This window comes from Medicago sativa, chromosome 6, assembly GCF_051527215.1.
Source record: "Medicago sativa cultivar Bolivia chromosome 6, Bolivia_mono, whole genome shotgun sequence".
Lineage (NCBI taxonomy): Eukaryota > Viridiplantae > Streptophyta > Magnoliopsida > Fabales > Fabaceae > Medicago > Medicago sativa.
In genome coordinates, this window is record NC_140754.1 from 81,655,607 (window position 1) to 81,716,554 (window position 60,948).

General features: G+C 35.4%; 5 protein-coding genes, 1 long non-coding RNA gene and 2 pseudogenes across 11 annotated transcripts; all 8 read left to right on the forward strand.

The window, feature by feature from the left end:
• The first annotated feature begins 19,588 nt into the window (after window positions 1–19,588).
• On the forward strand, window positions 19,589–21,858 carry LOC146917340 (uncharacterized). The gene is made up of 2 exons (XR_015015562.1): window positions 19,589–19,838; window positions 21,639–21,858. It is a non-coding gene; the product is annotated as an uncharacterized LOC146917340 (long non-coding RNA).
• Window positions 21,859–22,644: 786 nt separating this feature from the next.
• LOC146917341 (uncharacterized) lies at window positions 22,645–29,529 on the forward strand (annotated as a pseudogene). The gene is made up of 5 exons (XR_015015561.1): window positions 22,645–22,696; window positions 22,788–23,226; window positions 23,309–24,237; window positions 25,146–26,363; window positions 27,800–29,529. The product of XR_015015561.1 is annotated as an uncharacterized LOC146917341 (transcript).
• A 1,009-nt stretch (window positions 29,530–30,538) lies between these two features.
• LOC146917342 (TMV resistance protein N-like) lies at window positions 30,539–36,477 on the forward strand. The gene is made up of 6 exons (XM_085719155.1): window positions 30,539–31,093; window positions 31,874–33,149; window positions 33,322–33,537; window positions 33,642–34,205; window positions 34,342–34,938; window positions 35,803–36,477. The coding sequence occupies exons 1-5, from the start codon at window positions 30,594–30,596 to the stop codon at window positions 34,852–34,854; spliced, it is 3,069 nt and encodes a 1,022-aa protein (XP_085575281.1). The 5' UTR covers window positions 30,539–30,593; the 3' UTR covers window positions 34,855–34,938; window positions 35,803–36,477.
• A 4,923-nt stretch (window positions 36,478–41,400) lies between these two features.
• LOC146917343 (disease resistance protein Roq1-like) lies at window positions 41,401–47,040 on the forward strand. 5 transcript variants are annotated; one of them, XR_015015563.1, is made up of 7 exons: window positions 41,401–41,964; window positions 42,188–43,301; window positions 43,477–43,695; window positions 43,798–44,520; window positions 44,611–44,809; window positions 44,916–45,348; window positions 46,630–47,040. XR_015015563.1 is itself a non-coding variant. In XM_085719156.1 (6 exons), the coding sequence occupies exons 1-5, from the start codon at window positions 41,471–41,473 to the stop codon at window positions 45,346–45,348; spliced, it is 3,288 nt and encodes a 1,095-aa protein (XP_085575282.1). In that variant the 5' UTR covers window positions 41,401–41,470; the 3' UTR covers window positions 46,630–47,040. The 5 variants fall into 5 exon arrangements, 4 of the variants coding, with proteins under 4 accessions (XP_085575282.1, XP_085575284.1, XP_085575283.1 ...); XM_085719156.1 differs by having other exon boundaries at window positions 44,611–45,348; XM_085719158.1 differs by lacking the exon at window positions 46,630–47,040 and having other exon boundaries at window positions 44,916–45,601.
• Window positions 47,041–47,120: 80 nt separating this feature from the next.
• LOC146917344 (TMV resistance protein N pseudogene) lies at window positions 47,121–50,746 on the forward strand (annotated as a pseudogene).
• Window positions 48,865–54,171, forward strand: LOC146917345 (uncharacterized). Its single transcript, XM_085719161.1, has 13 exons — window positions 48,865–49,370; window positions 49,591–50,710; window positions 51,331–51,490; window positions 51,582–51,849; window positions 51,934–52,021; window positions 52,134–52,267; window positions 52,353–52,443; window positions 52,533–52,674; window positions 52,758–52,915; window positions 53,042–53,162; window positions 53,256–53,426; window positions 53,508–53,627; window positions 53,719–54,171. Exons 3-13 carry the CDS (start codon window positions 51,332–51,334, stop codon window positions 53,902–53,904), a joined length of 1,638 nt encoding a protein of 545 aa, XP_085575287.1. The 5' UTR covers window positions 48,865–49,370; window positions 49,591–50,710; window position 51,331; the 3' UTR covers window positions 53,905–54,171.
• A 1,074-nt stretch (window positions 54,172–55,245) lies between these two features.
• Window positions 55,246–56,463, forward strand: LOC146917346 (uncharacterized). Its single transcript, XM_085721872.1, has one exon. It carries the CDS (start codon window positions 55,246–55,248, stop codon window positions 56,461–56,463), a length of 1,218 nt encoding a protein of 405 aa, XP_085577998.1.
• Window positions 56,464–56,726: 263 nt separating this feature from the next.
• Window positions 56,727–60,192, forward strand: LOC146917347 (uncharacterized). The gene is made up of 12 exons (XM_085719160.1): window positions 56,727–56,981; window positions 57,442–57,591; window positions 57,668–57,935; window positions 58,030–58,117; window positions 58,207–58,334; window positions 58,435–58,598; window positions 58,686–58,843; window positions 58,943–59,063; window positions 59,168–59,341; window positions 59,417–59,476; window positions 59,559–59,645; window positions 59,872–60,192. The coding sequence occupies exons 1-12, from the start codon at window positions 56,844–56,846 to the stop codon at window positions 60,013–60,015; spliced, it is 1,680 nt and encodes a 559-aa protein (XP_085575286.1). The 5' UTR covers window positions 56,727–56,843; the 3' UTR covers window positions 60,016–60,192.
• The last annotated feature ends 756 nt before the right edge of the window (window positions 60,193–60,948 follow it).

The window sequence follows — 60,948 nt, forward strand, 5'->3', positions numbered from 1 at the left end:
AGAATGAAAATGAAAGTGAAAAAATGAAAAATGAAAATGAAAAGCTCGCTAAGTTGAAAACCCGAATGGGCGGCTTAGGCAAGAATGAGCACCCCGCTGATTGACAACCTATGAAGGCAATTCAGGCAAAAATGGGGCAGTGAAAAGAATATTATTCCCCGGTGAATCGAAAACCCGAAAGGGCGGTTCAGGCAAAAATGGGGTTTGAAAATGAAAGAATGAAAGAATGAAAATGATATGAAAAGCATTGACCACAGATGTGAACATCCAATATTTACCCAGCACTGACACGCCTAGCAACGGCGACACGTATCCAAGGACTTTCCAAGGGTCCCTCCTTTACAAGTTTTATTGCCCTCAGCCATGGTTTCGGTACATCTTTCAACGACGGTCTCTCCAAAGAGGTTTTCCCCTGTGAATATGTTGCAGCACGAGCCACTACGTGCCCAAACTTCCAATGTTTTATCTGCCTTTGTGAAACTTTCTCTGTCAAATTACAAGCCAATCATGCATTTCAAGCATTCATACATGCATAATCATGCATTTTTTGTGCTCATACATCCAATAATCTTGCTATGCCATGCATACATGTTGCATATCCAACTGGCAACTGTCAAATTCAATGCCAATTTCAGTTTCAATTCCAACTGTCAAACTCAATTTCAACTTCAATTCCAATTGTCAATTTCAATTTCAATACCAGCTGCCAAATCCAATCATGTCAACTGTCAAATTCGAAGCAATCTCAATTCCAATTCCAATTCAATGTCAATTCGAAGCAATTTCCACTCTCCAATTTCAATTCCAATCATGTCAACTGTCAAATTCGAAGCAATTTCCAATCTCCAATGTCAATTCCAATCTCAATTTCAATGTCAAACTGTCAAATTCAACTCAATTCCAATTGTCAAATTCGAAGCAATCTCAACTTCAATAACACTTCCAATGATTGACATCCAATGACAATGTCAATGTCAATCTCCAATTCCAATGTTGACATCCAATGACAACGTCAATGTCAACTCCAATTCCAATTCCAATGTCAATCTCCAATTCCAATGTTGACATCCAATGACAACGTCAATGTCAACTTCAATGCCAATTCCAATGTCAAATTCCAATTTCAATTCCAATTCCAATGTCAATCTCAATTTCCAATCCAATGTCAAATGTCAATATCCAATGTCAATGTCAAATGCAAATGTCAAATGTCAAATGTCAAATATCCAATGTCAAATGTCAATGTCAAATATCCAATGTCAAATGTCAAATGTCAATGTCAATGTCAATGTCAAATGTCAATTATCCAATGCCAATGTCAATGTCAATGTCAATGTCAATTTCAATTGCCAAGCCAATGTCAATGTCAATGTCAATGTCAATGTCGATGTCAATTCTCAAATTCAAATCAATGTCAATTTACTCTTGGGCCAACAAAAATGGTCATGTCTATTTCCAAATCAAGTCAATAACAATTTACCCTCAATTGGTATCTTGTTAAGCCAGACTTTCAATTGGTATCTTGTTACTGGTCAAGTGCCAGGTTCGATCCAAAAAAGAACCACTTGTACCTGCTTATATACCTATGCTTCCGGACAAACGGCAAGTTCGATAGAACAGTTTGTACCCAGCTTATGTTCTATTATCGGTCAAACGGCAAGTTCGGTAGAACAGTTTGTACCCAGCTTATGCTTTGTTATCAGTCAGACGGCAAGTTCAATCTGAAGAACAGTTTGTACCCAGCTTATGCTTTGTTATCGGTCAAACGACAAGTTCGATCTAAGAGAACAGTCTGCACTCTCCCACATGATGTGGTGATAATCCAACAAGCAAGTTCGATCCAAAGAAACAGCTTGTATCAACCCTTTTGTCTATGTCTCCAGCCAAACAGCCAGTTCAATCCAAAAGAACAGTTTGTGTCTGCCTATCTGTTTGTATCTTCAACCAAGTGTCAAGTTCGATCCAAAGAACCGCTTGTATCTGCCTATATGTCTAAGTTTCCGGTCAAGTGCCAAGTTCAATTCCAAGAACAGCTTGCACCTATCTCTTGTTTTGTATTTCTTGGTCAAGTGACTAGTTCGACCCAAAGAACAGCTTGTACCTTATTTTCTATCCCTGGTTTGTCTACCCTGTCAATGTCCACCTGAATCCCCAGTGACATGACAGGTTCCATAGACTCCAGTCGTTCGTCTTGCATTCATAATCAAATATTGCATAGCATTCATAACTTTGAAAAATCTGAAAACGTATTTTTATGTCCAAAAGCAGTGCAAATGTTAATATTTAAGTATCTTCGTCCCGTCAACTCTAAGACTTCGTCTCTTGACTCTCCGGACAAAGAAACTTAAATAGGGGCAGCTGTTATACCCTAATTTTGGACCTAAAAATACTTGTTCAATTCTCCTTTTCTTGCATTTTAAGTCATTTGAACTGTCTCTGATCAATTACATCTTTCTCTGCATTTTATTTCAATATTATTTGCAAAATTCACATGTAAGGGCATCTTAGTCATTTCCTATGTCAAGTGTCTCTCAGTCTTTCAAAATTTTGTTTGAAGTCCTTTCAAGTAGTGTGAATAAGTCTCTGTATCATTCTATATCAAAATCCATTTTTAAAGTTGCATTTGAAGTCATTTTGAGTCAGTTTTGCCCCAGGGGCATTTTGGTCATTTCAAGCGTCAAGTCACTGTTTAAATCCTAAAAATTGTCTCTGAGTCTTTTAATTTTGCTTGTCTGAGTCTTTGATTCAATTCCTTGTTAAAAATCCATTTTAAAATTCGTATCTAAGTCATTTACAGTCGTCTTAGCCCCAGGGGCATTTTGGTCATTTCACACGAAATTTCGGCAGAGAGGTACTTTAAAGTACCTCATTTAGGCCATTTGTTCGTTTTAGTCCGTTTTGTCAATTTTAGTCGTTTCACTTTACGTTATTTTCCAATTACCAATTTTAAATTCTTTTTTATTTTTTTTAAGTCCTAAGTTTCTAAATTTGCATTTTTAGTCCATTTTTTGTCCAAATCATTAGTTCAGTGCCATGTGTCAATTTTTCATTGGTCCAGTTAATCACAAGTTCAGTCCACGTGTCAATTCTGCATGGGTCCAGTCAGTTACAGTCAATGTCCACATGGCAGCGCCCAATTGGTCCAGGCAGTTACACAGTCAGCTATAAAAGCCAACTCACTGGTCAAAGGTCAAGGGGACCATTCATTTTCTGCCAACTCAACAAACTCATTTCACTTTCTCTCTCCCAAGAATTTTCGATCAAAACCCCAAGAAACTCAGAAAATCACATGAACACCATGAACATTCATCCACCTCCAAACCCTAACCGAATTGCTTGAATCCAGAATCAACATCAACCCTTCAAATTCATGGCAGTTTCATCATAATTCGATCAAATCCAGCAACAAATTCACAAAAAACTAATTCGAATTCCAGAGATTCTCAGATTCCATAAGGAATCTTCATCATCGAATCCCCCTCCTTCCTGCAATTCAAACCAGAAAGCGATCACAAGAAAGAGTTTGAGAGAAGAGAAGAAAACGGATCGAATTCGAAATCGAATTAGAGGAGAAGAAGATCGAAGAAATCTGGGCAAGAATCGCAGCAAAACTTGAAACCCTAGGGTTTCAAATCAAAATCGAAGTATCAACGAAGCAGATCAAGAATCAGACAAGTTCACAGAAGTCAAAAGAAGAAGAACATTCGAAGAAATTCATCATCTCTTCCGTCCAGGTACGTTCTTCATTTTTCCTCTGCAAATCATGTTAGATTACTTCATGTCTATGCCGTTTTTTCAACAAATCAACGTAGATAGAGGATCTTTCTCCAAAACGCCGTTTAAAAGAATTTGAAAACAAGAACGTGGCGTTAAGTTTCTTTCTCCGATCTACGTTGATTCGTAGGTCCTTTGCCAAAACGAGCATTAGAATCAGAAAGAGGAGGTCAAGAACGTCAAGAAAGCATGATTAGGTTTCCGTTTAGGGTTCCGACGCGGCGGCGCCACCGCCGGCCACCGCGTCGGAGAAGTGAGGAAGATGACCGGTGTTTGGTCGGAGAAGAGAGAGTTTGCAGACTCTCTCTCTCTAAGTCTTTTGTAGAGAGAGAAAGAAGTGTGGTTATGAGCTGTTTTCCTTTGAGTTTTGCTTATATACTCCTTATCCAATCACACGCGCGCGCGTGTTGTGTTCGTCCTGTGTTCCCTCACATTTAGACCGTTAGATCTGTCCTGTTATGAGCTGTATGGTCCTGATGCGTGCTAGATTTGCTTCACTATGTCTTGTGCGTTTTCAGCCTTTGGATCTTGGTCAAAATTGGACCTGGATCAATCCAATGGCTGTATAGCTGATGGATGATCCAGATCCATGCATGACCTTGGGCCTGGGCCTTTTGTTGCTGTTGATTTCGTATTCTTGCATTTTTCTTGCTATTTTTACACTGTGTTCTGATTTTTACACCACTGCCTTGCCTAAAATTCTTTAAAAAATTCCTAAATCATTTTCTATGTGTTCTTGATATTTTCTTTAACATTTTTGTGGTTTTTTTTCGTGCTAAAGCCTGTGAAAAATATTTGAAGCATTTTTTCCTTGTTTTTGGTAGAATTAATAATTTTCTTACCTTTTTTTAGTCCAAAAAACCCTTTAAAAAATTCCTAAAAAATTCATGTGGATTTCTTGATATTTTTGCAGTATTTTGTGATAATTTTCACATGTTAAAATTGGTTAAAAAATGGAGTATTAATTTTCTTGCTATTCTTGTCATATTTTAGGCTAAAAATAAGTGAAACTTTGCTCGATTTCAATCCAAATTGCTTGTTGAATTTTAGTGACCTATGCCACTTGATTTCATAAGGTTTTAGCTACTGTTTGTGTTTAATTTTGCTGCATAATTGTGAATTTTGGTAGGTTACTTAGCTTACAAGTCATTAGGTAGTTAAATAATGTAAATATGCTTCAAACTTGTTTTAAAATGTCAAGTAAACTAGGTAGCCTTAATTCCCATTCCAACACTTGTTTCTAAACCTTTAAAATGTAATTGGAATGTGAGAATTATAGGTCACTTGGTTCTTGCATTTTATGAACAAATTTTAGCCTTGTTTGCACTTATTTCCTATCTTTTATATTCTAGCATTTCTCCTACTTCATTTCCTTTAATATTGTCATGTGCTACTAACCATTTGTTCATTGTTTCATATTCATCATAAGCATCTTCATTGCATCCCATTTTCATCTCTATTTTCTTTTCTTGCAACTTAATTTGTACCAAAGGTTAGAATGTAAACACTTAGGAAATTTTGTAATATTCTTTCATGCTTTTAATTTCTTGGCAAAGAGGCCATAGAATGTATCTAGGATATGGTGTAAAGGACAATGGACTCTAATGATGTACACCGACACAAGCACCGACACACGCACACACACCACTAAGTAGCTAGAATATGCATGTTTAGATGTATGTTTAGGATTGTATGTTTAGATGTATGCCTAGGTCTTATACTTAGAAAAAAACCAATTTTCCAAACAAATGTGAACAACTTCACTCAAACCTTTTCCAAATAAACCTTGGGATCCAATATCCCATTGTATTTTTCTTTTCCATTTTCTTAATCAAATTTCAATGAAAATAATCAAATTTTGACTTCTTTTGCAAATGACTAATTCAACCTCACAATTTTCCAATCTCATGCCCTTGAGGCCTCTTTCTATTCTTCAAAATCCCATTTTCAAACTTAAAATCAACCAACAAAAACAAAAACATTTTTGAGAGAGAACTACGGTGGATTTGATCCCTTAATCGGGTACGTAGGCAAGGAACAAAATTCCTTCAATTCAACTAAAATAAAAATCCAAAAAACATTCTTCTCCCTCCAATTCTTCATTTAGAAAACCTTTAGGTGTAAATATCATTTCAAAATAGCATTTAAAAATAAAGCGCGCGCGTAGAAATTAAAGACGGTTCCTATAGGTTACTATAGTCGTTATTGAAGGTGAGAAAAACACAAGAAGGGGGGGTTGAATTGTGTTTTGAAAAATTCTTCGTTTCTCTAAATAACTGAATACACTGATCAGAAGCTAAGTGAGACAGCTTCTGAAGTGATGATCAGAATCTAAATGCAGCGGAATAAAACAGAGAGAGAGAAGAAGAACGACACAAAGCAATTATACTGGTTCCTTCCACAATCCGGAAGTAGTCCAGTCCCCCTTGCACTTCCAAGGAGATTTCACTATGAGTAATATCTGATTACAAATGCTCAAGCACACAAGCAAGAGACTTCCAATGCTCAAGCACACAAGCAAGAGACTTCCTTTGCTCAAGAACACAATCAAGAGACTTCCTGCTCAAGCACAACTGCAAGAGACTTCCTAACTAAACAAAATTACACAGAAAATTGTTTAAGGTTGAACACTTGATATACAATCAGAGGTGCTCACAATACAAATCAGATACAGACTCAATGGACTTAAGAATTTCTAAGATATGACTTCGAGACACAGAAATTCTAAGTGAATGCAGAACAATTTCAGCAGAGGTTTGGTACTTGTGAAAATCTTGTGAGTCTTTCGTTTAGCGTTCTTGCATTACCAATTCTCTAGGTCTTCACTCCTTTATATAGAGGTGTGAAAGAGACGTTGTGAAATTGCCAGCACACCAAAGAGTCGTTGTTGAAGCTTGATCTTTCACCAATGATCCTTTGCCTGATTTGGTTGTTGTCCTATGAAGAACAAATTTGAAATCCATTCCTTATCCAAAGGAACATCTATGCAGGCGAGACCGTATTCTGGAGCTGTTTTCTTGTCTTGAAGTGCAGACACAAAACAGAGTAGTGGAGAACGTGGTTGTACAATTCGTACAAAGTACAATGTCAACGCTTTCGTCCAAATTGCAAACACACACCTTCAAACACCTTTGGAATGACCGTTGCAAGCTCCACTAATCCTTTGTTTGTGTTTTCGAATCCAATAGACAGCTTTTGCATTGATGATTCTTCAATTCTTGATTCTTTGCAAATCCAGTTGATATTCAGCTTCTGGTGAAATGGCTTCTGATGAGGCAGCTTCTGATGATGCAGCTTCTGATGATGTAGCTTCTGATGAGATGACTTCTGCAGCTTCTGATGATGTGACTTCTGGACCTCTTGTCTTCAGGAGCACTATTCTTCAGGAGCAGCTTACTTCAGGAGCGCTATTTCTTCAGGAGCAAGTTGCCTTCAGGAGCGTCCAAGCTTCAAATTTTTGTTGTTTCCATAGCTCTTTATTTGCTCATTCAGAACCAATGATGATGTAACTTTATAATTATGGTCCTGTACACTTGAACAAATATTAGCTAATCCAATTTACAATTTTTAATACCTTGTTATCATCAAAACTCTTTAAGGTTTATTGTTAAACACATTTTGTTCCAACAATCTCCCCCTTTTTGATGATGACAAACAACAGTATTTAAAATTGATCAATTGTTGTTAATCTAATTAACAAGTTGACTTTGGGGTTCTGAGGTTTGTAAGCTCAGAATCTGAGGTTTGTAAGCTCAAACTCCCCCTGAGTCTGATAGTCTTTAAGGTGAGGTTTGTAAGCTCCCCCTAAGTTCTATCCAGGTTAATTAAATTCATTTTGCGCAATAATTATTATCAGAGCTTAAAAGCAAAATTGAATCATTGAAAGATTTTACTTATAGATAAGAAGAATGGTTCAATTAACTTTACTTGAATTTTGATACTCCTTCGTTCATTCATAGCTTATACCAATAAGGTAAAAAGATAGAAGTTTTTCAAAAATTTCAAATGCCATTAATGGGGCTCAGAGCCTTTAAATACTTGTCACATATACTCCCCCTTTTGTCATTATCAAAAAAAATTAAAATAAATCTAAGCACAAAAGACAAAAAGATATGAGAAAAACTCAAACGTGAGAGAGTATACTAAGCAATGAACTAAATAAATCAGAGCAAAAATCATGTATATTCAATTGTCAGAAGCAGCTAAACAGTCAGAATCAGTAAGCATTCAGAGGCAAAGAGAATTAAAACAGAATGGTTTCAGAAGCAAGGACTAGGAATTCAAAACAAACAACAAACAAAAAGAAAAACACAAGGGTGTGCAACTAAGTGTTGGTTTGATGTTGTTTCTTCATCTCCTCCATTTCTTCAATCTTCTTCTGCAACAGTTCTTCAAGCTGTTGTTGCCTCTGGAGAAGAGCCTGTTCCCTTTCCTTAGCTTCTTGCTGCTGCTGTGCCATCTGTTTCTTCAGAAGCTTACACAACCTTGCTTCTCTGGTCAAGTAATCCGTTTCTAAGAAGAAAGGCTGGTTTGCCAGGAGCAGTGTAGAACTTCTTACTCTGAGACTCTGATTCAGATGCTCCATTAACTTCCTGACAGAAGCTTCCTTGCTTCTGATGCACTTAGCCCTTAAGCTTTCAATTAGCTCAGTTGCCCGGTTCTGAAGTGATGCCCAGGAGTCTTCATATGCACTTGTGAGATCAATTGTCCTTCGTTGATCCACAAGATTAAGCAATTGACTAAGGATTGTCAGAAGCTCAGAATTGATATATCCAGATTCCAGGATGTTTGTGGGTGGATGTTCAGGGATTTCAAGATCAGAATCACTGATTTCTAAGTCTTGAATAGGGTTAGGAACTGGAATGGTAAGGTGTGTTTGTGTGTTAGAAGATGAGGGCTGGTCAGAATCAATGTGTGTGGTGGAGGTTGAGGCTTGAACATTGACTAGAGAGATGTCAACATCCATGGGAGTTGGTTCAGGAGAGTGTTCAGGTAAAGGTTGAAATTCAGTTTCAGATGGTGGTTGTTGTGGTGAAGTTGATGTTTGAGTGTTGAGTTGGGGGTCAGTGATGGCTATTGGTGATTGTGGGGGTGTTGTGGGTTTTTGTGGTTCAGGTGTTTGTTGATGAGGGTTTTCTGAAACAACATTTTCAGAAGCAGCTGCTTCTGGAGTTGTTTCAGAGGCTTTTTCTGAGGCTTTATCTATGGGTAACTCACCTGAGTAGTGGAGAGCAAGATTGTCTAAGACAGAAGTGTCTTCTATTGGTTCAGGTGCTAATGGTGAAGAGGGTGAAGTGGGGATGGAGGTGACTGGAATCTGGATTACCTGATCTGCAGGGCCAGCTTCAGAAGTGATAGTACTAGGTGCTTTCAGAACCGCTTCTGAAGCTTTAACAGCCACTTCCTTGACTTCTTCAGACTTTTTCTTGAAAAATTCATCACAATTCTCCAGACCTGAAGCCTTGAGCCTTTGATCCCTCTCCAAATTGTATTGAGCTTCTTTCCTTTTTAATTCAGCTAGCATCTGAACAGCTTGCCCATCAGCTTCTTTCTCCATATCAGAAGTTACTTCAACCATTGGAGTGAAGGTTAGTTCAGATGCCTTCTTCTTGTGCTCATTTGCCTTTATCCCATCAAGAGCTTTATTCAGATGCTCTTCTGTGATGACTGACTCTGATCTGTCCTTGCTTCTTTTTATGGGAATAGAAGCAGCCCTAATTCTCTTCTTCTCCTGTAACTCTGATAACTTAAAAGCAGCAAATTCCTTAGCCATTCTGGCCTTGGCAGGAGTCAGCTCAACCATAGAGCTTTTTATATCAACAGGTGCCTTTTTCTTCTTCAGCTTGGGCTCAACTTCCTCCTTTTCTATTTCATCCAAAGCTTCATCCAGTTTTTCCTTGTGATAAACTGTTTCAGCTTTCCCCCTCTTTCTTTTGACATCCTTCTTTTGCTTGCCCTTATCAGTAATTGCTTCTGATGCAGTGGCACTCTTTACCTTCTTTACTTTAGCAGGAACAGCTTCCTCCTGAGTGCTTGCATCTTCTTCCAGGACATACTCAGCTACTGATTGAACTAGGAAATCAGAGTCACTTTCCTTAACGATGGGAGGAAAGTCCCTGATTATCTCAGTTTCAGCAGTTGTCATCTCTAACCACTTTTCATCTTTAGGGGCTTCTTTGATGAACTTCATAGAGCATAAGCTCCTGCTACTGATTGTCCTTTCAGCAGTAGAGACTTCGAAACATCTATCAGAAGCACTCCTTGTCCTTTTTAAGAACTCCAGCACCCTTCCTTGATAAAAGATTTCAGACAGCAATCTTCCATAGGGTACTTGTTTTCTTCCTCTGATAGTGCTTTCATTTATGGCCCAGCAGAGATGATCCATTACATATCTTGGGAAGTTTATCTTTTCCAAAATAGCCATGAAGTAAATTGCTAGCTTCTGTTGATTGTTGGGTTGGTCAGATCCTCCTGCTCTTTGAAAGAAGCAATCATTACTGAATTTCACCAACATCCTGTTGTGAATCTCCATTTCAGAAGGCTTTGCATCCTTCTTCCCACCCAAAAGAGTGTTGTAGTAACCTTGTAGCAGGACATCTTCCTTCCTGACTATTTCTTGGAATCTTCCCTCTGCATGCCTTCTACAAGCTTTAGCTATAACTTCCTCAGTGATGGTTATAGGAATGCCCATCACTTCAGACCTTATTTCTAAGCTGTCAAATGATGTAGGATTCATATCCATGACCATTTTCCCTTTCTTTGACCCAGCTTGTTTGCTTACAACTTTTGCAGGCTTTTCATTGTACACTTCAGCTTTTAACCAAAAGTCCTTGACCAAATTCACATATGTTGGCCCATTTAGCATTCTGAAATACTCAGACAGCTCCTGTGTTTCTATTAAGCCTTCCATGTTTACTTCGTACTTCTTGAGTGAAGTAAAATCCACTGGTGACTCTATTTGGACTATCAAGGATTCCCATGGAATATCCATAGTCTTTTCTTTGTAGATGGACCCAGATTCTGATACGCTTTGCTTGTTTGAAGTAGATTCTGAAACTTTTGAGCTTGATGATGCCATTTGATGATTGACGAAGATTTGAAGAAGATGAAGATTTTAGGGTTCTAAGGTTGAGAGAATGCGCTTACTTCGCAAACGGTTTGAGAGCAAATGTGTTTGTTGTGAGTGAGTAGTGTGTGAATTGACAAAGTGTTAAAAGTAAAACGATTGCAATTCAAAAGAGACAAACAAACATAACATTAATGACAAAATTGGGGGCGCGTGAAAAGTACTTTCAAAGCTTTTAAATCATCATTGCCCTTTTTAGTTATACACCAACACATACAGGCCACGTAAGAAGTTCACAGAGTAACTACCAGGTTAGTGGGCCAGAAGTTACTTTAAAAAGTAACTCCCAACGTTTCCACTTATTCAACTATTCAGAAGCAACAAATCCAGCTTCTGGACTTCAGATGCTGATGTCATCATCAGAAGCGAGTTTTCCTCAGAACCTCAATAAAGAGCTTCTGATGGACTACTGCTTCTGAACTAACTTCAGAACCTAAAATCCTATTCAGGAGCAAGCAAACATTTAATCAGACACGAAGTGCATGTTCAAATTTTTCTTTATAAAATCAAATCTTTCAACAGTTAAAGGCTTAGTAAATATATCAGCCCATTGATTTTCAGTATCAATGAATTGTATATCTAAAATTCCTTTTTGAACATAATCTCTGATAAAGTGGTGTTTGATTTCAATGTGCTTAGCTCTTGAATGCAAAATTGGATTTTTAGACAAACAAATAGCAGCAGTATTATCACAATAAATGGGAATACTGTTAGCAGTTATCTGATAATCTTCCAACTGATGTTTCATCCAAAGTAGTTGTGTACAACAACTTGCAGCTGAAATGTATTCTGCTTCTGCTGTAGACATAGCAATAGTTGTTTGTCTTTTGCTAGCCCAGGATATAAGATTATCACCCAGAAATTGACAATTGCCACTGGTTGATTTTCTTTCAATCCTATCACCAGCATAATCAGCATCACAGAATCCAATTAGCTTATAATCTAAGGATTTCCTATAAAGGAGTCCAAGATTAGTTGTTCCCTTCAAATACCTGAAGATTCTCTTGACAGCAGTCATATGAGATTCTCTAGGATCTGATTGGAATCTTGCACACAAGCATACACTGAATAAAATATCTGGCCTAGATGCAGTGAGATATAACAAAGAACCAATCATACCTCTATACAGCTTCTGATCTACTTTAGCTCCTTCATCTTCTTTGCTCAGGTTGCACGTAGGATGCATTGGAGTGTTCATCACTTTACAATCTTCAAGTTTGAACTTCTTCAGAAGCTCCTTTGTGTACTTTGATTGATGAACATAGACTCCATCTTTGCATTGATTGATTTGAATGCCAAGGAAGAACTTCAGCTCTCCCATCATGCTCATTTCAAATTCATCCTGCATTAACTCAGAAAATTCCTTGCAAAGAGATGCATTAGTAGAACCAAATATTATATCATCAACATATATTTGCACAACAAGAATATCTTTCCCAAGGGTCCTTCTGAAGAGTGTAGTGTCAACCTGTCCTCTCTTAAAATCATTTTTGATTAAGAAATTACTTAGTCTATCATACCAAGCTCTGGGAGCTTGTTTCAAGCCATATAGTGATTTCTTCAATTTAAAAACATGGTCAGGATATTTAATATCCTCAAATCCAGGAGGTTGCTTAACATACACTTCTTCTTCTATGACACCATTGAGAAATGCACTCTTGACATCCATCTGATATAATATTATGCCATGATTAACTGCATAGGAAAGAAGTAACCTGATTGCTTCCAATCTTGCAACTGGAGCAAACGTTTCAGTGTAATCAATGCCTTCTTGTTGACTATACCCTTGTGCAACAAGTCTGGCTTTGTTTCTTGTTACTTCACCTTGCTCATTCAGCTTGTTTCTGAATACCCATTTTGTTCCAATAATGTTCTTGTGCTGAGGTTTGGGTACCAGATCCCACACATCATTTCTTTGAAATTGATTCAACTCTTCTTGCATAGCTAGGATCCATCCATCATCTGAAAGTGCTTCATCAACTGTTGTAGGTTCAATCATTGAGATTAGTCCAATCATTGACTCTTCTTGTCTGAAATGTGATCTTGTTCTTCTTGGACTATCTTTGTTTCCAATGATTAGCTCCTCAGGATGTGAAGACCTGTGTTTGAATGTGTTTCTGGGAGGATCTTCTTGATGTGAGCCATCTTGTGCTTCATCAGAAGCAGTTTCATCTTGCGCTTCTGATGTGGGTTCAGCTTCTGGACTATCTTCAGACTCAGCTATCTGATCAGGTTCTGGAGTAGCTTCAGGAACCTGTATCTCTGCAAAACTTTCATCCTGCTTTGAAGTTTTATCTTCAAGCTCCTTGTCATCAAATTTAACGTGCATAGATTCTTCAACACAGAGTGTTTCTGAATTATACACTCTGTATGCCTTTGACCTTTCAGAGTAACCTAAAAAGATTCCTCTTTGGGCCTTGGCATCAAATTTCTTTAGGTAGAGCTTGTTGTTCAGAATGTAACAAGTACATCCAAATTGATGAAAGTAAGAGATACTGGGTTTTCTTCCTTTAAAGAGTTCATATGCTGTTTTCTCCAAAATAGGTCTAATATAGATCCTGTTTTGAACATAGCATGCTGTATTCACTGCTTCTGCCCAAAAATGTTTTGGTAAATTGTTTTCATGAATCATGGTTCTGGCCATTTCTTGTAAAGTTCTATTCTTTCTCTCTACAACTCCATTTTGTTGTGGTGTTCTAGGAGAAGAGAATTCATGGAAAATTCCATGTTTTTCACAAAAAGCTTCAAATGGCTCATTTTCAAATTCTCCACCATGATCACTTCTGACTTTCAAAATTTTTGATTCTTTTTCAGATTGAATTTGAGTGCAGAAGCTACTGAATACATCACACGCAACATCTTTACTCTTTATGAATTTCACCCAAGTCCATCTGCTGTAATCATCAACAATGACTAATCCATATCTACTTCCATATAAGGATGCAGTACTCACTGGTCCAAATAAATCAATATGGAGTAATTCTAAAGGTCTTGAGGTTGAGACAATGTCTTTGGTTTTAAAAGATGATTTCACAATTTTCCCTCTCTGACATGCACCACAAAGTGCATCTAAATGATAGTCAATGTCTGGCAGCCCTTTCACAAGTTGTAACTTACTAAGCTTAGAGATTAACCTCCAGTTAGCATGTCCCAACCTTCTGTGCCACATCCATTTCTTATCATTCACTGATAGTAGGCAGATCACCTTCTGATCAGCCAGTTCAGAAAAATTGATTTTATAGACATTGTCAACTCTCTTTCCCTTGAACACAATGGATTTGTCTTTCTTGTTGATTACTGTACAGTTGGGTTTTTCAAAAAGCACATCATAACCATTATCACAAAATTGACTTATGCTCAAAAGGTTATGTTCAAGACCATCTACCAACCATACATTATTAATTGAGGTAGAGGAATTACCAATAGTTCCTGTACCTATGATCCTGCCTGACTGGTTGCCTCCAAATTTCACATTTCCTCCCTCTTTCATTGTTAGGCTGAGGAACATGGACTTGTCTCCTGTCATGTGTCTTGAGCAACCGCTGTCTAGGTACCATGATCTTTGCTTTGGCACTGCTCTTAGACATACCTGCATTATTGACATTTTTAGATTTAGGTACCCATTGTTCTATGGGTCCTGGAAGGTTAGTACTTAAGGCTTTACTCTTCACTTCTTGTACCTTGTGCTGTGAGTTGGGTTGCTTCTGATTAGCCATCACCTTAGGTTTTGGTACTTCAGAAGCAGTAACTGTCTTCTTCTGAAACTTAGACTTCAGAACCCCAGATTTTGGTTTCACCAGACTCTGAGGAATAGGTTCTGATCTTTTCAGGATCCTAACCTTTGAAGTTTTGGAATCAGATTTGATCATAGCCTTTGACTTAGAGTTCTTTGGCTTTGAAGTAATCTTAGCCTTAGAACTAGAAGCTTCAGGTTCTGATTGAACAACAGTTTCCAACTCAGCCCCTTCTGGTACAAAGAATGTTTTCAGACCTTCCTTGATGCATTCACAACAAGACTTTAGATTGGTTTTCTCCAGTTTCACTTCTGGAAAGCCAATTCCTCTGCCATTGTTCTTGTAAATGCTATAAATCATAGAAGCCACTCTGCTTCTGTCAATGCCAGATATAATGAAGTCTTCAAGAGCAATTTCATGATTACTTAAAGGTTTTTCATTACACTTTTCTTGTAGCTTCTGACATAAGAACTTGAGCTGATCTTCATATGTTTTACACATGAAGTCAAAGCCCCTAAGTCCTTGTTCAGAAGCTTTCAGATCCAATAAAGTTGATTTTTGCTGTTGTACCAAATCAGCATATTTTTCTTTTAAATCCTTCAACTCATTGGTTCTTACTTCAAAATGTGTAAGAAGTTCTTTAAGTGACTCAACAAGTTCATCTCTGGGAATTTTGGAATATACCTCATTTTCATCTTCTGAGTCTGAATCTGATCCAGCTTCTGAAGTTGCTGTTGCTACCAACCCAACAGCTACCTTTGCATCTTCATCAGCTTCCTCTTTATCAGATCCAGATTCACTACCCAAATCATCCCAGGTTGCCATTAAACTCTGCTTAATCTGCTTCTTGAATTTGCTTGGTTTGAATGTAGACCTTTTTGACTTGTCCTTTGACTTTTCTCTTTGAAGATCAGGGCATTCAGCAATGAAGTGACCTGGCTTCTTACAGTTGAAGCATCCCTTCTGATCTTCTTTCCTTGAGCTTCTGGAGTTACCCCTTCTGAAGAGAAACTTTCTGTTCTTCTTGGCCAGATATTGAAGTCTGTTTGAGAGCATGGCCATTTCAGCAGCATCTGGTTCAGAGTCTGAACTTGACTGTTCTTCCTCTTCAGATTCAACCACTTTGAGAGCTTTTGATGACTTGCCTTTGGATGGAAGAGCTATTGATTTACTCTTCTTAGTAGACTCATGTTCATTAAGACTTAACTCATGAACTTTGAGAGAACTAACAAGATCTTCGACACTTAAAGTGTTTAAATCTTTAGCTTCCTCAATGGCAGTCACTTTTGGTCTCCATCTGGCAGGTAAGCTTCTGAGTATCTTGCTTACATGATCAGAAGCAACATAGCTCTTCTTTAGAATCTGTAGACCAGAAACTAAGGTTTGAAACCTTGAGTACATCTCCTCAATAGTTTCATCATCCTTCATTTTGAATAACTCATACTGATGTACAAGCAGGAGAGCCTTTGCTTCTTTGACCTTCTTGCTCCCTTCATAATTTGAACAGAGAGAAGCAAACATAGCTTTAGCAGTGGATTTGTCACTCATCTTCATGTATTCTGCTTTGGGTATGGCAGTGACAAGAGCTCCTCTGATAATATGATGCTTCTTGTAAAGTTTCCTCAGTTCTGGAGTATGTTTCTTTCTATCCACAGCAGCTCCTTCTTCATCAAGGACTAAACCACCAACGCCGTCTTCCAGAATATCCCACAATTCTTCATCTAGGCTCATGATGTAACTGTAAAAATTGGTCTTCCACCAAGAGAACTCTTCAGCATCTCCATTGAACTTTGGAACTTTTCCAACACTGGTTTTCTTACTATCACTATAATCATGTGAGACATTTTTATAGCTAGTATCACCATCAGGAGGAGGAGTAGTCATGTTTTTCTCAGATCTTTGACTGTTGCACGGTTAAGTGATACACAACAGACCAAGGCTCTAGATACCAATTGAAGGTGAGAAAAACACAAGAAGGGGGGGTTGAATTGTGTTTTGAAAAATTCTTCGTTTCTCTAAATAACTGAATACACTGATCAGAAGCTAAGTGAGACAGCTTCTGAAGTGATGATCAGAATCTAAATGCAGCGGAATAAAACAGAGAGAGAGAAGAAGAACGACACAAAGCAATTATACTGGTTCCTTCCACAATCCGGAAGTAGTCCAGTCCCCCTTGCACTTCCAAGGAGATTTCACTATGAGTAATATCTGATTACAAATGCTCAAGCACACAAGCAAGAGACTTCCAATGCTCAAGCACACAAGCAAGAGACTTCCTTTGCTCAAGAACACAATCAAGAGACTTCCTGCTCAAGCACAACTGCAAGAGACTTCCTAACTAAACAAAATTACACAGAAAATTGTTTAAGGTTGAACACTTGATATACAATCAGAGGTGCTCACAATACAAATCAGATACAGACTCAATGGACTTAAGAATTTCTAAGATATGACTTCGAGACACAGAAATTCTAAGTGAATGCAGAACAATTTCAGCAGAGGTTTGGTACTTGTGAAAATCTTGTGAGTCTTTCGTTTAGCGTTCTTGCATTACCAATTCTCTAGGTCTTCACTCCTTTATATAGAGGTGTGAAAGAGACGTTGTGAAATTGCCAGCACACCAAAGAGTCGTTGTTGAAGCTTGATCTTTCACCAATGATCCTTTGCCTGATTTGGTTGTTGTCCTATGAAGAACAAATTTGAAATCCATTCCTTATCCAAAGGAACATCTATGCAGGCGAGACCGTATTCTGGAGCTGTTTTCTTGTCTTGAAGTGCAGACACAAAACAGAGTAGTGGAGAACGTGGTTGTACAATTCGTACAAAGTACAATGTCAACGCTTTCGTCCAAATTGCAAACACACACCTTCAAACACCTTTGGAATGACCGTTGCAAGCTCCACTAATCCTTTGTTTGTGTTTTCGAATCCAATAGACAGCTTTTGCATTGATGATTCTTCAATTCTTGATTCTTTGCAAATCCAGTTGATATTCAGCTTCTGGTGAAATGGCTTCTGATGAGGCAGCTTCTGATGATGCAGCTTCTGATGATGTAGCTTCTGATGAGATGACTTCTGCAGCTTCTGATGATGTGACTTCTGGACCTCTTGTCTTCAGGAGCACTATTCTTCAGGAGCAGCTTACTTCAGGAGCGCTATTTCTTCAGGAGCAAGTTGCCTTCAGGAGCGTCCAAGCTTCAAATTTTTGTTGTTTCCATAGCTCTTTATTTGCTCATTCAGAACCAATGATGATGTAACTTTATAATTATGGTCCTGTACACTTGAACAAATATTAGCTAATCCAATTTACAATTTTTAATACCTTGTTATCATCAAAACTCTTTAAGGTTTATTGTTAAACACATTTTGTTCCAACAGTTATGGGTGCCTAACACCTTCCCGTAGCGAAAACAACTCCCGGACCTCGATTCTCAAGGGTTTTGCTTACTTTTTCCCTTCCCAAGAAAAAATAAGATATCACCGGTTTAAAAGGTTCAAACGTAATCAATGTTTGACACCCGAAAACCAAGATAAAACAATACCCTCTTATACCATGCTTGTTAAATGATAACGATACCTTCTAGAATGGTGTCAAGCCATGATTTTATAACTTTTAAGGATAAGATTGGTATTGAGGAACTTGGGAACGATGTTTATTTTAAAAACATGAAATTTCACATTGTTAAAACTGATGAGATACGTCGTAAGCGGGTAAGCTCACTTAAGACGTACAGACTTCAGAACCAGCTTGTTAGAGACAAGTGTGAAGGAGAGTCATAAAACCTTTTTCAGATATAGGGACTCGTCCTGTGGTTCTGCAGTACTAGTATAGACTCAGTTTTAAAATGATATTTTCTAGTCATGCATCTATTCGTTCCAAGAACCTATGTACCAGAGTTTAGAAATTTTAGAAACAAAAGCTAGAATGAGTATCGTTATTAACTAACAAGCAATGGCGCTAAAAAGTATGCCAATACTAGAAGATAAAGTTTTATGAATGAATGACAATACCCATGTGATACTCAAGTCATACGGGATGCACGAATTTGTGCTTTGAGTGTCCAATGCAAGTGCAAATGGACTTAGTAGAAAGTTTCAAGAGCATGTGAACCGCCAGACAGGTTAATAGATCGTTAGATGAATCAGTGTAGTTGAGTTCACTTCCTCATGCCAAGTTAAACGAGCTACCCATGAATTACAGTTCAGGGAGACTATGAAGATTATGTATGCGTGATAAGATGTATGCATGAAAAGATGTGTTAGATACAAGTAAGCACTGCAGAGCAAACCTGGATATCAGTAGAACTCCAGTTTAAAGGCAAATCCTGAGTGATTCAGATAGAGAAAAGTTACTTAGATGCAGAGTTCATGCTAAGCAGAGAAGGAATATATCCGAGACAAGCAATCCTCATATAACAAAAGTTAGTTTTAATCACTATGTTCTTAGATAGTTCTGTGGTTGAGGAAGACGTTAAGATAGAAAAGATCATGTTCGTTTATGCGGACTGAGAAGAGGCAGAGTTACGTGTTGATAAGGAAAGTATATTTCAAACTCCTTAAAGTGATTTTAATCAGATGTAATATAGCAGGAACCAAAGGAGACAGATTTTAGTTGCAATGATTGTAGATGATTTCTAAATTTCGAGGACGAAATTTTTTTTTAAGGGGGGTAGAGTGTAACATCCCGCTCGTCAGCTAATCAAAAGTTCGTCTGATGAATGTGTTAGAGGACAAATGATCATGGAAATGTCTATTAATGGCATAAGTCTGGTATGAGTTAGATATCAGAGATTAAGTGTTACAGAACGTCAAGTGCGACGAAAGATATTAATGAGTAATATTAGTCAAGAGTGGACTAAAGCATCAGTGTCGGATTTAACACGCTTGAGGCAAGGGTATAATGGTATTTGCACACGGGAGAGATATTTATATGTTGTTGGCCCAAAAAATATCTCATTTTTCCAACTTCCTTCTCTCTCTAGGTTTTTGGGTGAAGAATTCTCTCTTCCTTCTCTCTAGAGGCCGCCCCCTTTCCTCCTCTCTAGCCCCTCAAACTCTTCCAAGATCATCAAGGGATAGGCAAGCATGAATCAAAGAAGCTTGTGGGCAAGAAACAACAAAGGGAATGAGTAGAAGCTTGGATTCAAGTTAGGATTTGAACTTTGAGAAGCTTGAAGCTTGAGGCAAACACAAGAAACAACCTAGGTGAGTTCCATAGATAGAATACCCACCCTTGGGTTTGTGTGATCTTGTAGAAAATCATGTTTTATGCTAGTTTTGCTTTTATGAAATTTAAGTAACCCCAAAGTAATTCTTGTTGTTTACATGCTAAAAATTGCCATGAGATATGTTTAAATGAAGCTATATATGTTGTTGGATGTATTGGTGCATTACAGGGTCCAATTGGTCGAGTTTTGGGTCGAAAATGGCGAAAACCCGTAGCCGAAAGCACCGAAAACGCAAAAATTCGCAGCGCTGCGCCTGTACAAGGGCGCTAGGCGCCCACAAGTCAGGGAGCCAGCGCTAGGCGCCCCAACCCTGGCGCCAGGCGCTCCAGACAGGGCAACCTCCGCATTGTTCTGTGTTCGGGTGCTTGGGGGCAGTCGCGTGGGGGTCCGTAGCGATCGTTTCGGTGTATTCTTGTACTGTTTTTACTTATCTTTCTACTGGAACAAGCTTGGCTTTATCAAATCATGAAATTTATAAACGGCTCGTAACTTGGGTTTATGGCATTTTCGGTCTTTAGAAAGTATTGAAAATTTGCACACATCGTCAATTGATCCTTGCATCATTAATCGTGACAATCTTAGCATGTATTACAAGGATGGCTCAAGAAAGTTTTAGCCGAATTATTCGGGTAACAAAGAACTAGGCATGGGATGAAAGTAGAGCCTTGACATAGCTTGTCAAGAACTAGAATAGTTAGTAGAGAATAGAATGTTAGGCATGAGTAGTATGCTTGACTAGTTGCGAAGTGGCATAGAGTAATCTCTTCGAATAGAAACTAGAGTGCCATACGAGTATGGCAAGACGTGAATTGATTAGATATCTCTTCACGTAGTAAGTCAAGCAAGCTTATAGTCTACCTCTAGTTGGATCGTATAGGAATCCATGGTAAATGAGATAGTATGTATAGATTTAATACTCATGCATTTATAGACCAAGACTTTATTAAAGTTGTGAAGCGATTAGATATCTATTCACAAAGAAAGCTTTAACAAGATGTAGTGGTCGTGTCTCTTGTGTCCAAACTAGGTTGGCTCAAGGGGTTTCCACTAGGTGAAACGGGGTTAGCCGTAAGGAACCCGCACGTCATTACAGGAGTGCCGTGGTTATACCTTAGATAGGTTTCCATCGGTTAGATAGGGATTGCGCTCGGGGTTACTCCACTCGGGGCTTTCCGTAAAATGAACTCAGATAATGCTTGTTTGATAAACGCTAACTTATGAATGAACCTGACTATGCATATTTATTAGACATATTTATGTTATATCATAGAGCCTTGACATAGATCGTCAAGAACTAGTAGAACCTTGACGTAGATCGTCAAGAATAGTAAAGCATAGACGTAGTGCGTCAAAACTAGCATGATAGCAAGATATGATACGTTGATAGAAACATCGTATTATGCATTAGAGCAAATAGAGAAAGATATGCCGATGACGGTCTTAGGTCTCCCCTAACCGTCCGGTTTAGAATGGTGTCATGATTATAGTATGTTTAGGCCTTGATACGTAGAGCGTATTCTTGGCATTGCGGTTTTAGATTCCCCTCGACCGCCATGACACGTATAGGAAGTGAAGCCTATAACAGTGTGATAAGACTATGACGGCCCTAGTATGCACAACCGTCTAAGTATGTAAGTCCCCACACACGTATAATCAACCGTCAGGTTGTATTTTAGACACGTGGTGACCGTAGGTTTCCCCTGAGGTTGCCTATAGCCTAGGATTTAGGGGAACTCACTGAGACATTATGTCTCATGCCAATCCTTATTTGTTTCAGATAAACAGGTTGGATTAGCAAGCTAGTAGCCGAATGGATGTTGCGACAAGTGTTCGTTCGTACCGCTGCAGGACAATGTGGATATTCAAGGATGCATCTGTTATACTTTAGAAAAGTTGAGTTGTATTATTATGTACGAACGCATTTGGTTGTATATATATATTCATTCGTAGTTGTATTGTTGTAAAATTTTAATGTATCCAATACTAAACTTAACGCACGTGCTAGACATTCTAGATACGTCTAGTATGGGTGTTACATTATATATAAGGGATCTATTGACTCCAAGAGTAACTCTTTTGAATTACTCCAAATCTCAACCCTTAATCTTAATAGTAATTAATGGTTGTGATTAAATTACAACTAATTCCTATGGTAAGATTTTTCTACACCTTCTCTCTAAACTACCCATTAGAATGCACGGGTGAGAAACACTATATGCAGATTGTATTATTTCAATTTAAAAGAATCATAGATCATGTTCAATTTCAAAGAATCATAGATCATGTTCAATTTGACTGCTGGCATTATAAATTTTAATTGACGTATATATTACCTAGAGCTAATTTTATTTTATTTTACTAGGAACATCTAAGAAGAATTTTTTTCAAGGGGAAACTTCTGGCACAGCTAATACATGCAGTACAGGTAATATACAAGACACACATGGTTATGGTTATATTGTTGCAATTACGAATTGCTAACATGGACAATTTTTTCGATCAAAAGTATTTCTTATTATTTTTTATTAAATATTTATGTAGGCCGTTACATGAACCGAGGTGCTGGTCCCGACATGGGTGATAGTTTAAACAATGCTTACCGGTTTGAGTATGATGATGACTTTGCGGTCGAAACAGATCCTACTGGATGCCCTCTTCCAGGTAATATGAATATAGGTGCCAAACAGCGATATGAAATTGAGAGCGTTATTTAAGAAAAGGTTCGATTGAAATTTTTGTTATGTAGTTACCATAACTAACATTTATAACTGACTCAGGGCGAGGAATTTAGTTCAATGCATCACTCTGCTATACACGAGAAGGCCGAATGCGAATGTAATCCTGAACATATTTTTTTGTCTTCAACATTTTAAGAGATACGTCTTTGCTGCTTTCAAATTTTTATGACGTATGATTTTCTTTGCAGTGTCTCTAGATGTCGGTGATCCAGTGATGATATGCATGGATTGTAAGTCACGTGTTTGGTTTGAAGAACGCGCGGAACTGGGTATGACGGCTAATAATGCAAAATTCTCTTTGTGCTGCATGAAGGGCAAGGTCCTTTTGCCGATACTTGAAAAACCACCTGAATTGCTGTACAATTTAATGAATGGGAACCATGCAAAAAGTAAAAATTATCTTCAAAATATTAGATCTTACAACAGCATGTTTTCTTTTACTTCTCTTGGTGGAAAGATAGAGCGTGACAGAAACGACGGAGGTGGTCCACTGCAGTTCATACTGCGTGGCCAAAATTATCATCGGATGGGCGGTTTGTTGCCTGATCAGGGTTCAACTCCTAAGTTTGCCCAACTGTATATATATGATACAAGTAACGAGACTGCCAACAGAGTCAAACATTTCAGGTATATTTTTACTCTCCTTAATTTTTTACCAGTAACTATCTATAATAGACTAATAAAATTAACTTATACTTAATTGTTGCAGTTCTGGTGATTCTGTTAATAAAATCAACACAGGTTTGGTGGAGGAACTTAAGGAAATGGTTGACGCGTTTAATAAATATGCAAATAAATTTCGTCAGGTGCGGGATCATGTGGAACATGGCGGAACACCAAACTTTTTGGTTAGATTGCTTGGAAAACGTACACGAGACGCGAGGATGCACAATCTACCGACATGCGACGAAGTTGCTGCTCTAATTATTGGTGATTCAAATGATATGGAGAATGGCAGAGATATTGTTGCTAGAAATGTGGCTGGGGAGTATAAGAGGTTGTACGAAACCGAGCCTTATTTTATACCTTTACAGTATCCTCTGTTGTTTCCTCGCGGGGAGGATGGTTTTAGCACAAATATTCCAATTAGATCCGTTGATCATGGAAATCAGAAGCGGACACAGATAACAGTTACCATGCGCGAATGGATTGCATATAGGATGCAAAACAGGGTCGTTGAGTATGGCAACGTTGTTAACTCGAGGAGATTGCTGCAACAATTTTCTGTTGATTGCCATACTATGATTGAATCGCAACGGTTGAGGTACATTAAAAAAAATCAAAAGACCATAAGGTGCGGCATTCTGAATGGTTTGCACGAGGCAATGGATAGGGGTGAAACTGATGCATCTAACGTTGGAAGAAAGACAGTGTTACCGCCGTCCTTTACGGGTGGCAGGCGTTACATGTTTAATAATTGCCAGGATGCAATGGCAATTTGTAAGAAATATGGATATCCCGATCTGTTCGTAACAATCACGTGCAATTCAAACTTGCGAGAAATTCAAGATTTTCTTAAAGAACGAAACTTAAAGGCATCTGATAGACCTGATATTGTTTGTCGAATGTTCAAAATGAAGTTGGATAAATTGATGGACGATTTTAAGAAGGAAGAATTGTTTGGCAAAGTTGACGCAGGTATACACTGTAATATTAGTAGTATTTTCTTTAAGCATTTTATTTATCCTTCAGGTAGTATTTCATTTCATTTTCAAGCACTGAAAATATGAGCAATGAAATATCAATAATTGCCATAAGCTTTATTAAAGAAAATAAGACCATGTTTTTTTTAGCTTTTTAAAAAAAAGACCATGTTATCCTTAAAAAAAAACAAATACCGTGTTTTTTAAGGTCCACTTTTTTCTGTGTTATTTTCTGAAGCATTCTGTTATATTCTATCTTTCTCGAGGCACTTCTTTAATGGCACTTTTTATCCTTGACATATTTATGACTATTTCACAAGTCAAGAAGTTCACATTAGGCATTGTGTCTATAAATTCAACAAAGACTGGTTACCATTTTGAATGCACATAGGCAGACCAGAAAATAGGAGATCAGAGTTAATCATAACGAACCTTATCAATAGATGGCAACGAATAATCCATTGGATACATAGGGTGCTGGAGAGTTACTTGGACTAGCCTATGTGATGCCAAAAGTTACGGTTAGAAAAACATAGTAGGATATCATCAATAAAAGCAGAATATTAATTAGATTTTTTAGCTAATTGACTTTGAAAATCATGTAAATCCCATCATCAGTCACAACCACATAGTAGGAAGCTTAAAAAATAATATGCAGCAGAAAGTAATATTAGAAGATGGCTTTGCTAAATCTAACAGATTATGCATCAGACAATTGAGGAAGGTATACATTGTTGATGGTTATTTATTTATTAAATAAATTATTACACCATTTTCGTCTTGAAATAAATTATGACATTATTTTTGTCTTCGTAATAAACATGTCATAGTCGTGTTATTTTCGAGTGCGACCTATTGTGTTGTTATTGCCAACTGTACTAACGGTTATTCTTTTGTTGGCAGGCATGTACACAGTCGAGTTTCAAAAAAGAGGTCTTCCGCATGCTCATATCTTGGTGTGGTTGAGTTCAGAGAACAAACTGAAGACAGGTACTGACATTGATAAGATCATATCAGCCGAGCTGCTTGACAGCACACTTTATCCAAGACTTTATGATGTTGTTTCTTCTTATATGATGCACGGCCCATGTGGTGGTGCACGTCCCTTCTCGCCTAGCATGGACAGGGGTAGATGTACGAAGTATTATCCGAAGGATTTTAAAGGAACTACGACGATAGACGACGAGGGTTATCCGAGGTACAAACGTCGCGACTTTGGGATACATGTTGACAAGCAGGGGGTCCAACTGGATAATCGCTATGTCGTCTCGTACAGTCCACATCTTCTCATCAGATACGGGGGTCATGTAAATGTGGAATATTGCAACAAATCCAACTCCATCAAGTAACTTTTCAAATACGTGAACAAAGGCCCTGATGAGGCATTGATGCAGTTGTCTATTGACGGTGATAATCGTGACAAGTCCAAGCCGGTTGATGAAATAAAGGAGTATTACGATTGTCGTTATGTTTCACCTTGCGAGGCTGTTTGGAGGATATTTGCTTTTGATATACACCATAAATGGCCTCCTGTTCTCAAACTAACGTTTCATTTGCATAATGAACAATCGGTACTATATGATGATGATCATGACATTGAGGACGTGGTGATGTATAACGAGGAAGCGTCAACCATGTTTCTCGCGTGGTTTGAAGCAAATCGTCAGTATGTAGGCGGTCGCGATCTAACGTATGCTGAATTTCCAACGAGGTTTACTTATGAGAAGAAAGACAAAAGGTGGTAGCCACGTAAAGCAGGATATCAAATTGGAAGGCTTCATTACACGCCGCCTGGTATAAGGGAGTTGTACTACATGACGATACTATTGACCGTTCAGAAGGGTTGCATGGGATATATGTGCATAAAAACGATTAATGGACATACCTATGACACGTTCCAGGAAGCATGCTCTGCTTTGGGATTACTTGATGACGACAAAGAGTTCATAGATGGTATCACGGAAAATGTTGAGTTAGGTTCAGGCCATCAACTGCGTTGGTTGTTTGTGCATCTCTTAACCACTAGCACAATGACGAGCCCTGATGTAGTATGGGATGCGACATGGCGATTACTGTCGGATGGTATCTTATTTGAACGTAGGAAGCGTCTGAATATTCCGGGTAATGTTTCTCAAAGTATTGTATGCCTATCTTAATAACTTATGCTTCTCTATTTATGTAGTGACAATAAACACAAAAGAACAGAATTAAACAAGATATTGGTAAAAGCTTCATCTTATGAAGCATTTTCAAAATTTGAATACAATGAAATGAAAGTATTGGCAATCACTGATGTATTATAATTGAACTAGAGACTTATTATGATATTGCATGCATTATATTGGGAGATGTAGGTGATATTTATACACACAAACACAATACGTAAATAAGCTATTGTAACAGCGAAGACTCAACCTAATTAAAGTCCGTCATCCACTTTTATCTTTTATCTTTATGAGTGATATGTTGATTACTTGGTGTGTTTTGGATGAGAGACACTGATTTGAAGTAACAGGCAGGTAATGAGTTTAGCTTTCAATTAATATATATATATATATGCGCGCACACACACGCTTAACTTTCATTACTCTAACATCATTCATCATTATTAGTTTTCAATTTTGTTTATGAAAATATTTAGATGGAGAGGATAAAGCCCTATCGAATGTAGAGAATATCTTAGGATTCATACAATGTTCTTTCGAAAGAAAAAATTCTTATGAAGATTGTAAAAAATTATGTTAACTAGAGAATGTAAATAAAGACCTTGAATTATCATCGCATGGTTCAGACTCCGTGTCAGCTGGATCATCACTAGAAACTAGCTTCAGTTCTTTCATCTCGCGTAGAACATCCTTCACCGAAACCTCAAACTTTGTCATTCCTCGCCCAATTGATGTAATGTTTGAAGTAGGGGTCTTTTTAAGGGCAGAACACGCTTCCCATACAGTACCTACCAGTTGCGGAACTAATTGTTTCTGGCCTTCACGATGGGATCCTGTTAGTTTTTATCAAAAGAGAATGAAAGGTTGTCAACAGTTCGGCAGAAAATTAAGAAATATATTGATGTAGGGATCAGGACAACGTTACTGCTTTGAAAGATGATGATCAAGCAAACAAAAGATACATACATAAACAATGAGCTAATGGGGGATATCAAAGATGATATTGATAAATGTCAATGAAACTAAAATAAATTGCAATAGAATTTAATAAAGGAACACCGAATTGATGCACATCCAATGACAATAGTGATAACTGTCAATGCAATCAAAATGATTTGTAATCACAATAACAAAAATAGCAAAATTTAAGAGTTGAGAGAAGTTCTTTCTGCCCGTGTACTTTCTGGAAATGATACGGTTGCTCACATAGCAGCAGTCATACAGTAAACAAGCTTATTTTTTTTGTTTGAGTTAAGTTGAAAGGAGCTTTTTTCGATTAAGAATTGAGTCGTAACTTTAATATCATTTTTCCGTTGCATTGCATATATTCTCTTACTATCATTTTTCTTCAGGTGTTAAAAATAATTTCGTGACTTTACATTTAACATGCAGATTTGCGTATCGGTGACGATGACTTGAAGAACCTGTGTTTGATTGAAATTGAAATGTTGCTTCAGTAAAACGGACGGTCGCTTACTGACTTCAAATCTATGCCAAGGCCAAACGCAGCAGACATGCCAACTTTCACAAACAAGCTTATCGTTGATGAGCTAAGTTACAACAAAGATGAGCTGGAAAAGACACACGCTGATATGTTACTTATGCTGACTGATGAACAAAGATGTGTGCATGACAAGATCATGGAGTCCGTTGGTTCTGACGACGGTGGTTTCTTTTTCTTATATGGTTACAGTGGTACTGGAAAAACCTTTATATGGAAAACATTGTCGGCTGCTGTTAGATCGAAGGGGTTAATTGTATTGAATGTTGCATCCAGCGGTATAGCGGCTCTTCTATTACCAGGTGGAAGAACCGCGCACTCGACGCTGACAGTCCCTATTGAGATTAATGAGGCATCATCGCTTACGATGGAAAAGGACAGTCCTGGGGCAGAACTTGTGCGTGCTGCAAAGTTGATAATTTGGGATGAGGCTCCAATGATGCACCGATGGTGTTTCGAGGCAGTTGACCGTTCATTGCGTGATATCATGTTCAAGAATGATCCCCTAAACGCACTTAAGCCTTTTGGTGGAATGACATTAGTTTTGGGTGGTGATTTCAGGCAGATATTGCCTATTATCTGAGGGGCAACGAGGCCAGATATTGTTGATGCCTCAGTCAATTCGTCAAAGTTATGGGCTTATTGTAATGTGTTGAGGCTTACTGTTAATATGAGATTGGGTGCATCTTCGGTTCTTGCAGAGCAGGAAGAAATTGCTAATTTTGGCTAGTGGATACTCTCGATTGGAGACGGCAACGATGCTTCGGATGAGAATGGTGAAATGAAGGTAGAAATTCCTGAAGATTTGCTGATATCGGACACAACAAATCCGTTGATGTCACTTATAGACTTTGTGTATCCCGATCTGAATGATAACCTTGGCGACCAACTATTTTTCCAAGAAAGGGGAATACTCGCACCGACGCTTGATTCAGTTCAGCATGTTAACGAATATATGATGTCGCTGATTCCAGGTGAAGAGAAAGAGTATTTAAGCTCTGATTCTGTTTGTCGATCGGGTGAAAATTCTGATGTCCAAAGCGAGTGGTTCACAACCGAATTTCTTAATGGTATTAACAGCTCTGGAATTCCAAATCACCGGTTGAAACTAAAGGTGGGATGTCCAGTTATGCTGATGAGAAACATCGATCAGACCAATGGACTGTGTAATGGTACGAGGCTGACAGTTACACATCTAGGGAAGAGCACGATAGCTGCTACCGTAATTACAGGAAAAAGGGCAGGTACCAGGGTATTCATTCCCATGATGAATCTTATTCCGAGTGATCCAGGACTACCCTTCAAATTCAGGCGTAGACAATTTCCATTGACGCTTTGTTTTGCAATGACAATAAATAAAAGCCAGGGTCAATCTTTATCTCGCGTGGGGGTTTTTTCTTCCTAAGCCTGTATTCACGCATGGACAACTTTATGTCGCTGTCTCTCGAGTTACTTCTAGAAAAGGTTTGAAGTTGCTCATCCTGGATGAAGATAATAATGTTTGCAAGGAGACCACAAATGTTGTGTATCGTGAAGTTTTTCAAAAAGTATGATCATTGGTTTTGTTTTAGAATTGTTGTTGCTATAATTTACAAAACTAAAGTTGCATATTGTTTGTAAATCGTTTTTTTTAAATCTCTTTGTAAGGCGTACTGGTCATTACAGGACATGTAATTTCTATATAAGCAGATCCTTCTGTCATTGACTTTTAATTGATGCATTTTTCAGGTTTAACAGTCCGCAGAACCTTTTTTTTACATCGTTGTTACCCTAAAATACAATATTTACATTAGACTATTAATTTTGTAAAAATTAAAAACAAATAACAATCGGCATTTTTGTAGCCCAAACTGTGTTTATACACACCCGTAAAAAATTTAACGTTTGCATTTACCGACTACGTTTATGCATGTGACACTGACTGTTATATAAAAAAATTTAACGTTTGCTGAGATTAAGGCTGATCAACATCTTAAACTACAAATAATTAGTATAAGTATAACTCCAAATACTTTAATCGTTATGTGCAGTGTTTAGATATTTCAGAATGTATACAAAATAAACAAAATTAATATGATATTTTTTTCCATATCAAATTTAAATTACAAGCACTTATAACTTTAAGATAAAATAATATAAAATCTATACATTTGATAAAACAAAAGTTTTTTATTTCCCGTGCTTGGCACGGGTGGTTACACTAGTTTAGTCAATATATAAAGATACTAATGTTTAAATAACACAAATGATGAAGAAAGCAGCACACTAGCGTTTCTATTATTACTATTCCTATTCTGTTTCCTAAATTTCCTATTCTTGTCTGATTTGGAGTCCACAGAACAACTTAATATATTTTTTATTTCATATACTACTATTTTACTCTCATAAAGTAAAAATGCAATATAATTAAAAAGGATAATGTTTAAGAAGTTTATTTTTTTTTCTTCAAAAAAAAAACGTGTCACGAGGGCAACAAAATTAATGGTTCTGCAATGATTTTCACTAAAGAAAAAGTTGCAAAATAATTGATCAGTTAAGAAAGGAAATTGAGAAGGTAGTTTCGCTGCTAATGCTAAATGAACACTCATAAATAACTCCTACGTGAAACTCATTTTATCTCAGTTTTTTTAACAGATCCTGATACTAACACAACACTCCAAAGTACTCTCACTATCATTTCTTCTCATGGCTATGAAATCACCTTCTTCCTCCTCTTCTTCCTTCTCTTATGGTTTCAGCTTCGATGTGTTCATTAGTTTCAGGGGTACAGACACTCGACACGGTTTCACTGGTAATCTCTATAAAGCTCTTTCAAACGCAGGAATCCGAACCTTCATTGATGACAAGGATCTTCAGAGAGGTGACGAAATCACACCTTCGCTCTTCAAGAGCATTGAAGATTCGAAAATTGCCATTATCGTCTTCTCTAAAGACTACGCTTCTTCTTCGTTTTGTTTAGATGAACTTGTCCACATCATTCGCTACTTCAAGGAAAAAGGTCGCCTTGTTCTTCCAGTTTTCTATGATGTGGAACCTACTGATGTACGACATCACAATAACAGGTATGGTGAAGCACTTGCTGAGTTTGAACAACGGTTCCAAAATAACAAGGAAAACGTGGAGCGGTTGCATAAATGGAAGATAGCTCTTAACCAAGTTTCTAACTTATCTGGCTTTCATTTCAAGTACGTTTCTTAATTTCACTCTTATTTTTCTTTCTTATGTATATTGTTTGTCTTCAATTTCAATTTACAATTCATTTTATACTTAAATGTTAAAAAGAAAATATATGTTTTTTGACTTTTCTTTCATGTTTAGAAAGTTTGTTCCATAGTCACATAATTCTCTGGATAGGTTGCGAACCGCGAATTGGTATTTGCGTACCGGTTCGTGGTACTTTTGCGAATTGGTTCGCACAAATTTCCCTTGTAATTCTTTAAAATTGGCGAACCGAGACAAGTGACTGGTGATCGAAGAAAGAGGAAGAAGATGTTGAGTAAGAGATAAAAGAGAAAAGAAAATCTCTAGTAAAGCAAATAAATTTTGTAGAAAAACGTCTTTGGAGCTTGGAGAAAGAGAACTTCCTTTGCAAAATAACACTGATATAAAAGGAAAAAAAAACAAAAAAAAAGTGAATATAAAAAAAGTTTGTTACAACTTGCTACTATAATTCTTCAACTTGTTTGCGATATTAAAATAGCTTACTATACTTCAAATAGTACAAGTACTACGAACCGATGCGTACCGAAGCTCTATACTGCTATGCGTACCAAATTCTTCTCATGTCGCGTACCGTGAACTTGTACCTGTCCCGCGTACCAGCGCGAATTGCTAATTATGTGACTATGGTTTGTTCTTTGCATGTTGGAAAAATTTGTATCATAATATCATCATCATCGCAATACATGGCTGTGATTGTGATTTTGATGTATTTAATTTACTCAAACTTGTCTGATTGTGCGCAGGAAAGATGAAAATGAATATGAGTTTATTAAGGAGATAGTTACAGAGATTTCGAACAAGATCAATCGTGGTCTTTTAGAAGTTGCTGATCACCTAGTTGTTGGACTTGACTCTCGACTGCTACATGTAAAGTCGCTTCTGGATTTTGACTGTGATAATGTCTGTATAATTGGGATATATGGAAGTGGAGGATTGGGTAAAACGACACTTACTCGAGCAGTTTATAATTTGATTGCTGATCAATTTGAAGGGTTGTGTTTCCTTCACAATGTGAGAGAAAATTCAATTAAATATGGCTTAGAATATCTCCAAGAGAAGCTCCTCTCCAAATTAATCGGATTGGAATTTAAGTTCGGAGATGTTAGTGAAGGGATTCCAATCATAAAACACAGGCTACGTCAAAAGAAAGTTTTGTTGATTCTCGATGACGTTGACAAACTAAAGCAGTTGCGGGCTTTGGTCGGAGAGCCTGCTTGGTTCGGTCATGGAAGTAGAGTCATCATTACCACTCGGGACAAACATTTGCTATCATGCCATGGGATTAAAAGAATTTATGAACTAGATGCCTTTAATCAGAAAGAAGCTCTTGAATTGTTAAGAAAGATGGCTTTTAAAAGTAACAAATATGATTCAAGCTATGATTATATTTTAACCCGTGCAGTTAAATATGCTTCTGGCCTTCCATTAGCTTTAGAAGTAGTGGGTTCCAACTTGTATGGAAAGAGTATAGCAGAATGTGAGTCTTTATTAGATAAGTATGACAGAATTCCACATGAAGATATCCAAAAGATACTTAAAGTAAGCTATGACGCTTTGGATGAAGAACAGCAGAGTGTCTTTTTGGATATTGCTTGTGTCTTTAGAGGGGGCTTGATGGCGTATGTCCAAGAGTGGCTTCATGAAAACATTCCCAATAATATCAAAGAGATGCAACAAGTAGGCTATGATTCTTTGGACGAAGATCAGAAAAGTATCTTTCTAGATATTGCTTGTTTTCACATAGGACGTGCAGAAGAGTGTATTTCTAGATATTGCTTGTTCGAAGATATACTTTATGCTCATTACAGCCATTGCATAAAACATCATGTTCCAGTATTGGCGGATAAATCTCTCATAAAGATTAGTGAATCGCTGAATGGAGGTATTTATGTGACATTGCATGACTTGATAGAGGACATGGGTAAAGAAATCGTCCGACAAGAATCAATTAAAGAGCCTGGAGAACGCAGTAGGTTGTGGTGTCGTGATGATATAGTTCATCTTTTACAAGAAAACAAAGTAAGATTGATATATATGAACAATTTGTTATTTTAGTTTACAATGACTTTGGTCTTTTTGTACCTATATATGACCATCTCATACTTGTTCTTTTTACACTTAATTACATGTACATGTTCCAGCTCTATTAGTTATTTGTATTGTGGTTGATTAATTTTTTTTTTGTTAAAAGGGAACTAGTAAAATTGAAATGATATATCTGAATTGTCCCTCAATGGAACCCATAGACATGAATGAAAAGGCCTTCAAGAAGATGACAAATCTCAAAACACTTATCATTGAAAAGGGCCATTTTTCTAAAGGTCTCAAGTATCTTCCGAGTAGTTTGAGAGTATTGAAATGGAGAGGATTTACTTCGGAGTCTCTATCATCTTGTTTTTCGAACAAGGCAAGTGAAATAATTCTAGTCCGCAATTGTGCACATTTATACATTCACTATAAGATTATAGTATCTTATTTTTATTTGTTTGTTTCTTATTTGTGTTTATGCAGAAGAAGTTCAACAACATGAAAATCTTGACATTGGACCATAGTTACTATTTAACTCATATACCCGATGTCTCGGGACTTCCAAATTTAGAAAAGCTCTCATTTCGAAATTGTCATAGTTTAATTACAATTCACAACTCAGTTGGGTACTTAAATAAACTTGAAATATTAAATGCAAAGGAATGCATTAAGCTTGAGAGTTTTCCACCCTTACAGTTGGCATCTCTTAAGAAATTGGAGCTCTCTGGTTGTAAGAGTCTCAAGAGGTTTCCAGAATTATTATGCAATATGACAAATATTGAAGAGATTGAATTGCAACAAATTTCCATAGAAGAATTGCCATTTTCATTTGGAAATCTCATTGAACTTCGTCGCTTAACAATATCATGTGTCAATTTCAAAATTCTTCCCGAGTGCCTCAGTGAATGTCATCATCTTGTTGACATTAATGTGAATGACTGCGAGTCTCTTGAGGAAATTAGAGGGATTCCACCAAATCTTGAAAAGCTTTCTGCAAGGGGATGTGAATCATTGTGTCCCTCAACTAGAAGAATGTTATTGAGTCAGGTTTGTTGTTGTTTTATTGCACTATTTTTTTTTTTTGAAGAGGCTGTTTTATTGCACTATTATTTGACATCTTTTATAGTATTTCATGTATATATAATTCTTAGTGTAATTATTATTATTTTGTATAAACTAACAGAAACTACATGCGGCCAGAAGCAGAAGTTTTAGTTTCCCAAACGGAAGTGAGGGGATTCCTGATTGGTTCGAGCACCGAAGCAGGGAAAACACAATTTCGTTCTGGTTTCGTAAAAAAATTCCTTCTATAACTTGTATTTTTCTTATTCCGGTATGTGCGGATCTTGAAAAATTCAAGTTGTTTCTCAATGACAATGAAAATGAAATTACTCCTACTGATTATTTAATCTATATCGATGAAGTTCTTCCTTTGGAACAGGCATATTTGTTTGATTTGAAATTGGTTCAGCGTATTAACGAGAGTTTTGCAAATAAGCCTTACCTGTACGAAGCATTTAAGATTAATGAATGGAACCATGTGGAGCTTAACTGGAAGATACGTTATTGGAGTGATAGTGCACAAATGGGAATCCACGTGTCGTGGAAGGGAGATGATTTTATTGATACGGAGGAAAGCAACACAGAGGGGGATGTGGTATTCACCAATCCTATATTAGAAGAGGAAATTAAATGACTATCTGAATGCTTCATTATCACAAGAAAAGAAAACAAAACAGTTAACGGTCTTGTTGTTATTCTCTCAATCTCAACATTACAGGTTTGTGGTATGTTGTTTACGTCATTATCATTATTATAATCGTTGATTAATGTCTGTATATAGTCAATTACAAATTAGTTGTTTCTAGCTGGAGATGTTTTTTAAATCATGAGACATGATGTAAGATTCTGTGGAGGATGTTTGTGCAGTCTAAGATATTGTTTAAATTTACTGTGGAGGATGCTATGTAGCATAGTCACTTCTGATCAAAGGCGTGTCCGGTGTCCGATGTGTGTTTATATTTGACACCAACGCATGTGATTACATATTTACATTCAAATGTTTTTTTTCTTAAATTACTACCAGTGTCAAGTCCCATGTAATTTTTCTCGGTGCTTCATAGTGAGGATGTTTTTTCACGCTTGATTGATAGAAAATTTAGAAATTATAAATAAAACATTTTCCTCTAAAAAAAAAAAATTTACGCATAAAGATTACCACCTTTTTTAATTTGTTTTTATCCCTGTTCGTATGGTTCAAAATGTTCATGAAGTCAAGTGGCTAATTATGATTCAAATTGGATCCTATATTGATCTCATTAAATATGTTTCAAAATGGAGCTTTTTTGGCAAGTTTTCAAATGGGTGCAGCTAGGAAGTGACATATATTGTGTCCTAACTAATGTCATATGCTTTCAGTATGACCTATAAACATGATTGCAATTGAAATATTGAAACCGGATACATAATTGATAAAAGTTCCACTACCTTATATGCACGCATAAGGTTTACAGTGAGCTAGATGCTTGGTTTTGGCATGTAATGTAGAACATTTTCTCGAGTAATTAATATCTGTACTCTCTATAGCAGAATAACTATATATTTTGTTACTTATCATATCAATTTGAATGTTTGTGACTTGCAGAAAGGAGAAGCCATAGTTACATACTTACATGTAAGATGGCTTCAGAGGCATCACAAGTAATCAGGCCTGATGAAAGTTTTTAGGGCCTCCAGCTATATCCCTTCAGTCCATAACTTCTAAAAGGTTCAGCGGAAGTTGGACACTTTCACACAATGTCAACTGATAAATTGTGGCAGAACCTAGATGAATATTGTTACAAGTAAGATACTTATACTTTGAACCATAAACTTTATGAAAGATATTTTCGTAAAGAAGTTGATTGTTCTGGTATTGATATGGTGGGACCAGATGTTAGGTTTTGTAGAGGATGTTTGTGGTGCGGATATTGTTTGAATTTGATGCTTTCATAATTACTATACGTTTACAAGAATGGATTATCTTGTAGAATCAATACCATTGTAGAAGTACATGTAAATTCTGGATGCCAACCTTGGCTAATAAATTTACCGAAACCGAGGGGATTCTAGATTGGTTCGAGCACCAAATCACAGGACACACTCTTTATGGTGTCAATGGCTATGTAAAAGTATTCTGGATTCCATCGAATCAAACATATCTATTTAATGTGATCTGAGATTGGCAGAAAGGATTACATGTTGTAAGACAAAGAAGACACTCGTGTCTGAACTGACCGAAGAACTTTTAAAAATTAAATGGATTCTTGTTGATCTTAAATTGTTATAGAATAGTTTGAATTGTCCTCGTGAGCTTAACTCAATCGATTTGAACAATGCATAATATATGCAAGGTCTGTGGTTCAAACCCCGGCCACCACAAAAAAAAAAAAGAATAGTTCGAATTTCGAGTATCGTGAGGAACACACACAAATGGAGAAGAATGTTAAGCTTAAATTGTTGTCACATGGATTCCTTTTCTGCATGAACAGTCTTTTGAGTTTCCTCTGATATTTTGAGCTTAAATTTGGAAATTGAAATTTGGGGTCAATTTGTAACACTCCGTTTTCCCAACATAAAAATTTCATAATAAAAATCAGAGTAATTCAATTTAAACGGAATGTCACATTCTTTTTCTAAAAACATAAACTGAATAAATAAATATTTATCCTTCAAAATCCAATATCATATTATTTTAAACTTTGCAGCGGAACAACTTAAATAATCTTTGGCACAAGGGCCTCAATATAAAATCTCATAAAACTTAGTTCAACATCAATTCTTGAAAGATTCATAAAGTAATACGTAAGGAACAGAAAGTAAAGACATAATCCCATCCCGTTACGTATCAGAGCACCTAAGACACACTTGTGAGGAGTCCACTCACGACCGCAACTAATCTTGGTTACCTGCAAGTTACCCATACGAAGAGCAACATATTCAAGCAAAGGGGTGAGATTTCACCAACAACAATATTAAGCATATAATTCATCAATCATATTTAACAACTTAAACTTCATTAACTAGTATCATTAATCTTCCTACATTAGTCATAAACTTCATCTTATATTATCATAATAAATAATCATAAATATCATATATCATCTTAATCATAACATCATATATCACCTTAATCATAGCATCATATATATCATCATAAATATCACAAACATCATCACATATCATCATTAGTAAACATGTAGCATCTTATCATAAATCACATAGCATCATATCATAAATCACATAGCATCTTATCATAAACAACTTCATAATCAATCATCATAAGCAACTTCATAATCAATCATCATAAACATCATAATCATTCATCATCTTAAGCATCATAATCATTCATAAAGCACTTCATTAATAGCTCATCAACTTGACATCTTAACATCTTAACAACTCGACAACTTGACATCTTAACATCTTAACAATTTTGACTCGACTATGCAACTTCAACTTCTCAAATCATCTTGACAAATGCAAATGCATGTGGTACCATTCTAGGGCATAAGCCCTCATCGTCGTGGTTGAGCATAAATATACTCCTAGGGCATAAGCCCTCATCGTCGTGGTTGAGCAAAAGCTCCATCGTCGTGGTTGAGCAAAAGCTCCAGGGCATGAGCCCTCATCTTTAAATGAGTATGCATGGACTCAACATCTTACGTCTTAGAAACTTCATGAACATCTATGACATCATAACATCTTAACATCTTGACAACATAACATATTAACAACTTGATGACTTGATAACGACTCGACTACTTAACAACTCTTATCATCTTAACGTCTTAACATCTTAACATCCTAGCATCTTGACAACATATGGATCACATAAATAATTCATGTCATATAATAATATAACAATATCAAATGATAATAAACAACATCTTAAAACATCATATTCATCAATCATAAACAACATCATATAACATCGTATTTAAACATCAACAAGAATTCACTATGTATGTTTGTAAAAACATAATAAATTATCCACAACATATTTTCATGTCAAACCCAAGCTACTGGAAAGATATCACAAATATCAACAACTTTCATGTTTACAACAAAGATCAATTCAAAACAGAAACATATGAACAAAACGCAAAGTCATGAAACAGAGAATGTTGTCACTGTGCAATTTCGCTGAGACCTACCTGTAGTATTTTCATCATAACTCAAAGACCAAACATCATTTGCATGTCAAACCAAAGCCACTAGAAAGCTAACAAAATTATCTAAAACTTTCATGTTTACACCTAAGACCAATTCTGTACTGATCAATACCAGTTTTCATTTTAAATTCGGAAAAGTTGTGCTGAAAGTCCATAAAAATTCACTGTTACCTACGCGCAGTAATTTGACCATAACTCAAGTTCTATAAATTCTTTTGACGTGAGACCAACAGAATTAGAAAGCTAACATCCATACCTACAACTTTCTTGTTTACACCTAAGACCAATTCCGCACCGATCAATACCAGTTTTAATATCAAAATTCGGGCAGAATGCAGATTTTCTCCAAGTTTCACCTAATCTCATGGTTCTGACCTCAAAACTTCTTCCAATAATCATCCTATGGATTATCTAAGGCATGTACACAATTTCTACATCAATTCAACAAGTTTTCATCATCTAATCATCAAATCTCTCTCAAAACCGTAATTCTCAAATTCTCATAAACTCAACCTACAACATGTTAAATCTAATTATTAGAATTACAGACTTAATTTTACTGAAAGTTAGTCTCACCCTTACCTTAGAATTATCAATTGACAGCCCTTCTCTCTTCTCTTCTCTTCTCTTCTCTTCTCTTCTCTTCTCTTCTCTTCTCTCTAAACCTTGTTTTCTCCAAAAACTGATCGTACGATCTATGTCTTTTTAAACCTAACTTCTCTTATTTATAACCTCTCATCTAATTTCTCTTACACCTCAAAATTTCTCTTTTCCTCATAATCATATTTATTTCTAAATTAAATATATATCTCTCTCCCACTTAATAATATTAATACACCAAATAACAAATATACCTCTTCACTGAATAACAAATATATTTATACACCAGATAACATATATATTTCCACACAAAATAACAAATATATTTCTACACTAAATAACATATATATTTCTACACAAAATAACAAATATATTTCTACACCAAATAACATATATATTTCTAAACAAAATAACAAATATATCTCTATATCAAATAGCAAATATATTTCTACACAAAATAACCCCACAACTTAATATTTATTTTATTTTCGAATCTTATTTTATTAAACAATAAAATAAGTCACAATGTCTCATAAATTTCTCTAAAATCATATAAATCACACTAATCATATAAATATATTCTAAAACTCATTTAAAATAATTAAATAATCGAAACGAGCGTTACACAATTGGCCCAAAAATTTTGAGGGGTCAATTTATTATTAGTGAAGAAATTGAGGGGTAAATTTACAATTTCCAAAAAATTAAGGGTCAATTTGAAAAATTTGAGGACCAAAATGTAAAATTTGAAAAATTAAAAGAATGAAGAGATTTGAAATTCTTTGTTTTTAGGTGTCATTTGAAATTCTCTAAATTTAATTTGAGCAAAATAGTTCATAAATTTTCATCATTTTAAAAATTCTCCAAATTATCCTACAAACAATGGAGTTCACCTAACATTATTTGTATTCAGTCAAAACATTACATTACCTCAAAACATTTCACATCCAAACACAAAACAGCTGGAAATGTCAGTTCAATAGATGTGATTAAATATTTGTTTGGACACAAACACTACAAATATCAAAACGACTTTTGACTTTTAAGGTCTAAACGAAATATCAGAGCTCTCAATTCATTTTTAGGTTCCCACATAAAAATGTCAGTTTGATTTTTAAGAAATTGACATTGATTTTTAAGGAATTCACATTAGTTTATACAAGTATTACTAGTCTTCATCCACCTATCCATCCTTCATTGATGGGTACACGTTAAGGATAATGAATAACTTTGAAGGCTGTTCTGTGAATGGTACAGTTGGTGATTGGTGTCCACACATACAGATGTAGAAAATTCAAAGGAAGTGTCCTACATTGGTCCATATAGAAGATGAGAAGGAAGTTTCAGACTTGACATGGTACTAAACGCGTAGACTTTGGTAGCCAAAACTTGAGAAAATATATGAAAGACTATCAAATTTTTTGGATATATGCATGACTAACTGTCTTTAATTATTTTTTTTTGAAGAAACTGTCTTTAATTATTATATTTGAGGATGCTCCTTTTATATTTAATTTAATTTTTGTCATTGTATGAATATTAGTTATACATGCCTGCGCCAATATATTTTTTTTTTTTATCTTTATAAACAATTCTCACAGCCTTCCAATTATGTATTATAAGGTCAGGTGGTTTAGAAGAATGTTTTACATTCCCTCAAAAAAAAAAAAAGAATGTTTTACATAAAATTATCTTCAATTGAAAATTTATATTCAAAGTCATTTTTCCAACGCCTTCAACATAAAACAAACTACACAAAGTTGTATGACTAATTAAGCATAAAACAAACAGGTTTAGAATGAAATATATATAAATTTTCTATGTTACTGTTGTATGGCTAATTAAGCATTCAACATAACAACCTACACTAATAATTGAAGACATTCAAATCCATTTTTAAAGCAAAAATTTGACTCTGTAATGAGCAAAACTAGTGTTGGTTGGGGATTTAATGGCTTTTAAGGCTGTTGGTTGATTTTTGGGGTACAGATATTCATTACTATCACCTACTAGTCTTCATCAAACTTCTTTTACTTACTTTCTATCCACATTCTTTGTTATTTAGCACTGATTAATTAACTAACACACTGAAAAATTACACGCAACAGAAAAATGAAAGCAGTTGAAAACTAAAACTTGTAAAAAGTCTTGTAGAATGTTTTTTTTTACCTAGGATACCAATGCAACATTTATTATTATTTTTTTACATAAAACCCTATATCGAGCATTAGGAAAAATCAAAAAGAAAAATAAAAGTTCACTTTTATTCGGTTTTCACTTGTTTATTTATTTAAGTTTTGTCCAAAAGTGGAACAGTAATCACATTGAAGAAATTAGCATGAAGAGGAAATGGCCAGGAAGTTTCACAGATCATTATTGTCATAAGTTTTTCTCCTTCTTTTATAGTTACATATTGAAGACATCACATCACATACCACAAACTTAGTCATTCATATTCTGCATTCTCAAACTCTTTTCATCCAATTTCTCTCAATTCTCATGGCTACCTCTTCCTCTTCATTCTCCTCTGCATTCACTTACCAAGTGTTCCTTAGTTTCAGGGGCGCTGACACTCGGCACGGTTTTACCGGCAACCTATACAAATCTCTTATTGATAAGGGAATCCATACTTTCATTGATGACAATGATCTTCTCAGAGGAGATGAAATCACACCATCACTCGTTAAGGCCATTGAAGAATCCAGGATTTTTATTCCCATACTTTCTGCCAACTATGCATCTTCTTCATTTTGTTTGGACGAACTTGTCCACATCATTCACTGCTATAAGACTAAGGGTTGTTCGGTTTTGCCTGTTTTCTATGGTGTGGATCCTACTCACATACGACATCAGACTGGGAGTTATGGTGAGCATCTTACTAAGCACGAAGAGAAGTTCCAAAATAACAAGAAAAACATGAAGAGGTTGAAGCAATGGAAGACGGCTCTTACCCAAGCTGCTAACTTGTCCGGCCACCATTTTAGTTCTCATGGGTATCAACATTACTTAAATCTGGTTTTTACTTTTTTTTAATTTCTTTTCCCCAATAATCTCGTCTTCAAGCTTAAAAAGGAAACAAATTTTTTATTTATGTTTTTAAACAATTATGTTATTTACATGTCAAAACAGTTGGAATTGTATACTATATTCTCAGTACATGTATGTGATTGTAATTAATGTAGTATGTGTACTAACTTATCTCTTGGACATGAATAGATATGAATACAAGCTTATTGAGAATATAGTCGAAGACATCTACAACAAGATCAATCGTGTTTTTTTACATGTTGCCAAATATCCTGTTGGATTAGAGTCTCGAGTACAAAAAGTGAAATTGCTTCTTGATGAGGGATCTAAGGATAAGGTCCACATGGTAGGACTTTATGGTACTGGAGGCATTGGTAAATCAACACTTGCAAAAGCAATTTATAATTTTGTTGCTGATCAATTTGAAGGTGTATGCTTTCTACACAATGTCAGAGAGAATTCAGCTCATAATAACCTGAAACTTCTCCAGGAGGAGCTCCTTTCAAAAACAATTAGAGTGAACATTAAGTTAGGAGATGTTAGTGAAGGAATTCCAATCATAAAGCAAAGACTATCTAGAAAGAAGATTCTTTTGATTCTCGATGATGTTGATAAACGGGAGCAGCTAGACGCTTTGGCAGGAGGACTTGATTGGTTCGGTTGTGGAAGTAGAGTCATCATTACCACTAGAGATAAACACTTGCTAAACTGTCACAGGATAGAAAGAACATATCCCGTAAAAGGGCTATATGGGACTGAAGCACTTGAATTGTTGAGATGGATGGCTTTTAGAGACAATGTTCCTTCAGGTTTTGAAGAAATTTTAAACCGTGCAGTTTCATATGCTTCAGGACTTCCCTTAGTTATAGAAGTAGTGGCTTCAAACTTGTATGGAAAGAGCATCGAAAAATGGAAGAGTACATTAGATGGATATGAAAAGATTCCAAATAAAAAGATCCAAGAGATACTTAAAGTAAGCTATGATGATTTGGAGGAAGAGGAGCAAAGTGTCTTTTTAGATATAGCTTGTTTTTTCAAAGGATCTAGATTGAGTGAGGTCGAAGAGACACTTCTTGCTCACTATGGTCATTGCATAAAACATCATGTTGAAGTGTTGGTTGAAAAATCTCTCATAGAGATTAATACTCAAAGCCGTTGGTCATATAATGATGGTGTGGCATTACATGATTTGATAGAGGACATGGGTAAAGAAATCGTCCGACAAGAATCAAGTAAAGAGCCCGGAGAACGTAGTAGGTTATGGTGTCACAATGACATAGTTCATGTTTTACAGAAAGATACCGTAAGATTGATATCTATGAACAATTTGTTATTTTAGTTGTATCCATGATTTTCGCTCTTTATGGACATATATATGATCATCTTATACTAGGTTTTTTTTTTTCACTTCAATACATGTATATTTCTATAAATATTATTTGTATTGTGGCTTATTCGTATATTTTTTTGGTTAAAAGGGAAGCAGTAACATTGAAATGATATATCTGAATTGTCCCTCGATGGAATCCTTAATAGACTGGAATGGAAAGCCCTTCAGGAAGATGACAAATCTCAAAACTCTTATCATTGAAAATGGCCGTTTTTGTAAAGGTCCTATAAATCTTCCAAGTAGTTTGAGATTTTTGAAATGGAAAGGATGTCCTTCAAAGTCTCTATCATCTTGTATTTCAAACATGGCAAGTGAAATAAGTTCATTTTTAAATTGTGTATATTTATAAATTCAGTATTAGATTATAATTATAATTATAATTTTAACTTATTATTTATTTTTTATGCAGGAGTTCAATAATTTGAAATTCATGACATTGGACGATTGTGAATATTTAACCCATATACCCAATGTCTCCGGTCTTTCAAATTTAGAAAAGTTCTCATTTCGAAATTGTGCTAATTTAATTACAATTCACAATTCAGTTGGGTACCTAAATAAACTTGAAATCTTAGATGCATATGGTTGCAGAAAGCTCGTAAGTTTTCCACCCTTACGGCTTCCCTCTCTTAAGGAATTTCAACTCAGTTGGTGTAAGAGTCTCAAGAAATTTCCAGAATTACTATGCAAGATGTCAAATATAAGAGAAATTAAGTTAATGGAATGTCCTGACGTAGAAGAATTTCCATTTCCATTTCAAAATCTCAGTGAACTTAGTGATTTATTGATATACAGATGTGAAATGCTCAGGTTCCCAAAACACGATGATAAATTGGATTTCATAGTGTTTTCAAATGTGCAGACGCTCGATATCAAAAACAGCAATCTCTCAGATGACTGTCTTCCAATACTTCTCAAGTGGTGTGTTAATGTGCAATGTCTAAGCTTATCAAAGAACAATTTTAAAATTCTTCCCGAGTGCCTTAGTGAATGTCACCTTCTTAAGTATCTTTATGTGTCTAAATGCCAATATCTTGAGGAAATTAGAGGGATTCCACGGAATCTCGAACACTTGGATGCAGTGAAATGTTATTCATTGACATCCTCGTGTAGAAGAATGTTATTGAGCCAGGTTTGTTGTTTTTTCTTGTAATAGTATTCGATATATAGTATTTTATATATAATTCATAGTGTAATAATATATTTTATGTTAAACTAACAGAAACTACATGAGGCTGGATGTACTCGTTATTATTTTCCAACCGGAGCTGAGAGGATCCCAGATTGGTTCGAGCACCAAATCAGGGGACAAACAATTTCTTTCTGGTTTCGTAAAAAGATCCCTTCTATTATTTGTATTCTTCTTCTTCCGAGAACTAAGCTGCTTCCAAGATTCAATTTGTTTATCAATGGCCGTAGAGGTGATTATTCTTCTGATTATTTATCGTATTGTCCCTCTTACAAGAATCTGTCAGAACATACATTTTTGTTTGATCTGAATTTGGAAGAAATCCGTGAACATTTCAGTCCCGTGTCTGCAATGAACAATGCACTTTTAAAAAATGAATGGATCCATATGGAGCTTAAGTTGGAGAATTTCAATCTTCCTGAAATTGAGATAAAAAAATTAAGCAGTGCGCAAATTGGAATCCATGTGTTGAAGGAGAAAAGCAACACGGATGAGGATATGATATTCAGCAGTCGTAATAGGAAGAGAAAATTAGATGAAAATGTCAATGCTTCATTACCACAATTTCATCCTGCGCAGAAAAAGCATGGATTTGTAGAAGTGGAAGTTACAGAGACAGAAATTTTGCAGCAGCAGTATCTAGCTTTAGTGTCAGACATGCAGAACTTGGTGCTTACTGAAACAAAAGAAAAGGAACACCATCTAGCTTTAGTGTCAGGCATGCAGAACTTGGTGGTTATTGAAACAAAAGAAAAGGAACACTGTGACTAGGTACATCAATATCGTTATTATAAACAAATTAATTGTTTAACTAACATGTGTTTGTGTCTAACACCAACCCGACATGGACGCATATTATTACTTTCAAATATATTATTTTCTCAAATTTCAATCACTATCGACGAATCAGTGTCAGTGTCGAGTTTGGTGTTCGTTCTGCATAATGCTTACCAACATTTTGTTATTTATCTCCCTGTTCTAATGGTTCAAAATGTCGAAATGAAGATTCACAAAGAGTTTGCAACTGCTCAAAGTTCAACAAGTAGACTATCTTATTTTAAATTTTATCCACTTTAAGCTTACAAACTTGACAATTTATGTTAAAGTCTTCATGAGGTATTATAAAGAGTTAAGAGAAATCGGTATGGTGGATTGAATCGATCTTTTGAGTGAAATCGTTAGTAGCCTAAACACAGTATTAATGGTTAACGAATAAATTTTTGAATATTCCTCTACATTTTGTTGATAAAGTTAAATGTACTATTAGTTGGTATACACTAATCATGAGCCTGTATTAATCTAATTAATTATGAAGCTAAATGTACTAGTAGTCACTTTTCACAGGGGTTTCTACATTTAGTTGATGAAATTAAATGTACTGTACTATCTCTCCCAATGTCATATCATTTCACATATGGAGAAATTAATAGCCTATATGCATTTTTTAACTTTTATGTGAAGCATAAAGTGCATATCGCTCAAATTTCATGAACACATTTTACCATATCACACAAACATTCTATAGACGAAATTATGAGTTCAACTTCCATCCAACTGCTATAGGCATACGGAAAAGAATCCCTGAAAATGATTAGTTTGTATGTTGTTGAAATTTACATGTTTGGATGGATATAAAAGCTAAATCAAGACAATTTAGGATTACAAGCTATTTAATGTAATGTCGTGTGGTCACACCGATATATAACAAACTTTCAAGTGGGCCAGATTATATAAAATCCAAAGATAAAAAGGTTTCAGAATATATACTAACAACTTAATTTAAAATGAATGACTGATATATATTTATTCAAACCTTCTTAATGCTTCTGTTAGGAAACTTTGTTGACAGTCTGAAGCTGAAAACTGAAATGATTCAAATTAATTTGGGTTTTCTACTTTGCCGAATAGCTAGGCCCTGATTTCTTGTTTTTGCAGCCAAATCATTAGGAATAATATGGCATGGACCTTAATATAAATAATATAGACACTAATCAAATTGTCGATAACAGGAACAACTTGTGACTAAAGCAAATTTACTTGTTGAAAATGCAGCTTGGACAAACAATACATTGTGATTAGCAACAGAGCAGAATAACTGAGACAGCAATTGTCTGTGTGTTTCCTGTCTACATCCGCTTCTGCGAGATGGTATTGCATCTGTCTGCAGCAAATATGCACAGTTCAGGAAATAGAAACTTATTGGTTGGTAGCCCTCCCATAATTCATTCCAAAGAAATGTGCTTTCACCATTACCTATCTCACTTCTAATAAGAGTTGCAAACCAGTTTGGTTCAATGTCAATATCCCTTCCAATTCTATTGGTATAGTACTTTTGGTTCAAGGCAATATCCCCTTTACAATATAAAATTGATATAGGAAAATTGTTCTAAATATTCTCTTATAAAGTTGAAAGCAAAGTCAATTATTTATTTTGGTAAAATACAATAATCTATTATTTGCTAAGGGTTTTACAGTGGATCATCTGGATATTCATTTATATCTTCTAATTATTTCTGTCTTTATATATTGTAATTACTTAGAATATGGAACGTATGGGTAGCATGTGTAAAGCTGGCTGTTACAGGTTTTTTGGCTCACGAATCTAGATATGGTTAATTTTGACATTTGTTTTCCAGAATTCATGGAGGATGTTTGTGCAGTCTAAAATATTGTTGGAATTTGATAATAGGACCTGAACAAATGTATATATATTTTCGGGGAAAGTGCTTAAAATTAGTAGATAAAGGTTTTAAATAACGGCTGCAGTCAAGGTTGCGGTCGCGTATAGGATTTACGAGTGTTCCAATACGAATTGCGGTTGTCGCGGTGTGAATTAATCACAACATTGCACAACTCTTAAATCATAATAGTAACTTTAATAATTTAAACTAGAGAAAGATTTGGAGTTCTAAACTATATAAGGAGATAACTTATGTAATTTATGATCAAATATGTACTAAGAGTATGATTTTAATCTATCTCAATTAAAAAAATGTCCAGATTCTATGTCTATTGTCATAAACGGCAATATTTTGCGGCTGTAACGGCGTTTCGTCATGATTTTTGTTCACTTTGTAAAAATGGTAAAAAAGGGTAACATCCGCTACCTATACCTTTTTGTCGTGGCCTTTTTCTCGGTAACGGACCGTTTTTTAAAACCTTCATAATAGACTGCAGAAGTGAACAATTGTGAGTAGTTTTTATTATTTCCATAATTGCATAATCTCTAATTTGCTTAATTGTGAGTATCATACCCATAATCCATCAGTGTGTACTATTCTTCTTACAGAAAACTAGTTTACAAAGGAATTAAATATCACAACTTTCTATTCATTGTCCAATCATATTATCTCTCCATTCATTCTGATGCTTCCCTTAAATTTTTACCTTTTTTTTTTCTTCTTTAAAATAATCGCATTGCTTTATGGAAAGTGATGGTTACTTTACTAAAGATAGGATAAGGGAAGGAAGTTTCCCAGTTGTTAAAAGTGTAGAGTAAATAAAAAGCACAGGGTCCTACTAATAATAGAATGAAAACTTGAGAAAAAAAATGGAAGAGAATATTAAGCTTTTTTATGCATTAGTTAATTAACTAGCTAGCAAGTTTAATATGTGATATATCAGAACTTTTTGATTCATTAGTTTTTTTTTTTGAAAGGTTTTGATTCATTAGTTATTAAGCTGTTAGATTTTTTATGCTTTTTGATGCCTAATATCTGCCTCCAATCTGATGCTTCCCTTAACACAACCTTTCTTATTCACAATTTATATCAGTCAAATTTTTCAATTAAAAATATGAAATAGTATTAGGGGAAATTATTATTAAACATAAAAAAATTTGATATCAAATAAGGTATCATTTGGTTTGTGTATTTTTTAAATATGTGTTGATAGTAGAAAATAAAAAGCAACTGTTAGACAGAGAAATACAGTTATGTTGAAATAACACAACTAGTGTACTCAGAAAATAACACTTCGTTATTATTCTTCATTTTAAGTTTGTTATTCCTGTCTATTTTTCTGAGTCCACACAACAGCTTCACTTATTTTAAGATGAAAGATTGTAGCAGTAAAAAGAAAAAAGTTTAAGAAGTCTAAAAAGGTGCCACGACTATATACTGTATATTAACAAAACAACAAAAATAATGGTTTTGTGTGGAGTTCCACTAAAGAAAAAGTTGAACAATAATTGATCATTTTAGCAAGATGTGAGGGGGAAGGAAAAAGGAGGTGCTACAATAATTTCGTTCCATTTTTATACATTTACATACACTTTTGAGTACTCTCACTACCATTTCTTCTAATGGCGCTCCTTCTTCTTTCTATTCCTCCTCCAATGATTTCAGCTACGATGTGTTCATTAGTTTCAGGGGTACCGACACTCGACACGGTTTCACCGGTCATCTCTATAAAACTCTTCGTGACAAAGGAATCCGAACCTTCATTGATGACAAGGAGCTTCAGAGAGGTGATGAAATCACACCTTCGCTCCGCAAGAGCATTGAACACTCGAGGATTGCCATTATTGTATTCTCTGAGAACTATGCTAGTTCTTCATTTTGTCTAGATGAACTTGTCCACATCATTCATTGCTTCAGAGAAAAGGGTACCAAGGTTATTCCTGTTTTCTATGATGTGGAACCTTCTGACGTACGACATCAGACTAACAGGTACGGTGAAGCACTTGCTGAGTTTGAAGAAAGGTTCCAAAATAATAAGGAAAACATGGAGCGGTTGCAGAAATGGAAGATAGCTCTTAACCAAGCTGCTAACTTATCTGGCTATCCTTTCAAGTATGCCTATTCATTTCATTCTTATTTTGCTTTCTTATGTGTATTGTTTGTCTTCAATTTCAATTCATTTTATACTTAAATGTTAAAGAGGGAATATATGTTTTTAGAGTTTTCTTTCATGTTTAGAAAGTTTGTTCTTTCTATGTTGAAACAATTTGAATTGGGTGTCATTGGGTGTAATTGTGATTCTGATGCATTTGCTCAAACTTGTCTGATTCAGGAAAGAGGAGTATGAATATGAGTTTATTACGAAGATAGTTACTGAGATTTCCAACAAAATCAAACGTGTTCCTTTAGAAGTTGCCAATCACCTTGTTGTTGAGCAAGAGTCTCAACTGTTCAAAGTAAAGTCGCTTCTGGATGTTGACTGTGATAATGAAGTCCATATGATTGGGATATACGGAACTGGAGGATTGTGTAAATCGACACTTGCTCGAGCAGTTTATAATTTGATTGCCAACCAATTTGAAGGTTTGTGTTTTCTTCACAATGTGAGAGAAAATTCAAATAAATATGGCTTGGAATATCTCCAAGAACAGCTCCTCTACAAAACACTCGGAGAAAAATTTAAGTTTGGACATGTTAGTGAAGGAATTCCTATCATAAAACAAAGGCTACATACAAAGAAAGTTCTGTTGATTCTTGATGATGTTGACGAACTAAAGCAATTGAAGGTTTTGGTTGGAGAGCCGGGTTGGCTGGGTCCTGGAAGCAGGGTCATCATTACCACTCGAGACAAAAAATTGCTATCAGATCATGAGATTCAAAAGATACATGAAGCAGTTGGTTTAAATAAGGAAGAAGCTCTTGAATTGTTAAGAAACGTGGCTTTTAAAAGTAACAAAATTGATTCAAGGTATGATTGTATTTTAAACCGTGCAGTTAAATATGCTTCCAGCCATCCATTAGCTTTAGAAGTAGTTGGTTCCAACTTGTTTGGAAAGAGTATAGAAGAATGTGAGTTTACATTAGATAAGTATGAAAGAATTCCACATGAAGATATCCAAAAAATACTTAAAATAAGCTTTGACGCTTTGGATGAAGAACAAAAGAGTGTCTTTTTGGATATTGCTTGTTTCTTTAAAGAGTGTGATTTGCCATTTGTCAAAGAGGAACTTCAATGTCATTATGGTTATCGCATAGAAAGCCACATTGGAGTGCTGGTTGATAAGTCTCTCATAAAGATTATTAATGGTGAAGAGGGTGATTTTCTGACATTACATGACTTGATAGAGGATATGGGTATAGAAATCGTCCGACAAGAATCAAATAAAGAGCCTGGAGAATGCAGTAGGTTGTGGTGTCTTGATGATATAGTTCATGTTTTAAAAGAAAACACAGTAAGATGGATATCTATGAACAATTTGTTATTTTAGCTTACCATGACTTTGCTCTTTTTGAACTTATATATGAACATGAAAAACACAGTAAGATGGATATCTATGAACTTATATATGAACACTAGTCTATTTCTATCTATCTATTATCTATATGAGAAAACAAATGCCTATCAAAAACTCACAACTGTCCCTGCTTCCTAAATTTTTACTTCACTGTAATTTCCCTTTATTGGAGGGTAACGTGGTAATAAATTTTGAAATGGGAGAACCCTGAGTTTTTTACCACACTCTCACCTTTTTACCCTTTTCATTGCACTGTTAGTTCAATAAAGTGAAGGATACAAATGTTACAAGTAGTTGTATCATTCATTGATTCCTTCTATTTTTCTTACCATGACATTTTTACCCTTTTTTCATTATGCAAATACAAAGGGAGAATAAGGTTAAATTTGTTAATAGCAACAAATTGCATGGTTTCCCGTTTCCAACTGACACAAGCAACCTATTGTCCAACGGTCTACTCAAGTTTTGATGTGTTTCGATTCACTTAAAGTATGTCTTTTTTTGAAAGAATTGCTGCATTTTTTTTTACCAAAACCGTGTTCTTTAACTCAATGTAGAATGGAAGATGATAAAGAGGTTGCTCGTGGTTTTGATAAGATCAAAGACGTTGATGACAGTAAAGATGTGTGGGTCCTTGCTGTGAGGATTGTTGATCTCTGGCCGGTAATTGGCAAATACAAAAGTGAACATCTTGAAATGATCGTTAAGGATGCCGAGGTATCATTTTATTTTCTATCCTATTTCATTCTTTCATTGAGTTAAGTTCAATAACACCTTACCGACTAACTACATATATCAAACCATACAGGGTGATGTAATTCATATTACACTCCCTAAAGACTTTCTTGCAAAGTTTAAACCTCAGCTGATGTTGGATCAAACTTATGAAATGGAGAACTTTAAGGTTAGCAGCAATGACTTGGTTGTTAAGGCTTGTGATCATAGATTCAGGCTCACAGCCACAGGTGCTACTGTGATTGAAAAACAAGATTTTCCTGACATTGCTATGGCAAGCTTTAACTTCAAGGACTTTGCGGAAGTCCTTGCTGGTAAATACAGTCCAGATTTGTTGGTTGGTGAGTATTTGTGTTTAATGACAGATCATTAAGTTTAATTTGTCAAACCATCTAACATCTGTTTTGGTCTTAAATGTACATCAGATGTAATTGGAGCCTTTCAAGAAGTGACAAATACTAACAGGGGAAATGGGAGATTAAGATCGATTACTTTTACCCTCAAAGATGCTAGGTAATTAAATTGAATTACTCATATATTTCATATTGATGGATTATTTTAATTTGTCATATGCAATCTAAAAATCCTGTTGTTCTTGATTATTGGTTCACCTGTCCTTTTGTAGTGCCAATATTCTTCATTGTTGCTTGTGGGATGATCATGCCAAGCTGTGTGCCGATGCCTTCTCCAAATTTGATGGAACTCAACCTCAACCGTATGTAATACTTATAAAACATGCAAGGGTTAAGCCAGAACAAGGTACCTACGTATTTGTCAATTTGTTCATTCATTGGCTTCTAAGAGATTCGACCAATTGGTAACCTAAAAATACCATTATTTTCAGCTCCATACCCACTCTGCTTCACAAATACTTGGGATGGAACTCAAGTTATGTTCAATCCACCTTTACTGGATGTTGCGCTGTTCAAAGAGAAGTATGTTCGATTTAATTATTCATATCCCGTACATGCTCAATATTTTGTGAATATTTAGTGTTGCATAATTTATGTTTGTTTTGACTTAGGTTTAAAGACTTGCCATCAGATGCTCTTTCCTTATCTCAAACATATTCCCAATATAGTCAGGGCTCCCAATTTTCACAAAACACTGATATTATGTCTAATGCCACATTTCTTAGTCTTGCTGAGATTTCTAATATCAGTCAGGTTCTTTTTCACCACTATTATCTTCATGAAATTGGTTTAACCATCTTCAATTCTTTCTCACCATTTTAGACTTTTGAGAACAGGAGTTATCATGTGTCACCGTTGCCGAAGTCAAAAAGTTAAATGCTACCAGACATGGTTGGACTTATGATGGATGCAACCACTGCACTAGAAGTGTCAACCTCGAAGGTGATAAGTGGGTGTGTTATTATAAACATAAAAATGACGAGCCATTGCCAAGGTATATTGTACTGTAATATCACAGCCAATTAATGAACTATGCCTGCTCATTTTCATAATGCACTGTGAATTCACATTTTTGCTATCCCCGCTGATAATGACTATAAGCCTTTGTTGGTAATATTAGATACAAGATTGAAGTCACTGCTGTCCACAAGGAAGAAACAATCAGATTAATCTTCTGGGATGAGTTGTCTGCTTCCATACTCAAGATTTCTGCTGCAGATCTGAGGAAAAAGATGGTTAGGGTGAGTGCTCCATTATGTTGCTTTACTGTTTGTTATCATAATTGCATATTGCTTTTATTCTTTCATGTTTAATCTTTAAATCATATAAACTAGGCTGGCCTTACCAATCCACGCACATACCCAAAAACTCTTGATAAATTGCTATACAAGAAGAAGGTTTATAAAATAAAAGCACTACCAGGAGGAAATCCATGTTCTGTTCTCCAAGTTAGTGAGAGTGAACCACTTCTAGCAAATCTGGAGAAACAATTTGGTGTGGTGGAGGTAAAATCTATACACAATTATGTATATTTCATCCACTTTCAAACTATATACAATTATTTACTACTCTTCATTTCCATACAGACATCTTCAGGTAAGCAGCCTCTTGGACTTGAGATGACTGATATTGGAACTTCAAGTAAGCAAAGTGTTGGACTTGATTCTCTTGAGTTGTCATCCAAGGATTCATCTATGGTTCCTGTTGTAAGTCCCTACATCATATACATCTGTCTATCCTGCCTATATCATATTAGTTATGTTTTCAGATTTTTTTTTTCCATTCTAAATTAAATAGGAGTCTCTTTGCGGAGAAAATGATCTAAATGTAACTTCTTCTACTACTCCGAGAAAAAGACTCTCCATGGATGACACTGATTTTGAAGTCGTACCCGCTACACAAGATGCAGAGCCTACTCAATGTTCAGATACCAAAGTTAGTAAGCCTCCAAGGAATGCCAAAACTCCAAAGATCGAGCGCTAGATGTTTTCTCCATATTTGTTGTATCAAGATCCAGGCTTGCTGATGTTTATGACATTACTATAATGCCACCTTTTGGACTATAAACTATTCTTAACTTTGATATTTTGTTGCTTGAATGTCTTTAGGATGTCCTCATGGAACTTCATTATCCTATATTATGCTATCTATTACCTACTCAGACAATTACTCTACTGATATTTCAGCTTCAATGTTAGTTGAATGCCACTGAACTCATTCATGACTATTATTGACCATCAATCTTATATATTTGGACTGTGTCAATGTTTATATATGTTACTGCATGATTGATTATATGCTAATCTCACTTTTAAGGAAAATGTTTAACAATTATATTGAAAATTCATGAGATTGTCCTCTTAAATGAAATGAAAAATTCTGTTAGAATGTGCTGCATTTTTCTAGAATTCTCTAGAATGCATTAGTAACCTATAGAATGTTATAGAATGATGTACATGCCTAGATTTCTCTAGAATAGTTTAGTATGTTTTAGAATTAATTAATACTAAACATGTAGTATGAAAGTTCATGAAGAATCTAGAAAGAACTATCTAGAACATGACATCCACACTATAAATAGGCAACATGTACTCATTTGTATTCAATCCAAATAATCCAAATAATCCAATCAATCTAATTTGGAGAGCAATACAATATATTCTTGCTCCAAGTCCTCACACTACTTACTACTATATTTCAACTATCAACTAAAGCATTCTTCACTATCCAACTACACTCTAAACTATAACTACTACCTAAACTACTAACAGTGGCATCAGAGCTACGTTCGATCATATATTGGGCGTAGAAAATTTATCCACCTAAATTCCAACCAAACCCTCCTTATATCGTACACAATTTCTAAACTTTTCCCTAAGACATGGCTAATACCATTCAACCCATCATCTATGACTATCCCTACTTTCAATGGTGAAAACTATGATTTTTGGAGCATTAAAATGAAGACACTTTTTTTCTCTCAAGATTTATGGGAGATTGTAGATGAAGGATTTACTATTCTCGTAGACATTTCAACTCTCAATGCAGCTCAGAAAAAGGAGTTGAAGGAAAATAAACAGAAAGATGCAAAGGCATTGTTCTTTCTGCAACAAGCGGTAGCAGATAGTATTTTTCCAAGAATAATGGGAGCTATATACAAGTGCCAAAGATACTTGGGGTACACTAAAGGAGGAGTTTGAAGGAAGTGACAAGGTTTGTGCCATTAAACTTCAGACTCTAAGACGTGAGTTTGAGTTATTAAAAATAAAAGAGTCTGAGACCGTAAAAGAATATTATACCAAGATAAAAGAACTAGTGAGTCAAATGAAAACTTACGGGGATAGTATTCTCGACAAAAGAATTGTTGAGAAAATTCTAATTTCTATTTCTCATAAGTATGATGCAATTGTTACTACGATTGAGCAAACCAAAGATCTGTCTACTTTGTCAGTGACAGAATTAATAGGCTCACTAGAAGCTTATGAGCAAAGATTGAATAGGCATGATGATGATACAATTGAAAATGCCTCTCAATCAAAGCTTAAATTACGGTCTCAAAATAAAGGATTTGGGGGAAACAAGAAAAGTGGAGAAAATTCTAGAAACAAAGAATTTTCTAGAAATTTCTCAAAGAAAAATCAAGATAATTATCCTCCATGTGGCATATGCAAGAGGACAAATCATTCCGAGAAATATTGTCGATGGCGCGGAAAGCCACAATGTGGACACTGTAAGAAATTTGGACATGTGGAGAAGAACTGCTACAACAAAAATAAGCATCAAGCAAACTTCGTGGAAGAGAATGAGTGTGAGAAGGACCAACATGACTATGACCAACATCTTTTTTATGCCACACAGGATTCCAATGAAGAATTGAGTAGAAATTGGTACTTGGATATTGGTTGCAGCAATCACATGGCCAAAGATGAGAGCACCTTCAAGGATATTGATTACTCTGTCAAAGTAAAGGTTCGACAGGGAAATGACTTAGTCGTGGAATCTAAAGGCAAAGGCACTGTGATGGTGGAAACTAAGAAAGGTACGAGGTTCATCAATGATGTCTTACTAGTCCCCAATCTTAAAGAAAATCTTTTGAGTATTGGTCAAATGATGGAGAAAGGATATATTATACACTTTGAAGGAGACACATGCTCAATATTTGACAAGAATCACAAAAGGCAAGAGATAGCCAAAATAAAAATGGAGAAAAGAAATAGAAGCTTTCCAATAAGCTTCAAATATACTACTAACACTGCCTTCAAAGTTGAAGTTGATGAAAATGCAAGCTGGAATAGGAATGCAGGACAAGTTAAGAGAAGCAGCATTACCATTCCAATAAAACAATCAAACAATGAAGCTATAAAAGAAGCAATTGAGGAACCAGGTACGCGACCTTCACATTCTCAACAAGAAACTTCTTCTCTAAAATCTACTCCAACAAGAGTGGGATCACTGGTGGATATACATGAAACTTGCAACCTGGATAAACGTGAGCCTGACAACTATGAAGATTACATACGTGGCACGATGCTTAGTACTTAGGCAATTTTCTTTGTTTTCTTAAAGTTTCTTCTCTTGAGCTCTTGTTCCTATTTTGTTTTGATTTCACCATGAATTCCATGCAGTTGACTCTCTAAATGATATAATAAAGGCATAAATGCGACTAAAAAACTAATGTTGATGCACCGTCATCAGTAACTAACTCTAACTAACTTCTAACCAAGCTACTAACTCTAGTTTAGTTATCAACTAACTATAGTTGATTACTAAATCTACTCTAACTACCTTAACTAACTCCACATAACTTCCAACTATCTTAACACGACTCCCTCACTTCCAAAACAGAGTCCCTTCATCGCAATTCTGCGACTCCATCCCTTCCCAAAGAGAAATCTCATAATTTCATATTCATCTCTCCCAGAATGTCATCTGCATCAAATTTCCAAGCTACTCTCAAAAATCAACCACTCAAAATATGTGAAAAATCCATAATCAACACCTCAAATCCGACGAAACCCATCATCGCCACTTCTTCTCCGACGGAACCCATCACCATCTCTGTAAGATTCCATTAATTTCTTCTCCAACTCTTTCATCATTATTCAATTTTGTTGATATCTATTTTTCAACTTCATATGTTGTGTAGACATGCTTTTCAATGTTTGAGTCGCTGCATGTGTTTGTTTCAATTTATTTAGCAAATTGTTTTATTTTTAAAAATTTTGTTCCATAAATAAGACAATTTGCGATCAAATTTTAGGTTTTTGGGTCTTTTTAACAAAGTCTTCATCTTAAAAATTTTGGTTTGTGTTAAACACTTGGTGTTTGCTCAAAAAGCTTAACTTTTATAAAATTTGATACATAAACTTTGCTTAAATGTCTCTGTTTGCTTTAATATTCATAGAACAAACCATTTTCTTATACATTAGGTTATGAATTTGATTAAATCTACTTTCCTTGAACGTAACAGTTTGCTTTTATTTTTTATGACTGAACTCATACGGTATAAATTAACAACAGGCTGAAGACTTGGAACGCCCATTTGACTCATTAGAAGATCTAAATGATTCCAAGGAAACTTGGAAATTTGCTGTCCGAATTGTTAATTTGTGGACTGCTCGTAACAAGAATGGGGGAGAGCATATTCAAATGGTCGTAATGGATGCTAAGGTAGTCATCAATCCTTCCATGTTTAAATTGTATTTTGATTAGCTATCCATCATATAATTGTATGTCTATCTTTTAGGGTCATAGGGTTCAAATATATGTCCCTACTGAATATGTCTCTTCCTGGAGCGATGATCTTAAAGAATATCACAGCTATGAAATGAACAACTTCAAGGTTCATAATAATGATATTCAGGTTAAGGCTTGCAAAAATAACTATAAGTTGCTTTGGACTGGTGCGACATTTGTAAAAGCACGAGACTTTGATGATATTCCCAATACCCACTTCTTTTTCAAGGATTTTAGTGAGATACAGAGTGGCAATTTTCAGTGTGCCTCCGTAATAGGTATAAATTTTTATTATATAAAAAAAGAAATTATCAATTGTTTCATGATCAGTTAAGCATATCTCTATTACCTAACTATATTCTGTTGTCTTAGATATCATTGGAGCATTTCATGAAATGAAGTTTACCCAAATGAATAGTTATAAGAAAGCAAGGATCAAATTTCTCATGAGAGACACTAGGTACATTTATTATATCAAACATTAACATCTTATTAAATGGAAACCAGACTGCACGGACTGTACTAACATTTTTTATATCATATTTGAAGTGGGAACTTGCTGAACTGTACTTTGTGGGACAAGTACGCTAGATCATTTCTCAGTTTGATCAATCAGACAGAGGGACAATACCCTTTTGTTTTCATTATTAGGAATGCAGCCATTGAGCCTGCAACTGGTATAATTTATTTGCTTTAATTTTGAGCAAGTTTACTTTACATTTATTTGGTCCTATTTGTACTTTTTAGAAACTTCAACATTAAATTGTGTTAAAACAGAAACATATCCGGTGTGTGTTACAAATGCATGGAGTGGAACCAGAATCATTACCAATCAAGATTTACAAGAAATCAAAGAATTTAAGAATAAATTCTCTAACGAGGATAAGATCATATTCAGAGCTGAAGTGCTTACACTCCCACAAATCAATGCCCTGAAACATGTAATTTGTTTTACCTTGAACAAACTAAAGCATCTAACTTTATGTGTATGAACATTTATTGTACAACATTTTCTCTTTTGATGCCAGGAAACCTGTTGCGTGACCGTTGCAAAAACTAACAAGGTGGTTACTTCAAGGAGTGGATGGACTTACGATGGATGTTACATGTGCACCAAAAGGGTTTCCAAATTAGATGGTCAACTAAAGTGTGAAAATGGCCATGTTAATAATGAACCTACTCCAAGGTCCTCACTAACCATTTAACTACATTCTTTAATTAGTGTTTGATGCAAACTGGTTCGTCCCCTTAAATATATTCTATTTTTTTTATTATATCATGATAGGTATAAGGTGGATATAGAAGTTGTGTATCGAAATGCTAAATCAAAATTTGTGTTCTTTGATGGAGTTTGCACCCAACTCTTAGGAATCTCCGCATCAAACCTTAGGAAAAAAATGATTGCTGTATGTCTGAATACTACTTCCATCATTAAATACATTAATTAATCATATTATAAATTCAATATCCAATACTATTGGTTTAAGCCTTATTTTGCTTTATTGTGCAGGCTGGTCAAAAAGATAAGAGAGCTTATCCATACCTGTTCGAAAAAAAGCTGTTGAATTTAACTATGGTATTCAGGGTGAAATGGAGTCCAACATTCAAAACAAGTTCTGTAATGAGGTTCTCGACTGACGAGACTTTCCTTAGCTCAGTTGAGGACAAACTGCTGAAAGAAGAGGTAGATTTTTTATCATGCTTATCAATCAACTCTTGATATGGAGTTAGTATCTCTGATTAATTTTTCTCTTTTCAGACAACTGGAGTACCCAAAATTGCATATGATTCTCTTCAGCAATCACAGAATGATCATGTGGTCAGTATTCTACAAAGAGTATTTTTGAGTTTAGATTGATCCTAAATGTACACTTATTAAAATTAATTTTTGTGAAAATTAGCAATCAGTCTACCCCTCTGCTACAACTGAGTATGATCCAGAGAACGGTTCGAATACAATTCCTGCAAAAAGGTTGTCTTCAAAAGAGGTCAGTTAAGTTCAAACCCCAGTTTAACTATCTCCAACAAAACCTGGAAGAGTCATAAAAAAGAAATGATCCTTTGACACATATTTTTCCATTTCATTAGCATCTCTCACTACCAAACATATGCATGCTCTAAAGAATTAGTTACGGATAAATGGAATATTATGTTTACTTTTCAATGCCCTACAATAACACATCAAGCTTTTAACTATTTTTTTTCAATTCATAGGAGTTGACATCTGATGTTGTGGAGGAAACTCCTACCAGTAAGCCTCAAGGAAAAAGATTTGCTGACAATTTTCAACCAGGTGGGACTGAGACATCTTGCACTAAGAAGAGAAAGACGACAAATTGGGAAGAAGGAACCAAATAATTGGGAAGAGAAAGACGACATCTTGCACTATAATGTTTTTTAATGGTTAAGTCTAGGATTATTTTTTACCAATTCTGGATATTTTTCTGTTCTTTTATGGAATGAAAGGTTGAACATGGTTGTTTACTTTATCTTCTATTTTTCCAAAATTAAATTGTTTATTTGTTATTTTGAAAATTAAAATATCAATATTCCCAATTTTTTTTGTTATTTTGTTACAATGAGTGAGTTTGTTTGAATAAAACTCACTCTTATTAAAACAAATTAAAACAAACTCCCTCAATTAAGTTAGTTTGTTCTTTCAAAAAAAATAATTTTAAGTTAGTTAGTTTTAATTTGTTTTAAAGATAGAAAATTTAGAGGGAGATTAAAAGTTGTTGTTTATTTATCTTCTTTATTTCAAAAATTAAATTGTAACGAACTAGCTTAGATTTGTTATTTCCAAAAATAAATTGTTAATTTGTTATTTTAAAAATATAAATTCAAAAAAAATTGTTTTAATTGAGTGAATTTGTTTTAACGAGAGAAAAATAGGGGAAATTAAAACAAAAGATACAAAAGATATAATTTTGTTGATGTGTCAAACGATTAAAATTTGTAAGAAAATATAGGGGGGGATTAATAATTGTTGTCTACTTATCTTCTGCTAGCGTTCAGATGGGCACTCCCTTGCCCACTCCCTTGCCCGTATGTCCGCTCTTTCCATTGCACTAACGTATTTAACTCATAAACATGTTTTTCAACATCAACGTTAATAATTGTTGGTTTAATTTTTTCTTGATATATCTTGAGCAAAATTATTAGAATTAATAGAAATTCGGATTTATAAAAGAAGGCTACATCAAAAATTAGTATTGCCTTTGTTAATAGGTATAGATATTTCCAAAATTAAGGCTACATCAAAAATTAGTATTGCCTTTGTTAATAGGTATA

Excerpts from the sequence above, each read along its gene's own strand:
- LOC146917345 (XM_085719161.1), top strand. The coding sequence starts at position 51,332 with ATGGAAGATGATAAAGAGGTTGCTCGTGGTTTTGATAAGATCAAAGAC. Across the intron at positions 51,850-51,933 it reads CAGTCCAGATTTGTTGGTTG|ATGTAATTGGAGCCTTTCAA; the intron begins GTGAGTATTTGT and ends AATGTACATCAG. Across the intron at positions 52,268-52,352 it reads AAGGGTTAAGCCAGAACAAG|CTCCATACCCACTCTGCTTC; the intron begins GTACCTACGTAT and ends CATTATTTTCAG.
- LOC146917347 (XM_085719160.1), top strand. The coding sequence starts at position 56,844 with ATGTCATCTGCATCAAATTTCCAAGCTACTCTCAAAAATCAACCACTC. Across the intron at positions 56,982-57,441 it reads CGGAACCCATCACCATCTCT|GCTGAAGACTTGGAACGCCC; the intron begins GTAAGATTCCAT and ends AATTAACAACAG. Across the intron at positions 59,477-59,558 it reads AATCACAGAATGATCATGTG|CAATCAGTCTACCCCTCTGC; the intron begins GTCAGTATTCTA and ends TGTGAAAATTAG.
- LOC146917342 (XM_085719155.1), top strand. The coding sequence starts at position 30,594 with ATGGCTATGAAATCACCTTCTTCCTCCTCTTCTTCCTTCTCTTATGGT. Across the intron at positions 33,150-33,321 it reads ATCTTTTACAAGAAAACAAA|GGAACTAGTAAAATTGAAAT; the intron begins GTAAGATTGATA and ends TTTTGTTAAAAG. Across the intron at positions 33,538-33,641 it reads CATCTTGTTTTTCGAACAAG|AAGAAGTTCAACAACATGAA; the intron begins GCAAGTGAAATA and ends GTGTTTATGCAG.
- LOC146917346 (XM_085721872.1), top strand. The coding sequence starts at position 55,246 with ATGAAAACTTACGGGGATAGTATTCTCGACAAAAGAATTGTTGAGAAA.
- LOC146917343 (XM_085719156.1), top strand. The coding sequence starts at position 41,471 with ATGGCTACCTCTTCCTCTTCATTCTCCTCTGCATTCACTTACCAAGTG. Across the intron at positions 41,965-42,187 it reads CACCATTTTAGTTCTCATGG|ATATGAATACAAGCTTATTG; the intron begins GTATCAACATTA and ends GGACATGAATAG. Across the intron at positions 43,302-43,476 it reads ATGTTTTACAGAAAGATACC|GGAAGCAGTAACATTGAAAT; the intron begins GTAAGATTGATA and ends TTTGGTTAAAAG.